The 72089-nt window shown below is 38.5% G+C and overlaps 3 protein-coding genes across 3 annotated transcripts; all 3 read right to left on the reverse strand.

Moving 5' to 3' along the window:
* Positions 1-14927: 14927 nt before the first annotated feature.
* On the reverse strand, positions 14928-19791 carry LOC120442832 (C5a anaphylatoxin chemotactic receptor 1-like). Its single transcript, XM_039620142.1, has 2 exons — positions 19710-19791; positions 14928-17035 (listed from the first exon to the last, which is right to left on the reverse strand). Exon 2 carries the CDS (start codon positions 17019-17021, stop codon positions 15975-15977), a length of 1047 nt encoding a protein of 348 aa, XP_039476076.1. The 5' UTR covers positions 17022-17035; positions 19710-19791; the 3' UTR covers positions 14928-15974.
* Positions 19792-31192: 11401 nt separating this feature from the next.
* LOC116335605 (chemokine-like receptor 1) lies at positions 31193-53112 on the reverse strand. The gene is made up of 3 exons (XM_039619327.1): positions 53097-53112; positions 52357-52560; positions 31193-32506 (listed from the first exon to the last, which is right to left on the reverse strand). The coding sequence occupies exon 3, from the start codon at positions 32493-32495 to the stop codon at positions 31449-31451; it is 1047 nt and encodes a 348-aa protein (XP_039475261.1). The 5' UTR covers positions 32496-32506; positions 52357-52560; positions 53097-53112; the 3' UTR covers positions 31193-31448.
* A 1305-nt stretch (positions 53113-54417) lies between these two features.
* On the reverse strand, positions 54418-55425 carry LOC120442635 (C5a anaphylatoxin chemotactic receptor 1-like; the record flags this gene model as incomplete). The annotated part of the gene is made up of 1 exon (XM_039619497.1): positions 54418-55425. A coding segment is annotated over one exon (1008 nt), but the record flags the coding sequence as incomplete, so codon positions are not given.
* Positions 55426-72089: the final 16664 nt, after the last annotated feature.

Consider the following 72089-nt stretch of genomic DNA (forward strand, 5'->3'; position numbering starts at 1 on the left):
AATTACTGACTCGCTCTTTTTTTTCCAGGAAGTGGCATTTTACAATCACTTTTAGCTCTGTAATGGTACAAACTTGTACAGACATAAGAAACAAACAACATTAGCCATTTCCATTAAATTAACATTATAAGAGCAGTGAAGTAGCTATAAATATTTATTAGTCGGTGGTCGTCTCCATCACTGTCTTAAGAATGACATAAAGAAACAACAAAATTAAATCATTTTGTAATGTCTGTTTTCCAAAGCTCTCCTTTCACATGTGCATCCACACTATCAGTCAAAAGTTAAAAGTTTTTTCTTTATTTTTCGTACTTTCTACATTGTAGATACATAGTGGGGACATCAATTACATGATGTAAGATATATGGAATTATGTAGCAAAGAAAAAATGGATAAATAACTTTAAATATGTTGTATTTTTTAGATTCCTGAAAGTAGCCACCCTTTGCTTTGTTGACAGTGCTGCAGTCTGATTGGGGCCATTGTCTTAAGGTCATTGCCTTGTTGAAAAATAAATGATAGTCCAACTAAACGCAAACCAGATGTCATTGCAGAATGCTGTGGTAGCCATGCTGGTTAAGTGTTCCTTCAATTTTGAATAAATCCAGATGAGAGGGTGAATTTTAAGACTGAAGTTGTTGAACAAGCTTATTTGACTGAAAAGAAACAAGATCCCTTTTTTAATCCACTCGGACTAAGAGTAAAATCGAAACTAAAGTTGTATAATGAAATACTCAAATAATCTAATTAAATAATCAATAATGAAAAGATTTTTTTTGACAGAAAAGCACTGAGATTTAAGACATGCAGAATGTAAGCTGATTGGCTCACACAAGGCAAGCAAGAAAATCATTTGATTTGAGCAATGATGTCAGCTCTGAGTTTTACCATGTGAGAAAGTGGAAATAATGTAAAGAATAGACAAGCAGGCATACAGCAAGATAGGTGAATAGAATTTCTCTTTATTGAACTTAACCATAAGCTTGATTTTGGTGTTTTGTTTTTGAGGTTGCAGACAGATAGACAACATCAGTCACGGTCTTAAAAACGAAACAAATATTGACCAAACGGTTTATAGAAGCTACAAATATGCCAGGAACCTTACTGTGAATTACTTTAAGTCACTATCCTCTTAAGAGCAACACTCTCTCCTAAATGAATTGGGCCAACCTACTTAATTATAATAATGCCAGTGACAACATATTCCAGAAATTAATGGCTCATGGGAGACGCCATGAGCAGCTGCACTGTGGATTTTGAGGTTTTCACAGGCAGATTGCAAAATGTGTGCAGCAACAAAGACTGTTGAGCAGATAGTCCAGTTCATATGCACACTTGAAAAAACTTCCTCTTTCAAAGTTCTGCACAATAAAATACCAACGTCACTAAAATAAAAATGAACTATATGTAACCCATGTGAAATACAGGGCTGCAAAATCCCTTTTTGTTATTTAAGGCTGTAGCCTGTTATTGTCACAAGGGGGTGCTGTGATGCAGTCTTGTGTTCTGACGACCTTGCGTCTAGTGCGCAGGAAGCTTTACCTGTCTCTTCCTGTGAGATCTTCCCTCTGATGGCGGTCAAGTGCGTGTCGGAGCGCATGGAAAATAATATTTTGATATGCAATGCTGCAACCCGGTTAATGAGACCAGATTGTTTTATGTATAAATGCTAATAAGCTACTGTTTTATTAGGCCCCGAACTCTGACCACAAAGGGAATAACATCTGTCAAGTTATTTGTGTTGGAAAATCCCGGTGAGTCACGTGCTTTTGTTAGCTACCTGTTAAGTTAGATAATGTATTTCACTAGCCGATTCAGCTCAGAAACCTTTGAACAAAAACCAATCGGGAGCTATGAGAATCTGGTGTGTTGTTTTGCTTCTCTTGTTGTTCTTTACAGTGTGTTATAAGTGTTGAATGCTTTGAGCTAACGATGTTTTACTGGCGATGCTAGCTGCTAATAGCTGTTAGCCACCCCACCGCCCGAAGCCATATTCCGATCGGGGAGGTATTCAGATAGAAGCACTAGCTCTGTATATATATTAGAATGGTTATGTCTTAACAGATATGAGCATATTACAAGTTTAATAGTATTTGCATTGTGAATTAAGTCACATTTGCTTGTAAGCCTTAAGGATCAATGTCACTTTCATTGCTATGTCTGTTTATATTACTGTTTAAGCTGCTGATGTTCTTTATTGTGATATAATTTTGATAAAATAGTTGATACTGGTACAAACAAGTTACTGTAACCCTTGTAACTTGGTCAAGCTAAAGGGATTGCCATTTGTTATTAATACATTTGGAAAAGAAGTTAATGAGCTCATGTTTAAAAACACAAGATGGGAAAGAAATTGATTGTTCTGCACTGTTTGTGTAGATTGGTTTTTTTGAACTACCAGAAAGGATTCTGGAGAACCACTGACGGCGAGAACAGCCCAAATGAGATCCTGGATGATCGTGAAATGGTGTGGCCAGCCATGCGATCGGATTGTGGATCTCGCCTGAGAAACTGATTCAAGCAACCCTGGATTTCAGATAAGCCCTATGCACTACTTTTCCTACCCGGATAATAGGGTCTGCACACTGACAATTCCCCTACAGTACACCTGTTTGGGTTTCAACGACTTTAAAGGACAATTCAGACTGGACAATTCAAACTTCACAAGAGGAACACTTTAATCTGTTCATTCATTCAAAAGAGCTCTGATACGATTTAGTATAAGTCTTCCATTTAAGTGTCTTTATTTTGTTTTATTTTGTTCTGTTTTACATTTATTCACCTTCAAAATGCACTATTAGTGTGCAATTTGGTTTATTGTGTTGTATATGTTTACAAATGGTACTGAGGCAATAAAGGTCCCAGTTATTCACTTCCAAGCCAACTCCTTTTGTGAGTCTCCAAAACAAAACCTCCTTCTGAACCTAGAAAGATGTCTAGGGTCTCTATTTGAGGTGAAAGTGTACTGGTCCTGAGTAGAGGCGCTACATATATATAATGCAAATGTTCTTTGAAACTTATTTAACACACTGTACTCCTTTTAAATGGAATTCCAAATTTTTTCTAAAAATTATAAACGTAATTAATTACATTTTAAAATATATTACCCCCACCCCAAAAAACCAAACACATAAACAAACAAAACAAAACAATACAACAACAACAACAACAAAACCCATCTCATCCCAAAAATTACCCAGTCCAAAGTTTAAATGTTGAATGTCATATTGATGTACAGATTGTGGACCAAGTTCAGATGATGTATAGACGTACAGAATTGGTCATGGACTGACGGACCAAATATAGACATGGCCTGCATATCTATCCAACATCCAGTGTTTAGTGGGTAACTACAAAGGAATTGGCAAGGCTAGGACGCACTTGTTGCCAACACAGTGACTGGTGAAGTTACTGTAGTCATCTAACTGGAAAAGCCTCGAGGATATGGATATTTTCTATTTTTGTGCCTTAACAACATGTTGCTGTAATTTCACAGCAGTTTGAAACAACTATGGAAATGAAACACAATTTGTATGTATTCCTATAAAAAAGAACTTATTATCAAATAAAATGCTTTAGAGTATTTATTTATTTATGTTTGATATTTCTTTTATTTTTCTTTCTTTTTTTGCATTTAGACACAGACATAACAACAGAACTCAGTTTAACGCCAAAGAATTAAGAGAAGTTGTAATTCTGACAGCTTTAATTTGAAATATGTTACAAAGTCATCGTCCTTACAAAAGAAACACTAAAAAAGCAGAATTTCACTGCAAGCAAAAGACAGGGGAACAGTGTGGGGCTGCTAACATCCTGTTTTGCAATCTTGCTCGTATAACTTCAACAGCTGTCTCGCTTTGGTTTTTGACCAGTGTAAAGTTACTAAATCAATTTGAGGAAACCACAAGCAATAAGACATAATAACATAGAGTCGAACATATTATTTAGCTTGTTCCATCTGTTCCTGATGTTTCTGCTATGAAGAGCATCCACATCAGATTTAAACTGACCAAAAATATTTCTCTGCTATCTAAAGCTTACTTGTGAGCTTTATTTTGATGTCCTTGAACTAAATTCACATCAGTTTAGATTTAGATTTTACTAAATCATTAGTAAATTTAAAGAAGTTTGTCTGCCTACTGCAATGTAAAGACTAGATGATAAACATGTAACTTACACCTGCTGGGTTAGTTTTAACCTTATTTTTAATCTTAATTCAACTTGAATGTCATAGCATTTATTACTGTTTCCTCACATCAAGACGGTCTTGGGTTCAAATCCACCATCTGACCTTTCTATGTGGATTTAGCTTTACTTCTAAGTTTTATTTTAGATTGCCAACAGGAGTGAATGCGAGTGTGAATGGTTGCCTGTCTCTTTGTGTTAGCACTACACACAGAATGGCTAAGGTGTACTGTGCCTCTTGCCTGTGTCAGCTGGGATAGCATGAGAGGCAACCCGGAAAATGAATGGATAAGTGGATGAAGAAAATGAATGCATGGATGGACAGTTTCCTCTGTCAGACCAAAGCTAAAGCCTTAGCAGTTTCCTCCTGTCCAAAGTGAAAGACCCAGGATGTTATGGCATGCCATCTCCAATACCAGAGAACTGCCTGAGTCAGTTTCTCTTTTCCCTCCACACTAATGACTTGATCAGCCCTTCATCAATCACAGAATAGCTGGACGTAGATGAAATGTCCATAGTTGCACTGTTTAATGACAATAACTTAGTCACAGCCTAACAACACCTGAAGGTAATAGTTAGCTAAATGGAAAACCAGCATTTCAATAAGGAGAGATTAGAAAGAATGAACATGGTTTATTGATTAACAGAAATTAGAGGTGTTTGGCGGTTAGACTCGATAGCCCGTCTCGATGGAACGGAACCTCAGCTGTGAAAGGGATTAGAGCAGGCGCTGAAGAAAGAAAGAAAGCTCGGCAGTTCAGGCCTATGGGGAAGGGAACATCTGCACGTTAGGAGTAATGCATAGCACTGAGAGGTATAGCAAGCATAAGCACAGAGAAGAGTGAGAAACTGGGAAGGTCTGAAAGGATCTCGAACAGGACTAAAGGCGAGTCTGCTGGATTGAGTAACAGACTGTCCGGAGCGTCGACTACACTTCCTGTGTAGTAGACACATTAGACAAGAACTGGACCACGCTGACTGATTTGTTCAATTAAAGTTATTAGAAGTTGTAACTCAGTTGTCTGCAGCTGTTGTGTTTTCAGGACTGCTGTCTTTTATCTGTGAATTATTTAGTATATAATCATTTCCATACTCTGATAAAAACTATATTAATAATTTTTGTGTCCTGTTTTTGGTGATTTATTAATGATAAATTATCACCCATGTTAGATGTCTTACAGATGGAATGAATTGATACACATGGAGTGTGAGACTGTATTTATAAATGTACATTACAAAAAAAAATCTTTGTTTTGTGCACAAATGGTCTCATAATATAAATCATGGTTAGCAAGAAAAGTCATAACTGTCATTATCATCATGTACTGAAGCCACCGAGGCCGAATAAAACTGACAGAAAGAGCTTATTCATGTGTTTGTTTAGACAAAGAAGAGAAGTTAAAACTAAAAAAAAATTGCACAAAGTAACTGCTACATCAAAATAATAAAATCAAAGTTATCATATATACATTGTTCAAAAAGTTAAAGGAACACTTATTAATTTGATTACAGCATCAAGTCAATTAAACTTCTGGGTTGTTGATCTGGTCATTTCTGCTCATTCAAGTAGCAGAAGGGGTTAATTAGTTTCAGCTGCTTTGGTATTTCTGAAATTAACAGCAGGTGGACTGTAATGTGCAATAATGGGATAAATCCTAAAACAGGAATGGATTTACATGTTGAGGCCCCTGGCATTTTCCCTTATCATTTCTGGCTGTTTGTTCTGTAGTTTTGCATTTTGCTAGGGCCTCCAAATACAGGAAGAAGCTGCTGTGTGGCTATTGGAGAACATGGCTTGTTTATGGCTTGTCATCAGAAAGAGCATGGTTGTCGAAGCAGATGATTTTGTTAGAGTCTTGTTCAGTGTCCCTGAAGATGAAATATGGAGCACTGAAAATCAAAGCCACCACCCAAACACACAGACTTACATAGGATGCTTTGCGTACATTTCGGTGGTTCTGAGCCACACCACAGACACACATCTGTCCACACTGATCACCACCAGAATGTAGATAATGGTAAACATGTTCAGAAAGCTGATGGTGGTGTACAGCTTGCACATGAAGTTGCCAGAAGGCCAGAGGAATCCTGAAGCTATGTATGTCACACTCAGGGAAGAAATGCAGTGAAGAGGAAGTCAGCCACAGCAAGGTTGAGGAACCAAACTGTGTTAACAGCTTTCTTCATCTTGAACCCATTCTGAGAAAAAAAAACCTGCTGAATTTGGCTTTCAGAAAAAGTCTGAAACCAAAATGAGATCATCTGTATTTTCGAGTGGCTACCGTATGGGTTTTCTGTCAGCATCCTGTTTTGTAATCTAAATGAAGTCTCTTTATTAGCCGTGAAAGACGGCTGTAGTGAAACAAGTTTGAAAAACACCTTGTGTGTCTTCAAAAAGTAACATGTGACTAAAACATCAACAGCATCAAGGTTGGATTCTTGTGGAAACATAACGTGAGGACTGAAGCTAAACTGATTTGTTTTAAAAGATTTATTGAAAGAAACCTTTGCAAACAGATCAAAACCAGATTTGGACAAATGAGAAGGATTTCCGTAATAATGTCAGTTTGCTTTTGTTTTTAATGCAACATTTCTAAAAATACTCTATGATCTCACAGGATGACGTTCATCCTACACACTCTGCTTTACCAGAAGTGGCTTTCACAACCACAGTTACTTTAAACATTACATTTAAGCCTGTGAGTTCTGAGCCATCATTGTTGAGGAATCTAACCCTACACGGAGTTTTGCTTTTTCTCAATTGTTGCGTTGTCAGCAGAGAATGTAACGATTCCTACTAACATGCATCAAAATGACATTTTCTCCAAAAGATAAAGGTTATGGTTAGGGTTTAGGGTCATCGCCGATGCTGACTTATATATCTTATATATCTGACTTATATATCTTTATATTATATATCTTTATATTTTTAAAGCAAAACCTCATCTGCTGGTTAGGGGTAAATTAATATAATTTGTCTTCTGCAGTGTAAATGATAAATATGATCATATTTTTAGTCAGTCAACAGACAAACAAGTCGCTCTGTAACTGTAACGCTCTGTAAGTGTTTTGTGCACTCATGTTTGGATTATGATGGGAGGTGTAGGCTTATGAGTTGGGAAGCAGTTAAGCAAAAATAATTTATTGATGGCAATAATAGATTGGATTGTCCTTTAAGACAACCCCCACTATGGTTTTTCTAAGAGGGGAGAGGAAGAACGTGATGAAAATCAGGCTGTAGAAGCTGAGAGGAGGAATGAGGAGGGACAGGAAGTTAAGGAGGATTCTCAGATAGGAGGGAGTGGAGACAACAGGAGGGAAAGAAGGGAAAAAGGTGGAGAGGAGGAGGCGGAAAAGGCAAGAGAGGAGGAGTACTGATGAAATGGTTTATTCTAGGAAGAGAGCTGAGAGGCAGTGGCGTGTCTAGAAAATTTTTGTTGGGGGGGCCAGGTAGGGGCACAGATTTGGAGAAGGGTGGCAGATGTAATTGGCAGATAATGTTAAAAAAGATTCTACCAACCGTTAACCATAATTCAATAACCCTGTAAACCTAATAACTGAATTTGCTTTTGACTCTTATTAGAATGAGGTTTTAACCACTACGGTGCAAAGTTTTTAGATACTGCGTTGATGAAGTACAAGAGATACAATCAGTGCTTTGTCAGTGTTTACTCAGCATTGAAGGACAGCAATATTTGCATAGCATTTTACTGACATATAGGGCACATATGTTTTGGGCAAAAACATTTTGAATATTAAAATACAAACATTTTTAACATACAATTGGCAAATTAGCCAATGTAAAATTTTATCTGCCTATTAAAAAAAGAAGATAATCTTCTCACAAACTGGTGTTTGATTTTGAAACAGGAAAAAAGTGGGGAAACAAATGAAAAGACTAACATTTGAATAAAACCTGAAAGCAAGTAAATACTTTCTATGCTGCCTTATGATAAACTTTGGTAATACTGATGTATAAAGAACAACACTGGCTGATGATGAAATACAGTCAGCTGGCATGGTGACACTGCCAGTATTAACCTGCAGGGCTGGACTGGGACAAAAAATTGGGCATTTTGACTACAGACTGGCCCACCAGGTATTAAAGCCATAAAGCCTTTGAATGAAAACAAACGCTGTTGTGACAGTGATGTACACTGTCCTTTTGGTATATGTATGATTTCTATAAATTTTACATCAGATAAAAACTTTGTTCGCAAGATTCAGATAATTATTTAATAAAAGCTAGATATTTTAAATGAGAATAAGTAAGAAAAGTATTTCTTTTGCCCCCTTTCCTGTTAATACCCTACCTGGCCCTACCTGGCAAAACTTTGCTAGACCCGCCCCTGCACAGTTACCAGCTGTCAGCTACATAGAAAAGGATCCTGGTGTTATTTGTCTCTCAGAAACAGTTCATAACTTCCCTTCAACTCATTCATGTCACCTAAAAGTAAAACCTGTTTCTCCATCACCTGTTCAGCTCTGATGATTCAGTAAGGACATCTCCTGGTTTCACCACATATCCAAACCGACATCATGACCAGCAGCTTTACAGCTGTGGCTCCAGCAAACCTCAGCTGATACTAGAAATTAATATTAAATAAATTCTAACAACAGCTGATCAAGCTTAAACGTGCTGCTGTTGTTTAGCGCGACATCTGCTGGTTTCCTCTTTCTGGCGCAAAGTGGGCGATAAACAAACAAGAGAAAAGCCAATCAGCTGATCATTGATCAGTTTCATGATTGAAGTAGCAACAGGAGAGGGAGGGGAGAGAATGAGAGAAGAAGAGGCAGCTGTGCAGCAAAGACACAGAATAACTCCAGCTTTGTGTCTTTTTTTCATTCTAGTACGGGACAAACTGCTCAATACGAAACGGGTAATATTTTCTCTGAATGAGGGACCAGTCCATTTTTTAAGGAGCCATTGGAAACTCTATTAATTAACCTTATGAATAAAATAAAGTTCACTATCAGTAACATCCCAGCACCCACCCAGGTGTATATAAACTCCTCATGCTAGCTAGTACACAGTACGAGTTATTGTAACTGACTGTAAAAAGTCAGCACAACGAAAATAAACTCCACCTAAACTTGGTTTATATCTGACCCAGATAGACTGCAGGTCATAACTTCTTACCCGAAGTTCAGTTCACCTGACACTCGGACTGGCGGCTGCCTCGGTCTCTCCTCCTCCTGCCTCCCTTCCTCATCCACCTGCTGGCCACCGCCAAACAACTGAGTTTTTACACATTGGCCAGCATCTGGCCAATCCACCACCTCTCATTGTTCATGCCGTTACAAAATAAATAAATAAGTCATCAGCCCACAGGGCAAATGCCCGGTATGCTCGATGGCCCGTCCAGCTATGTTAAACTGTTAATCTTTCGCCGAAAAACTGTTTTCTGCGGTGCCTCTTTCGTGCTTGGCTCTCCTACCTTTGCTAACATGATGCTCATAGCCGATGCTGCATTCACTTACACTCGGATATCTGAGCTTCACTGTGAAAACATAATCGTACATTTGATATTTCATTGAATTTTATTGTTTTAGCTTGGGTGGCACCTGGGGTGGCCAGTCTGGTTGGGAGGGTGGCCTGTGCCCCCCAGGCCACCCCCGCTGGACACGCCACAGCTGAGAGGGTAAAAGAACAGATGCAGTCTCATGAATTTTCTCAGCCAGGAGGGCATACTTGAAATGTGCAATTCCTTGTATTCTTATTCCTATTTATTTATCCCTTTCGTATACTTTATTTATATATGTCTCTGTATTTATATATGTGTATATATATAATATTCTGCTCACGTTCTGTAACTTCTGTCGGTGCTGTGCTTTTGGAAACCGAATTTCCCAGAGGAACCCACCCGAGGCATTAATAACGTTTTATCTTATCTTATCTTATCTTATCTTATCTTATCTTATCATAGTGAAAAGTTGATAGAGCAACAGGTGCCCTCTAAGTGTCCTTTATGGAAAAAGGTCATCAATGAAAGAGAGGAGGGGTCAGACAGGGGAGTAGGACTAAAGGGAGGAGGTGAGGGATGACAGGCTGTGAGGAAGAGGAGCTGTCAGAGTTAGACGTGTCAGGGTTAGAGACCAACTGTGAGGACAAAATTATTTCCTGAAAATATGAAAAATAAGAAAATGTTTCTCTGTTTTGCTGCTAATATAGGTGGGGTGAGAGCAGCCTTATTCAGTCGGATTAATACTAAGTTAGACTTTGTTGATTCAGATAAACTTTTGGTGCTGGGGGGCAAAAATAGTACTGTGAATCCCAGTCAGGATCAAATGGGGGGTTTTGAGCCACACCCACTTTCTGCAAGACTCTTGGGTAATATGTCTGAGCCCTTATTGACACATTTAGGTCTATGTACCCACACAGAAAAAGTTTGACGTAATACTACTACTACTACTACTACTACTAATAATAATCATAATACTACCAATAATAATAATAATATGTATATTTATTGATCCACATGGGGAAATTCCTCTCTGCATTTAACCCAGGAGCCAGGCTGGATCATTTTTATATATCTTTCTGTTCATGCTAATAAAGTCTGAAATTTCTCCCTCGGGTTTTTCAGACCATCATATGGTTTTGTTTGATTTTATGTTCTATCATCAAGAGTCCATAGGTCTGCACATTGCATTTTCAAAGTGAGGCATTTGTAAAATCTCTCTTTTTGTCTGGGTTCAGAGACTGGTAGGTAAAGAAACAGAAAAAGGAGGCCTTTGTATCTTCTGGGCTTGGTGGGATGTGGGGAAGGTACAGAATAGGTTATTTTGTCAGTAATACTCGGCTCTGTCGTCTGCAGAGCTGAAGAGGGTATGAGCTGATTTAGAAAAAAGTATTAGTGGCTTGGAAGTATAAATTATGGGGGGAGGGGTTGGGGCTCTTGCAATGACAAAAGGCAGCAGTTGTTGACGCTCCGCAACAGTCTGGGAGTTCACCTGCTGGAAGAAGCAAAAGGGGAATGCACCAGAGCTAGAACCAATGTGTTCAAAGGAATAGATACGTCCAGCTCCTTTTTCTTTGTCTTTGAAAACAGAGTGGCTGAGAGGAAGACCATGCACTGCCTAAGTCTTGCCAGTGAGAGAATAATTGCAGATGTAAAGGTTATGTGCGAGGAAGGGGTACAGTTTTACTTTGAATTATTTATTTAAAGCAGAACAAGACAAGAACTGGACCACACTGACTGATTTGTTCAATTAAAGTTATTAGAAGTTGTAAGTGTTATGGGTATTTCTCCAAAACATTCATTAATCATAATTGTTGATTCTCTGGTATATTTAATAAGAACACTACTACTACCACTAATAATAATACTAATAATAAATCATTCTTGAGAATTCTGCATTGCTAGCAATGCAATGGATCATTATTTCACAGGAGAGTATTATCAAGATGTGACAATAGCAAAAGTGGCCAGTAGGTGTCACTGTCAAGCTTGGTTTTAGATTGTTTTGAAACTTTTGCACAACGGCTTTGAATGTGTCATTTTCTTTTTTACACAAAGCCTTGCTTTGCTCATTACTGGCAAACACTGAAGTTGCTCCAAGAACAAGTGCATGATCACTTACAGATAAGTGGGGAGCAGTGTTGGTCAAGTTACTTGAAAAAAGTAATCAGTAACTAATTACTGATTACTTCCCCCCAAAAGTAATCCCGTTACTTTACTGATTACTTATTTCCATAAGTAATTAGTTACTTAGTTACTTTTTAAAAACTTGATTTACAACCGGAATAGGTGATAAAGCGATAGATCTTTCAGCCCATTTCTACTTTTTCAGCATAATCCATCATATAAAATGTAATCAAATGGAAAAGTCTCTTTTTAAAATTTGTTTTATTAGTTTTAATCTTTTAACTTTATGCATCAAGTAAACATTAAATTATATGCAACATTCTCTGACTGGAAGAAATTTGTTTAACATTTAAACCTATTTTCTGCACATTCCAGCACATAAAATAAAATAGGTTTTTGTGTTTAAACTCAGTCTTTCAAACAGATGAAAGTAAAACACAGCAGAAAATAAGTAAAATCAAAGACTAGCGGTCCTGTTGCTCTATTTTCACCTGTATAGCAGGAGTGGGGTAGGCGTAGGTTTGCCCTGGTGCAGGTGTGCCGCAGCGGTCAGTGGAAGAATCCATGAGTTTGTATGTGAATTTCCCATTCCGTGGTAGCGCACTCGGTGCTTGCTCGGAAGTTACAGGGTTTTTTCTCTGTAAAAAGAAGTTTTCTTCCCACGCAGTGAACAGCGGACGCTAATGTTTTTGTCACTTTTTACGGAATCAAACCCAAAGTAAGGTCAGTACTTCCACGCTTTAAACGCTGCATGCTCATACTCTCTCCCGCACTCAATATATTATCCATTCTTGATCTGCACACAGCTGTTGCCATAAACGTCGCACTCGCTTACGTCATTGTCATGAGACACTCACAAAAGAATCACGGTTTTAGTAATGCAGTAACGCAGCGTGCTTACAGGAAAGTAACGGTAATTTAATTACCTTTTTTACAATAGTAATCTGTTACTTTACTCGTTCTTGAAAAAAGAAATCGGCATGCGCTACTGTAATGGGCAGTAATGCGTTAATCTCTGGTGGGGACCAAGGACAGGAATCCAGGACACACACACACACACACACACACACACACACACACACACACACACACATATATGCAGTGACATGTAAAACAATAACATACAGTAAAACATATACATATTCATTCCTCATGTTTGTCTTTATATTTGCTTTGAAGAAAAAAGAAACATTTATGTCACAATAAAAACCTAAAAAACTTTAACCCTTTAAAGGAAATCTGAAGTAGTTCCAGATTGAAATTGAGCTGCAATGACAATGATCTCAAACACATTGACATTGCAGTAAAAGCATACCTGTGTTTTGTGATGCAAATATGGTCATAATTATAATTTGTTTTACCAGTTAATTGGTGAAGAGGTCTTACTTACTTTAGTATTAAAAAGAATTTAGATGGCTTTATGGAAATGTAATTGTGCAGCTTTGCCACAAGGGGGAACTAAAGCTGGGTATGGTAGGCTGATGACCTGACAACAGATGAGAAAGAGCCTGCAGACAGAACACAACTTAGTTGTCTCATCTCTACCTTTACTGCCTAAAACAGGTTACTAGTGTGAGTTATCTAATCCAAATGCAATTCTAAAGATTGAAAACCTTTGTATGTGAATCTTAAGATATATAGAAAAGGACTCAAAGTAAACTGATCAGAGTGTTAACGATACTAAACGTTTTTGTTAAGGACTCTGTGAGATAATGCAGTTATTTTGTATATTTATAGACACAAAACAAAGTAACCATGTGGGTTAACAGTGTGATTTGATGTTGTGGTTTTTGTTACGAGAAAATTGTGGAGAAAAAGGTAAAAGAATGTGTACATGAGCATAAAGGATAAATAGGGAAATCTGTATAACAAAATGAAATAAAGGAAGCAGAACTCAGATCTCCTGTATCTACCTTTTGTATATTGTTACGACCCGTCTAGGGCCAGTCAATAACATGAGTGAGGTACTCGCCCCCAGGTAAGCCAAGGCCAAAATAATAAACAAAAAAAAATCTACACAAATCCTGCACCCCAGACCTTACCAAAACAAAATCAAAAATAAAGACAGAGTCTGACCTCCTTAACTAATTCAAAACAGGAGAAAATGGGTGATCAAAAGAATCGGCAGCTCACCCCTACCCACTCCACTTCCACAACTTTCAAACAGCACTGCAGCCAGCAGCTGCCACAGGTACACTGCTGGGTCGTCAGGAGAAACGCGAAGACCACTCCCGCCGTGGCACTCCAGCCTCCTTTTAATGGGCGGGTCCTCCAGCTGGAACCAGTCACGACGGGGCGGTGTATCCACGCACCAATCGGAGCAGGGCCCTGGCACAGCTGAATAAACATAAACAGATACATTACCTTCACAGAATAAACACATGAAAGTGCAAGTTCATAACAATATAAAACAGAGCCACCTGAAGGATTGTTACAGTTTTCCTCTTTAGGCTGCTGCCCTTTAACACTGAAGCGTTTATATAAAACAGCTCCCTCTGCTGGTATATGTAATGTGTTTTCTGTGATTTTAATAATGATTTCTCATCAAATGAGTTGTAGAACCAGCTGTTACGTTCCCCTAAAAGGGTCCAGGCGATTAGGGAAAGTAACAAAAAGCGTCCGGGTCGGAAAAAGGAGACAGAGAGGCAAAATGGTTAAATTAAAGAGTTTTATTAAAGTTTCTATTAATAACTCAACTAAAAGAGACGGATAAGCCACTATCACCATTTAAAGAAACAAAACAAAACTCAAGCGTCAGTCAGTAAACTAAAAAGTAAGTCAGAAAAGGGTTAGTAACCAAACACAGTCCTCTCCGCCAAGTAGGAGCAAACAATCACAAGCTTCAGCTCACTAGCTGCAACCACCAAACACTCACACAGCTCACTAGGTAAAACCCCTCACATGGCACTCTGGTACCAGAGCTCACTCACCTTTTTCTGCCCTTAAATACCTTTAATTGCTGATGTGAGTCAGCTGTACAAAAGAAAAAGGTGGCACCTAAGGCAGGAGAGATGGTAGGACATGCCCACACAGGTAACTTCAGGAGGAGGCACTGCTAGGGCCGTAACACTGGCACGCAAATTCCTCTTGAAAAATTCATATTAGGAAAAGGATTTTGTTTAGTTGACTCATGAAGTGATTAAGATGTAAGCTGTAGCACTGTATCCATATATATCTATATCCATCTATGGCATAAAATAGTTTATTAATGTGTGACAAACGATACTACTAATGAAGCACCATCAGAACTAATGAAGCACCACTCTCATGTTTCGCAGGTGGGACGCAGATAGACTCAAAGGCAGGCTGACATAGACTGAATAAAAGAGTTCAGGGTCACAAAGTCCATTCCGTGAAACAGCGAAGTAATCTGCAAGTTCCCAATAAAGAAGTAAGGGGAGGACAAGGAAGACCACTGGAAAGAAAACGCAGTTATATGCCAACAATAAGGGGATAATGGGGGGAGCTTAACTGAATACCAGAAGGCACAAAAAACTATCAAAATGAAACAGGAAATCACAAGACAAGAAGCACAGAGACAACACAGAGTTCTGAAATTAGGAAGGTGAAAACAGGACAGACAGGATAAACTTAAAATTAATGAACAAACTTTGGACACAGAGAAAACTAGGTTCTAAAAAAAAGTAAAACTAAGAAAACGTAAACACAAAACCGAGACAACCAGAAAGAAAACAATCAATTTCCACAATTTGTAAATAAAAGTACAAACCCCATAATAAATAAACACAAATACAAAAATTATTGTGAAAATCAAAACTTGGGCAAAAGACACAGGGACCGAGACAATCACAGGTAGTATAGATGGATATATTTAGTTGCTCCTGCCAAATGTTTGTCACTTGTTTCAGGTACATATGTAGAATACTGTGCGTAATAGGCATCGTATTATTTTGTCTTTTGATTAAGAATGTTAAAAAGTTACACTAAAATATTTTAGCATTCCAAAGTGTTTCAGATGCCCCCCAAAATTTCACTTGCTGTACAATATCACAGTAATAATACATAATATACTTAAAAAAAGAGAATGCTTTTGATCAACAATCCTAAAATTCATGTTATTAAATCAAAAGAGATTAACTCTATAATTTGAGAGGATCCATGTATTTAAAGAAAAGTTTATTTGTTAGACACAGTTAAAGTCACTATGTACAGTACAATGTATTTATCTCTTTAATCACATTACAACTGTGTGTCAGACCCTGACTTCTTTTTGTTCTGAGTGGTTGCATTTGGAGGAACTTCTTCCTGGAAGGCAGTCTCCAAGATGTTGTGGATAGATTTGTGGACTTGATTCTTAAAATCCTGGCCCATGAACACATACAGCAGTGGATTCAGGCAGCTGTTGAGATAAGTCAAACAGCGGGCGAGAGGGATCCCGATAGCCAGGACATACACTAATGTTCCACTTGTAGTAGTAGATCTGTGTTTCTCAAGTAGAATTAGATCCATAATGCGAATGGGAGCCCAGCACAGAAAGAAAGTAATGATTATGGCAGTGATGATCTTTAAAGTGTGACTTGATTTCCTTGCCAGAGTGCTGCTTCTTCTCAGACGATGGATTATGACGGCATAACAGGAGACGATGACAGAGAAGGGGACTGCAAATCCCAGGAGAAAGCGGTTGACTAATGTCAGCTGAATGAAAGATGATGGTTTAAAGTCATCATGAAGAGTAAACTTGTTGAAGCAGATGATTTTGGCTTTAGTGTCATTCATTTCCTTTGTTTCTATAAAGAAAAAAAATCCAATGCTGTATATCAGATTCACCATCCAAACACACAGACTCACATAGGATGCCTTACGTACATTTCGGTGGTTGTGAGCCCAGACCGGCCACACCACAGACACACACCTGTCCACACTGATCACCACCAGAATCCAGACACTAACAGATATGTTAAGAGAGCGTAAAGCGGTGGTTAGCTTGCACATGACTTGGCCAAAAGGCCAATGAGACTGTAACAGATATGGCACGGCAATGGGAAGAAATGCACAAAAGAAGAAGTCAGCCACAGCAAGGTTGAGAAACCAAACTGCATTAACAGTTTTCTTCATCTTGAACCCAGCCACCCAGATAACAACTCCATTCCCGAGCACACCGAGGACAAAGGCCAGGGAGAGAAAAATGGCAGACATAATGTTGAGAGAATGTCTCAACTCAGCGTACTGGTAAACAGGTGCAGTGGTTGTGTTGAATTGATGAAAAGATCTAGTGGTCATCTCCATCACTGCCTTGGGACCTGCAGTGGTATCACAAAAAAAAAAAGATAAATGCATAATGTAAAATTCATCTTTCATTTTTTGTTTCTATTACAACTAATTGCATTGAATATTTAGTCATTTTTTCAATTGGTTCTTAATGTCTAGTTAGTTGTAAATAAATCTTAAACACTAACTGCTTCAATTAAACACTGACTGCATTTAGCAGTGAAGGGTCAGATCCCACATAGCAGAAAGGTCTGGCCCAGATCTGGTCTCAAGCCGGCACTGCTGGGTGACTTCTGGCATGATAAGTGGTATGTCATCCATATATGGGCCAGGCCTGGGGTAGATGGCACTGTTTATGTGATGGCATGGCACATCTGGCCCAATTGTGGTTTGGTTTATGTGGCCCAGGCTCATAGAAAATGGGTCTTCCCTGGATCTGGCATCAAGCTGGCACTTCTGACCGACTGGTGTCATGGCAGGGTGTATGTCAACCAGATGTTGGTTAGGTCTGGCAATAATAGCACTATTTATGTTCCTATTTTCCTATTTTAGTTAGAAAACCCAAATGCCATGTTGTAATACAATACTATTATCATTACGTAGCAAACCTATCAAATGCAGGTTTGAAAGGTTCATGAATAAACCTAGTGAGGGTTTACTCGTGTCTACCACTGGGCTGTTGTAGCTCAGGAGGTAGAGCAGGTCGCCTACTTATCGGAATATGCCGTTTATTCTGCACCACATCTCTGTGCGTTCATCATTTGTTTGAAGCCAGCTCACCTCCTGTAACCACTTTTCCGAGAATACGCGCTTCTTTTGCGGTTTGGACTCCTTCTGACATTTCTTTGGAGATGGAGGAACACCAAAGTAATTGCTTAAAGGAGCTTGCTTCTTTGACATCTTTAAGAGTTCTAAACAAATGTCTGTCCTCCTCCAGAAAATCTTATTTACATGGCCGCAGCGTTGCAACTTCTTATCTGGTGCGCGTCTTTTATTTTGACAGCGCATGCACACCTGCGGACCACTTATGTGCACCCCTGTGAATAGAGCACTTTGAGTAATCCGGGAGAGTAGAAAGCGCCATATAAGAACCAGTCCATTCACTGTGTGAACAGAGTTTCGGCATGTTACTTTTGCACTATTATGTTTTTATTATATGGCTTGATCAAGGTACACATTAGGCTGACATCTGGGGCCAGAGCTGAAACTGTTCTTGGCCAGCAGTGTGTCTGCAACTGGCCTTGTGCTGGTCCATGCATGGGCCACCTCTGGCAAACCAGATCTGGGTCACCAAAGAGCCATCATTCTTTGCAGTATGTGTGCCATGTGTAAGCACATTGTGTGGGCCATACCTATTTTGCTATGTGGGATAGCTCAGATGTAATCAAGGCTATGAAAGCGGCACAGAAAAAATTTGTAGTTAGCTTTTGTGGTATAGATTTTTTCATGATAGAAGACCATGAACAGTGACAAATTCATTTACAGATTTTGAAAATGAATTAGTTCTAGACTTCAGTAGTAATGAGATAAGTAAAAGGAAGACTTAAAGAGTGAAGATAATGAATCAGATTATATGTTATATCAAGGAAGACTGATTTTTAAACGATTACATGGCATTAAAGGAGGTAGTGTTGTTTTTTTTATGACATGTATACACACTGTTATAACACATTTAATGGTGTCACTATGTTGAGCATGTTGAGTTGAGTATTTGACCAAAAAGCTCAAGTTGTGTTGGACCTATATACACAGGCTAACTGTGGTCTACATTTATATCATATGTTACACTACTTATGCATAAACACCTGTTGATGCACAGCTGTTGTTTTGCAGACTGATAATTCATATAAAGAGGTAGTTTAGATAGTTTTATGTCTGGTTTTAACAGGTTCATGGCTCATGTTTCTAAAAAGAGGATTATTATTATTATTATTATTATTATTATTATTGTTGTTGTTGTTGTTGTTGTTGTTGTTGTTATTATTATGAACATATACGAAGTAAAACATTGAGTCAATGCACACCCCACTTTTCAGTTATTTATTTGTAAAAAATGTTTGGAATCATGTTTGATTTTCGTTCCACTTCTCACGTGTGCACCACTTTGTATTGGTCTTTCACGTGGAATTCCAATAAAATTGATTCATGTTTGTGGCTGTAATGTGACAAAATGTGGAAAAGTTCAAGGGGGCTGAATACTTTTGCAAGCCACTGTATAAATTCAATACTGCTGGTCACATATGTTTCATTTGTGAAAACATCGAACTCTTTGACTCAGAGGGTTTTAAATTCCATATGTAGTAAATAGATGTTTTTATATGAAAAAAAAGGAATTTGCTCATTTCACCAAATTTTACATTATTACAATACATTGGTCCTTAAAAGTCACAGTTATACACAAGAAGGCTTATTTCACCAACCTGACCACTGAGTCTACCACTCATGTCGCTAAATGTAACAATTGGTGGGTCATTTGCTTTGATCAGTGTAGTTAATTTAGTCATTCTCTTGTATTTAATCTATTTAAATGTGTTTGTTTTCTCTTTTTAATGAGAATTACATTGGAATTATGTTAAAACTCTCCATCTTCACAAAAGCGGTGCTCTTTCTTAAAGAAAACAGTCTAGCTTATATACTTAACCTTAACAAATTAGTTGAGTTTATTATTGACAACGTTACAGCAGCAAAATAATAAATATTATTTACCTTTAGTAAAGCTCTGTTGTTGGTTGTTGATGAATCCACTCCAGAAGAGTCACTGATCAAACTTTGACACATTAATATAAAGGAGGTATGTTCAACCCATTCTGAGAAAAAAACCTGATGGATTTGGCTTTCAGAAGAAGTCTGAAACCAAAATGAGATCATCTGTATTTTCGAGTGGCTACCGTATGGGTTTTCTGTCAGCATCCTGTTTTGTAATCTAAACGAAGTCTCTTTATTAGCCGTGAAAGACGGCTGTAGTGAAGCAAGTTTGAAAAAACACCTTGTGTGTCTTCAAAAAGTAACATGTGACTAAAACATCAACAGCATCAAGGTTGGATTCTTGTGGAAACATAACGTGAGGACTGAAGCTAAACTGATTTAAAAAAAAAAGAAAAAAGATTTATTGAAAGAAACCTTTGCAAACAGATCAAAACCAGATTTGGACAAATGAGAAGGATTTCCCGTAATAATGTCAGTTTGCTTTTGTTTTTAATGCAACATTTCTAAAAATGCTCTATGATCTCACGGGATGACATTCATCCTACACACTCTGCTTTACCAGAAGTGGCTTTCACAACCACAGTTATTTTAAACATTATATTTAAGCCTGTGAGTTCTGAGCAGTGTTGGGACTAACGCGTTATTAAGTAACGCGTTACAGTAACTACGTTATTATTGTGGTAACGAGCACGGTAACTAGTTATTATGCCAAAACCAGGAACGCGTTACTCGTTACTGGGATTTAGATAGGCTCGTTACTCGTTACCGTGTGGTGGATATCGCGGAGCTTCCACAGATTCAATAACATTAGCAAGTGGTGGAAGCCAGCAGGTGGATGAAGGAAAAGGGAGGCAAGAGGAGAGACCCGAAGCGGCCGCCGGTCCGCGTGTCAGGTGAACTGAACTTCAGGTAAGAAGTTATGACCTGCAGTCTATCGGAGTCAGATATAAACCAAGTTTAGGTGGAGTTTATTTTCGGTATGCTGACATTTTCGTACTGCGTGCTAGCTAGCATGACGGAGTTTCTATACAGCTGGGTGGGTGCTATGTTACTGATGTTGAACTTTATTTTGTTCATACGGTTAATTATTAGAGTTGCCAACCGTCCAGTAAAAAACAGAATCGTCTCGTATTCAGAGAAAATATTACGCGTTTCGTACTGAGGTGAAAAGGAACACAGTTTGTCCCGGACTTCAGCTACAATGAAAAAGACACAAAGCTGAAGCTGCACAGCTGCCTCTTCTTCTCTCATTCTCTCCTCTCCTGTTTCTACTTCAATCACGAAACTGATCAATGATCAGCTGATTGGCTTTTCTCTCTTGTTTGTTTATCGCCCACTTTACGCCAGAAAGAGGAAACCAGCGGATGTCGCGTTAAACAACAGCAGCACGTTTAAGCTTGATCAGCTGTTGTTAGAATTTATTTAATATTAATTTCTAGTATCAGCTGATGTTTTTTGGAGCCACAGCTGTAAAGCTGCTGGTCATGATATTGGTTTGTATATCTGGTGAGAGGGAAACATGCAGATGAAACCAGGAGATGTCCTTACTGAATCATCAGAGCTGAACAGGTGATGGAGAAACAGGTTTACCTGTTAGGTGACATGAATGAGTTGAAGGGAAGTTATGAACTGTTTCTGAGAGACAAATAACACCAGGATCCTTTTCTAAGTAGCTGACAGCTGGTAACTGTGCAGGGGCGGGTCTAGCAAAGTGTTGCCAGGGGGCCAGGTAGGGCATTAACAGGGAAAGGGGGGCACAAAGAAATACTTTCTTATTCTCATTTAAAATATCTAGCTTTTAAAAAAATAATTATCTGAGTCTTGCAACAAACAATTGATAGATTGATACATATATACCATCAGAACAGTGTACATCACTGTCACAACAGTGTTTATTTTCATTCAAAGGCTTTATGATTTTTCCTATAATGGTGGGCCGGTCTCTAGTCAAGATGCCCGGGACGATTTTTTTGTCCCAGTCCAGCTCTGTATGCAGCTCATCTGCAGTCTGGTGTTACCTACATCTTCCTATTCAGAAGGCAGAATTTCCAAGTTCGGAGTATAATCAAAAGCACCACGACTGCAGTTTTTGTGTTGGATGTAAAAAGTAGGCTAGAATCATGGCGGCGGTCAACGACGGTCCAGGCGTGGGATTTCTCTCGTGGAAATGTGCACATTATTTTTTCCTTTCTGTTGGTAGGTGGCACAGTGCACTTGTGGCAAGTAAGCAAGCTAGAAGACTGGCAATCTTGCTGGGTATGCAGTTACAGAAGCAACACATTAACAAGAGAATTCTGAGTAAAAGTAAAGTTACTTTCCCTAGTAACTAGTTACTTTGAAAGTAACGAGTAACTTGAAGTAACTGAGTTACTTTTTTAGAGAAGTAACTAGTAATGTAACTAAGTTACTAATTTAAAGTAACTTACCCAACACTGGTTCTGAGCCATCATTGTTGAGGAATCTAACCCTACGCGGAGTTTTGCTTTTTCTCAATTGTTGCGTTGTCAGCAGAGAATGTAACGATTCCTACTAACATGCATCAAAAATGACATTTTCTCCAAAAGATAAAGGTTATGGTTAGGGTTTAGGGTCATCGCCGATGCTGACTTATATATCTTATATATCTGACTTATATATCTTTATATTATATATCTTTATATCTTTATATTTTTCAAGGAAGCTCTCATCTGCTGGTTACGGGTAAATTAATATAATTTGTCTTCTGCAGTGTAAATGATAAATATGATCATATTTTTATTCAGTCAACAGATAAACAAGTCGCTCTGTAACTGTAACGCTCTGTAAGTGTTTTGTGCACTCATGTTTGGATTATGATGGGAGGTGTAGGCTTATGAGTTGGGAAGCAGTTAAGCAAAAATAATTTATTGATGGCAATAATAGATTGGATTGTCCTTTAAGACAACCCCACTATGGTTTTTCTAAGAGGGAGAGGAAGAACGTGATGAAGGAATTTAGGCTGTAGAAGCTGAGAGGAGGAATGAGGAGGGACAGGAAGTTAAGGAGGGTTCTCAGATAGGAGGGAGTGGAGACAACAGGAGGGAAAGAAGGGAAAAAGGTGGAGAGGAGGAGGCGGAAAAGGCAAGAGAGGAGTAGTACTGATGAAATGGTTTACTCTAGGAAGAGAGCTGAGAGGGTAAAAGAACAGATGCAGTCTCATGAATTTTCTCAGCCAGGAGGGCATAATGAAAAGTTGATAGAGCAACAGGTGCCCTCTAAGTGTACTTTATGGAAAAAGGTAATCGTTAATGAAAGAGGGAGGGGTCAGACAGGGGGTAGGAAGAAAGGGAGGAGGTGATAATGACAGGCTGTGAGGAAGAAGAGCTGTCAGAATTAGACGTGTCAGGGTTAGAGACCAACTGTGAGGACAAAATTATTTCCTGAAAATATGAAAAATAAGAAAATGTTTCTCTGTTTTGCTCCTAATATAGGTGGGGTGAGAGCAGCCTTATTCAGTCAGATTAGTGCTAAGTTAGAGTTTGTTGATTCAGAAAAACTTTTGGTGTTGGTGGGGCTAAAGGTACAGAAACAGAAAAAGGAGGCCTTTGTATCTTTCTGGGCTTGGTGGGATGTGGGGAAGGTACAGAATAGGTTATTTTGTCAGTAATACTCGGCTCTGTCGTCTGCAGAGCTGAAGAGGATATGAGCTGATTTAGAAAAAAGCATTAGTGGCTTGGAAGTATAAATTATGGGGGAAGGGGTTGGGGCTCTTGCAATGACAAAAGGCAGCAGTTGTTGACGCTCCGCAACAGTCTGGGAGTTCACCTGCTGGAAGAAGCAAAAGGGGCATGCACCAGAGCTAGAACCAATATGTTCAAAGGAATAGATACGTCCAGCTCCTTTTTCTTTGTCCTTGAAGAGAGAGTGGCTGAGAGGAAGATCATGCACTGCCTAAGTCTTGCTAGTGAGAGAATAATTGCAGATGTAAAGGATTTGTGTGAGGAAAGGGTTCAGTTTTACTTTGAATTATTTATTTAAAGCAGAACAATGCGACAGTGTCTTTCTCCTGTCAGACATTCCTCAAATCTCTTACTCTGACAAGACTTTCCTGGATGGACCTGTGCTTCCTGATGAACTGCTAACAGCTTTGTCTCAGATGGCCATGGCGCAGGCTCCCAGGATAGAGTTTTTGAGACATTATTGTAGAAGATCTACAAAGGAGTCATATTTGAGTGCATTAGGACTGGAGAACTTCCACTGAGTTGTAAGAGGGCTATTCTGACCTTCCCACCTAAAAAAGAAGACCTAATGGCTCTTAAAAACTGGAGGCAAGCAGCCTTATTGACAGTGGACTATAAGCTGATTACTAAGCTTCTGGCAAATCGTCTAAAACTTTGTTTAGGCTCTGTTATTCATAGGGATCAATCATACTGTGTCCAGGTGCCAGTGCTGCTAGCTGACGCTGAGTGCTAGAGAGGCACGATGGCAGGATGGCTCTGTTAGGTGAACTTTGGGTTTAATAAAGAAAAGTGAGACAGGTGGAAATGAAACTTATATGAAAGAAACTACTTCACTTTGTTAATATTGGTTAGCTACTTAATTTCTAATAGATAATATTGTGTTTTTGTTATTTTAGCCAACATCTATTGTGCAGTCAGACCTTTTATACATATGTATACTAAATGACTTATCTGCAGGCCTGGTGCCAGGCCAAACAGATAAAAGCTTTGGCTCAGGCCAGCTTAGTCAAACTCAATACATATGAAGTCTACTAAAAACATTTATACTTTACAAATGACAGATGTTTTAACCACTTTCTGTGTAGTAGACACATTAGACAAGAACTGGACCACGCTGACTGATTTGTTCAATTAAAGTTATTAGAAGTTGTAACTCAGTTGTCTGCAGCTGTTGTGTTTTCAGGACTGCTGTCTTTTATCTGTGAATTATTTAGTATATAATCATTTCCATACTCTGATAAAAACTATATTAATAATTTTTGTGTCCTGTTTTTGGTGATTTATTAATGATAAATTATCACCAATGTTAGATGTCTTACAGATGGAATGAATTGATACACATGGAGTGTGAGACTGTTATTTATAAATGTACATTACAAATCAAATATCTTTGTTTTGTGCACAAATGGTCTCATAATATAAATCATGTTTAGCAAGAAAAGTCATAACTGTCATTATCATCATGTACTGAAGCCACCGAGGCTGAATAAAACTGACAGAAAGAGCTTATTCATGTGTTTGTTTAGACAAAGAAGAGAAGTTAAAAACTAAAAAAATAATTGCACAAAGTAACTGCTACATCAAAAATAATAAAATCAAAGTTATCATATATACACTGTTCAAAAAAGTTAAAGGAACACTTATTAATTTGATTACAGCATCAAGTCAATTAAACTTCTGGGTTGTTGATCTGGTCATTTCTGCTCATTCAAGTAGCAGAAGGGGTTAATTAGTTTCAGCTGCTTTGGTATTTCTGAAATTAACAGCAGGTGGACTGTAATGTGCAATAATGGGATAAAACCCAAAACAGGAATGGTTTTACATGTTGAGGCCACTGGCATTTTCTCTCCTCATCATTTCTGGCTGTTTGTTCTCTAGTTTTGCATTTTGTTAGGGCCTCCAAATACAGGAAGAAGCTGCTGTGCTCTGGCTATTGGAGAACATGGCTTGTTTACATGGCTTGCCTGGCCCTCAGACTTTTGCACATCGTCTATTATCCCAGGATAAAAAGCATACGTGGCTATGGTTAGAGTCAAACTCTTAATCTACACCTGGTAGTTGGTTTGGTGAAATTTAGGTCAAATTACATTCATACCATAAACAAACTGCTTGGAACTGCCCTGAGACCAACTCCCCTTAGTTTTTTTTTGGTCCACACCCGAGTGTGATTAGTGTTTTATGTCTGCACCAAGAGGAAGATGAACCAAGTCTGATTTAACCTTCTAAGAACTCTTCCACAGCGTGCATTGTAATTTCTCTTTGATATTTGGGCTGATTGGGACCTGATGAGTGTAAAAACAAAGAATTACCAGATTTTTGTGTCTAAGAAAAATGAGAGCCACATATGAGGATATTCATTTAAAATTGCGATAGAACAGCAGCAGTATAATGTCCTCGTAAGTGGATATCAGGCCCTTTTGGAGCAAAATTGAGTATTTGGGTCAGCTATTGAGAAAGGCCAGACTTGTGGCCAGAGGCATCCCGATAGCTGTCATATAATCTAATGTTTGACTGTGAATAGCAGATGTGAATTTCACTAGTTCAATTAGAACCATTATGCGAAAGGGAACCCAGCATAGAAAACATTAATTATAATAGCAGGAATAATCTTAAAAGGGCGCCTTGATTGCCTAACAAGACCTCTGAGATGATGAATTATGATAGCATAACAGGAGACAATGACAGTGAAGGGCACTACAAATCCCAGGAGGAAGTGGGTAAGGATAATGGCCTGATGATGAAATTGCCCTACCTTTTTTTTTCACAGATGGTGTTTCATAGTCATCAGAAAGAGCATAGTTGTCAAAGCAGAGGATTTTGTTAGAGTCTTGTTCAGTGTCCCTGAAGATGAAGTATGGAGCACTGAGAATCAAAGCCACCACCCAAACACACAGACTCACATAGGATGCTTTGCGTACATTTCGGTGGTTCTGAGCCCAGACAGGCCACACCACTGACACACATCTGTCCACACTGATCACCACCAGAATGTAGACACTGGCTACATGTTCAGAAAGCTGATGGTGGTGTACAGCTTGCACATAAAAGTTGCCAAAAGGCCAGTGGAAATCCAAAGCTGTGTAAGTCACACTCAGGGCAAAAATGCAGTGAAGAGGAAGTCAGCCACAGCAAGGTTGAGGAACCAAACTGTGTTAGCAGTTTTCTTCATCTTGAACCCGGTCACCCAGATAACCACTCCATTCCTGAGCACACCAGAGACAAAGGCCAGGGAATAGAGTATGAGAGACATGATGTTGAGACATTGTGTTGAGATATTGTGTTGTGTATCAGCCCAATGTCATTGCCAGTATCAGGTGCAGCAGTTGTGCTGATTAGATCAAAAGAGTCGGTGGTCGTCTCCATCACTGTCTTAAGAATGACATAAAGAAACAACAAAATTAAATCATTTTGTAATGTCTGTTTTTCAGAGCTCTTCTTTCAGATGTGCATGCACACTATCAGTCAAAAGTTTGAACATACCTTCTCAATTAAATGTTTTTTCTTTATTTTTCGTACTTTCTACATTGTAGATACATAGTGGGGACATCAATTACATGATGCAAGATATATGGAATTATGTAACAAGGACAAAATGGGTAAATAACTTTAAATATGTCGTATTTTTTAGATTCCTGAAAGTAGCCACCCTTTGCTTTGTTAACAGCGCTGCAGTCTGATTGGGGCCATTGATCTAGAGTGTGATTAAAGTGGTGGGTGGGTTCTTTTTACATTTTGAGAGAAGCCAATTGAGTCTAATAACAGATTAAATGCCATGTTGAGGCTGTCATTTTAGCATCTACATGGATGTTAAAATCACCCACAATAATTATTTTATCTGAGTTGAGCACTAAATCAGATAAAAAGTCTGAGAAATCAGACAGAAACTCTGTGTAAGGCTCAGGTGGACGATAGATGATAACAAATAAGACTGGTTTCTGAGTTTTCTTGAGATTTTTACTGGTATAATGTCCATTTCTTGTGTTTCTTAGTCCAAACAAATCTCTTCTGCTTGTTGCAGCTGTTTGACCATAAAGGCCTGATTCTCACAGTCTCTTCTGAACAGTTGATGTAGACATGTGTCTGCTGCTGGAACTCTGTGTGGCATTTATCTGGGCTCTAACCTGAGATGCTGCTAACTTGCGATTTTTGATGCTACGTAATTTTATGGTGAAGAACAATATTCTGAGATTGTGCCGCAATTTATAGATGTAGCCTTTAATTTTTTAAATCTTTGCCTCTTTAAGGTAATGTTGTCTCAGTCTTGTTACTGACTTGTTGCCAGTTAACCCAATTAGTTGTAAAATGTTTCCTCAAATTGTTTCTTTTAGCACAATTTACTTTTCCAGTGTTTTGTTGCCCTGTCCCAACTTTTGTGTTGCTGCCAATAAATTAAAAATAAACAAATTTTTGTCATGAAGTAGTAAAATGTCGCAATATAAACCTTTGACATGCTTTCTGTCTTCCACTGTGAATAACATATGGTTCTAATGAGATTTAAAGGTCACATGTTCTATTTTATGCAGCAACTCAGTTTTTTTCTTCTTCTTTTGTTATTGAGGTTGCAGGTCTAGATTTCAGTTAAGTGATGAAGAAGTAAAGAGCTGTGATGATGACAAATTTATGAGATAAACTAAACAATCTCAATCTGTTGCCCGCAAGTAAAGATTTGTTGATACTGTTAATAAAGTTTACGATGTATGAGAGGCACAGAAAGATGTAAGCATAAACATTTGTGTGTCGATCCTAACAGTGTGTCACTCTGACTTTAGATTTAGACACAAACATGAAAAGGGAACACCAAAGGTTTCAGAAAAGCCATTTTGAAATATGGGGCAGCATGGTGGTCAACACTGTTGCCTCACAGCAAGAAAATGCTGTGTTCAAATCCATCGTGTGCCCGGAGCCTTCCTGTGTATAGTTTGCATGTTCTCCACATGTCTGCATGGTGCCATACATTACATTACTTAATATAGCCTAGCTTGTATTATTCATTTCTTTGTGTTCTTAGTGTTAATATCTCGTCTTTGTATATAGATTCACCCCGTCCCCCTGAGCCTGTATGTGAGTTTGCCTGACTAGTGTGGCGTGTGCGAGAAGGAAGATCCCCTGTGAGGAGCGAAGAGATGTATGCAAGAGTGGAGACCCTGTTCCCCTGATCCTTCCCATGGACCTTGGAACCCTATGCTCCATGTTGTGCAGTTGTTTTGCATGTTTGTATTTGTGTGTATGCAAGTTAGTTTAGTGTGTATGAATTCCTTTCTCATAGTCACATGAATGTGTGCAACCTGTTGATTTTTGTTGTCATTCGTGTTTACTTTATGAAGTTTGCAGATGTATTAATATATTTTTAAAAACTGGATTTTAACAGTAATCTGATCAGTGGTATTTATAAACAAAGCGTTACAGATAGGCAGACATGAGATCTTACAATGTTACATTGTAAAAAAAAATCTGTAAAAATACAGTTCAATGTACTGTATTGTGTTTACTGTGTCCCAAAGTGCAGTCCCAAAATCCATCAAGTGCTACGACGAAAGTCAGGCCTTTATGGTCAAATAGCTGGTAAGAAACAACTGATAAGGAAAACCAAGAAGCAGAAGAGATTTGTTTGGGCCAAGAAACACAAGGAATGGACATTACACCAGTAGAAATCTGTGCTTTGGTCTGATGAGTCCAAATTTGAGATCTTTGTTTCCACCCGCCGTGTCTTTGTGCAACACAGAAAAGGTGAACGGATGGTCTCTACATGCTTGGTTGCCACTGTGAAGCATGCAGGAGGCGTGATGGTGTGTCTAACTGTGTCTTTGCTTTAACATATGTTGAAAATGTGATTTATGTAATGCTGAGCAGGTTATTTCAAGTGTGAAATTGTGTGTTCACTTGTGATCACACACTTTGGTTTCCAATGCACATGAATGGTCAACAAAAAGAAAGACTTCACTGAGTGTAAAAGGATAAAGATACAAGCTGGTGATGATCCAGTGTAGCTGGTCTCAGGAGATGAAGAAAAAGCCTGATCACCTTCTCTACAAAATCAAGATGAGTTTAAAAACTAAATTTTAGTTTTTCAAGGTATGTATGCTACTTTATATTTAAAGTGCTCATATTTCAACTGAATGCTGTTATGTGTATGCATCTCTACACATATTAATATTAGGAAAATTGATAATAACCCATATGGAAAAGAAATAGAAAAAAACTTATAAAAGACTTGCATAAGATGTGGCTACTTCATATAGTGAATCATATAAGGCTTATATGATTTACTCATGAAAGTGGCCACTTTCTCATTACTTTCATATATTGTTTTAGTAAGTATCCAAAACATACAAGTTTCATTTATATAATTTTTCAAGGGATCTTATATCTGTTTTCACTCTTGTATGCTTTTCATACAAGTTTCACACAAGTTGGATACAAACTTTATAAGATTTATATAGATCTTTTCCATATGGGAATCCACAGCAGATCTGATCAAAAGCAAAACTTTGTTCTTTCTTGCTGCCTTTCAATGTTAAAGTATAAAACCCCATTTAAGTCAATACATTTTCAAGTCATATTCCACCACAGTTTTCTCAGTATTACATTTTGAATTATATTTATTTTATTTTTAGCTTAAAAAATAAAAAACTCTAAAAAGTGTTAAACTATACTTTAACACTTCTTAGCAGGGGATCTAGTACAATACACACACTCACGGATTTGTGATTAGTTCAATTGCTTTATTTACAGTGTGCTGTCAGACTGCAATATTCACGTTTACTTTTCTGCTCAGCTTGCTCTGTCACTCAGCTGCGCCATTATTTCTCTTATGCCAAGGCTGGGGGTGGGGCATGATTAGACAATTGTTATATGCTGTGTCTACCAGCTTCCTCTGACACTGCCCCTGAACCCACTGCCCCACCCTTCCTCTGCAGCTGAGCATTTGATATCAGTGTAACACACTGCCTAGAATACAGTTATGTGACATCATCATCAATGAATATGAACTAGATGGAAGCGATGTTGGCTTTTAAATTTTTTGTTGACTTTGACTACACGTCTGCTCTTACTTATTTCTGTTGCACTCTCTCTCTCTTTTTGCCATCTTCATCCAGCTTTCTCCCTTTCTCTCCCACTCGATCCCCTGCTTCAGTCTTTCTACTGTCACCAAAAGTTAAATAGAACAGTGAAAAACTATTTACACACTAATAAAGTTATAAGTTCTGTTTCAATTTATAACAGTATTCAAACTGAATACAGGTTGCTCTTGGCCACTGACAGGCAGCAGTCTTTTGATTTGTTGTCACTTGGCTCTGTAACTGTACTGTAAACAAACGATGAAGCCAAATTTGACCAGAATGGGAATAGAAAACTTTAACAAACTGACAAAAACCTCTTGTGATAATGGCCCATACTTTTTTAAACACCTTGGCTGATAAATAAATAAAATAAAATGTAAGTATAAATATAATACGAATAATCACTATTGTTATTATTTATTGATGTCTCTGGGGTCAAAAAAACTTTTAAAGAGAGAAACTATCAGTGAGATTGTCTGAGATAGTAACATAATGATAATTATATAATAGTCATATATGTTAATAATGGAAATGTAGGAATGTCAAATATTTAATATAAAATGTAAATGTTCACATGAAAACTCAGTGGTGGTCAGCTCATAATAAGATATTGACATAAAACATAACACTGATTATTAATATATGGAAATGAATGGCAGACTTCATGACTTAGTTAAAGCAAAAATAATAATAATAATAATAATAATAATAATGATAATAGCACAAAGTTGATGCAGAGCTGTGAGCTGAAGAGGCAAGAAAAACAACACAGCACAGAAATAATACATCACAGTACCATTTGTACCATTAGCTGCTTTCATAATTTTATGAGCAGGGTTTATTTGAACAAAATTAAACAAAGTTTCATTTATTAAAGGTTTATAAAGATTTACTCTGGAGTAATATTTACAGCTAGTAAAAAGTGTTAAAGAAATTTTCTACTAAAGATTTTAACATGTTTATTTACCTCATATACAGCCTTATACCTCAGTAATCAAACCTGACTTCTCTCTGCTCTGCCTGGTGTTCACTGACTTCATGTCACTGGGAGAGCGTGTCTCCTCTTCCTGGAAGGCACTCTCCAGCACATTCAGGATGGATTTTCGGATTTCATCCTTAAAATCTTGTCTCAAGAAGACATACAGCAGTGGATTCAAGCAGCTCTGAAGAGTGACCAAATTTGTGGCAACAAAGATCCCATTTAGAATGGCATAGTTAAATAGTGCATTTGGTACCATAAATACCACCAGCTGAATGATGTGATAGGGAGCCCAGCACAGAAAAAAAGTGACAATAACAGAAGCAATAACTTTAAAGGGGCGACTTGATTGGCTGGCCAGTGTGCGGTTTCTCCTGAGACGATGGATGATGACAGCATAACAAGAGACAATGACAGTGAAGGGGACTGCAAATCCAAGAAGGAAGTGGATCATAGAAATGGTGTGAATGACTGATGGTGTTGCTTTTTGAAAAAAAACTATGCAGTAAGTTTTGTTTTTAGATCCTTTCTTTGTGTCCATGGAAAAAAAAGGTGGAATGCATACAATCAAAGCCACCACCCAAACACACAGACTAACATAGAATGCGTTGCGTACATTTCGGTGGTTCTGAGCCCAGACAGGCCACACCACTGACACACATCTGTCCACACTGATCACCACCAGAATGTAGACACTAACAAACAAGTTCAGAGAGATGATGGTGGTGTCCAGCTTGCACATGAACTTGCCAAAAGGCCAGTGGAAGTCTAAAGCCAAAGATGTCACACTCAGGGACAGAAATGCTGCAAAGATGAAGTCGGCCACAGCAAGGTGGAGGTACCAAACTGTGTTAGCAGATTTCTTCATCCTGAACCCGGTCACCCAGATAACCACTCCATTCCCGAGCACACCGAGGACAGAGACCAGGGAGTAAACAGTGATAGACATGGTGATGAGATACTGAGGCAAGTTAACCAAAGAATCATTTCCATCAGGTGTAGCACTTGTATTCCTTTGACTGAAATTTTCTGGGGTCATCGCAGTCATTGTTTTGAGACCTGCAGCAACAGAACAAAAACAAAACAAAATGAGTGTAAGTAGATCCCATCATGTATGAAATGTTTTAGCTTATTTATTTGAATCAATTCAAATTAAGGGTAATATATTTTTACAGCTCTCTGCCATATGTTATTGATGCAGTAGAAATATGTTAGAGCAGGGGTATCAAACTCATTTACATCCGGGGCCAAATACAGCCCACTTTCATATTACGTGGGCCAGACCAGTAAAACTCATGTTTCTGTCATTTTAAAGAAGTTACATATTTTTCACTGGTTTTCTACATGATCAAGAAAAAGCTGCTGTGAGAAAGAAAGATCTGTCAGCACAACTCTTTGGACTTAAAATGTAAGGAATAAAGTTCTGGTAGCTCCTTACCCAGACTGTCCATTTGTTGTTGTTTTTTGTTGGTTTGTTTTTTAACTGTATTCAAAAACAAAAATTTCTGTGGTAGAAAGTGAAAAACGGAAACTTTTTTTTGTCTACATTATATTGAAATGTTTCATTACTGCAAACATTTTAAGAGATACTTATTATTGTTAACATCTTAACAGATACTCATAACTATCATAAAATGCTTCGAGCGGAAGTAGTGGTAGTAGTAGTGGAGTTTTGCATATGTGTGGTACCGATCGGGTATCCGTTACGGATCGGGTAGTGACAATACCACCGGGCCATTTTTTTCCCAACTTTATTGAAATTATAAAGTGAACAGTCAGTCATTCCAGTTCAATTTGTACAGTAGACATACAGAGCAAATAAGAGTAACAATAAACAGTACAATAAAATAAGACAGGTAAATAAAAAAGAAAGGAAAAAAAAGAGAGGGATGTGACAGACTTCATAACAACTTTGTACTTGAAGGTTGTAATTGTGACAGCTCATTTGTTAAAAATTTCTGAATGAATTTCAATCAGTGATAAACCTTTTTTATTTGAAGTTAATTTAAGAGAGTTTAAGTAATATTCAATTTTAATCAAGAACAAATTAAATGAAGGGGTTGAGTTTTGAAATTTACATTTATGTAAATGAAATTTCCCTAATAAGATATAAAGATTGACAATGGCACATACTTTTTTTTCTTTAGTTTCAAAATAAGTGATAATGTTCTTCCCTTCAATTTTGACTTCGTATGTTGTTTTGCACAGTATATAATTTTCAAGTTCTCTCCAAAATGTAGCACTATATGAAGAGCCATAAAACAAATGAGTTACACTTTCAAGTTCAGTTTTACAAAAGGTACATTTTCTATCAATGTCACAGAATCTTGAAATGTATGTGTTGGATGGATATATGTTATGTAGTATTTTCAAATGTAATTCTCTTACTTTGTTTGTAATACAAAATCTAAAAGGAACAAGCCATGCCTTATCCCAGCTGATATTTTCAAAAATAGCATTCCAAAAAAACTTTCCTCTTGGAGTTATTTTCTTAGCATTATACAAACATTCTCTAATATGTTTATTGGTGCACTTCTTGCTTAAGAGATCAATACCATTTATATAAAGAATGTTAACAGATGCATGTAGTGCGTTCTGTTTTTTGTAGCTTTTCATCAACTCAGTCAGTCCGCTGGGAACGGACTTTATTACTGAGCTAAAATCTTTAAATTTGATAGGGAATGTTTTTTCTGTAATAAAGTCCTTGTAACTAAGTAGTTGGCCTTCAGAGTCAAATAAGTCTTTTAAATAGATTATATTTTTATCAATCCAATTCTGCAAATAAAGTGATTTGTTCCTTTTAGTAATACATTCGTTATTCCAGATAATAGATCTATGTGGAGAAAAGTTATGTGAATAACATAGTTTCCAAGCCAACAATGCCTGTTGATGAAATGCAGACATTTTAACTGGTAACTTTGATATACTGTAATTACAAGACAATAAGAACTGTAAACCTCCAACATTTCTAAAAATATTATGTGGAATGAAATGCCATAATGATCCAGGAGATTTTAAGCATTCTTTTAGCCATTTCACCTTAAATGTATAGTTCAGGTCCATGAAGTCCAAAAGGCCAAAACCACCTTTATCTTTAGGTCCACAAAGCAATGATTTTTTTAGATGATGGTGCTTATTCTTCCATACAAGGTTAACAAATAAGTTATTAACATTTTTACACGTGGAGTCATACACATTAAGGGAAAGGGCTGGATACACAAATCTGGAAACACCTTCAGCTTTAGTCAAGAGGATTCTACCAAAAATTGATAAGTCTCTTTGGAGCCATAAATTCAATATAGTTTTAGTTTTTTCCATCCTGGGAGAGAAGTTGAGTTGTTGACGCTCCGTGTCATTCTTACACATATGAATACCAAGGTATTTAACACAGTTTTTGACAGGAATATCGTGTAAAGATTTGACATTTGATTGGTACAAACATAAAATTTCATATTTAGATTTGTTTAATTTTAATCCGGAGGCAGTTGAGAATTCGTCTATTAATGAAATAGCATTTTCAACCCTGATCTTTGTTTTTAAGAATAAAACGGTGTCATCTGCTAGTTGAGTCAATCTGATTTCTTTACCAAAAACAGATAAACCTTTAGTTATTGGGCTATTCAAAATATGTAATGAAAGTAGTTCAGCCACAATCAAAAATAAAAAAGGCGAAATTGGGCAACCCTGGCGAACAGATCTCATGACTGGAAATCTTTTAGTAGTATTTGGATATAGTATAACACAACTGTCAATATTTTTATAAAACATTTCGATAGTTGACACAAAGTTTGGACCAAAACCAAAAGTTTTGAGTGCTTTAAATAAGAAATAATGTTCTACCGTATCGAAAGCTTTATAAAAATCAAGAAACACAATAAGGGAATCATCATCTATATTATCAGAGTAGTCTAATAGGTCAAAAATAAGCCTTATGTTTGAACTGATATGGCGGTTGGTCATAAATCTTGTTTGCGTTTCAGCTATGATCTCATCAAGACTTTTTTAAAATCTTTTGGCATAGACCAATGAGATAATCTTATAATCTATGTTCAAAAGCGTGATAGGTCTCCAATTTTCTATAACAAGAAGATCTTTATCAGGTTTAGGAATTAAAGTTATAATACCCTGTTTCATGCTTGTGGACATTTCTTTTCTATCAAGGCATTCCTTAAATAATTCTAATAGAGGATCAACAATAATATCCCAGAAATGTAAATAAAATTCCACTGATAAACCATCATTACCTGGAGATTTGCCCTTTTTCATTGATCGAATTGCCTCTGAAATTTCTGATTTCGTTATGGGACGTTCACAATTAGTTTTAAAGTTTTCTGAGATAGTTGGTGCAAAATTTTTAACTGACTCTATAAATCTATCACAATCAGATTTGTATATATCATTGTAGAATGAGCCAACATGTTTTGAGATATCTAAATGATTAGTGGTTATGTTATTATCAATCTTAAGAGCAGATATATTGTATCTTCTTTGGTTTCGTTTCTCAAGAGCAAAAAAGTAACTAGAATTTCTTTCACCTAGTTCTAGCCATTTTGCTTTGGACCTTATAAAGGCCCCTTTAGCCATGTTAATATATGCATTATCTATTTCTTCCTTTAGTCTTTTCAATTTAATTTCTTCATCTTCTGACAGAGCATCTTTCTTCATTAATATATTTAATTCATACATAATACTGATTTCTTTAGTGTCATTTCTTTTTTTAATCTCTTTACTTCGCCTTATTGCCGCTTCCCTTACCTTGAATTTGAAAAATTCCCATTTTAGTGTGTGATTCATATTGGTATCCCCGAATATCTGTTCTGCCGTTTTTTCCACTATACTACAAAATGTATCATCATTCAATAAATTATTATTTAGCTTCCAAAAACCACGTAGTTTACTTTGACTTTGTTTATTGCCAACTAAGTGAATTGTGATCAATTTGTGATCAGTTAATGGAGCGTAAACATGAAGAAGATATTAACCACAAGTCAATTCTGGATTGTAGAGATCTATTTGCATTGCTCCAGGTAAACTCTTTTGTATCAGAGTTTAAGAATCTCCATACATCTATAACTGCAAGTTAATACCAACGGGCCATTAATAATCCGGTCTTTAAGTGATGACGTATGAACCCTGCTTCGGGTCAAAAGTACTCTGCGTTTATTAAGGCTGTTGGGTTTTTAACATGTCTTAATGTTTTGTATCTTGTTCTATTTAATCTGAACAAACCCCTAAAAAAGTCAGTGATCGACACTGTCTGATCGGCCTCTGTCGATTTTTATTACCAGTATTCATTTTAAAGCTCAATTTTTGAAACCTTATGATGTAACTATATGCAGCAGTACATTAATGACTAACCTTGTAGTGTGGATGGATTATCTCAGTTGTTCTCCCGACTGAAGTTTACAGCATCCTTGCGATTGGATTTGTCTCTAACCATCGGGAACCCTCATGTGGAACTGCTGTTTACTTTCCTGTCTTCATTTATGTCTGAAGTGATAGCAGAACTGTACGTTTTCATCTTTTCAGAAATCTCTCAGTCAGAACATGGTATATTATGTTTAGGTGGAAACTAGCGAGCTAACTTCCTGCTAACTTCTAACTCCATTAAATTTAATAAATTGTGTTTTCATGGATGTTACACCTGGTAGAGCAGCCACACTGATCATTTTATTAAAGATGAAAGAATTTAGACAGTTTTAACTCAGTGACAACACAGTGTTCATTTGACTTTGGGACCTGAAGCAGAGTTTGGATTTAGACCGGATTGACATTAAAATCGTCTCTGCGCTGAATATAATTGTATCTCACCCGCTTGCAGTATTTTTGACACACCTGTGTCAGAACAAAGTCTGATGAAACAACAAAACCCCCCAAACAAACAATAACAAACATGGAAGATGAAGTATTTTAACACAAACATTTGCCTATATTCATTTCGCCACCACGATTTTGCATTAATTCTCCTCATTAGGGAGTTATAGTATGTAACTAAAAACACTTTCTTGGTTTGTTTTAAATGCACCATAACAGATAATATCTGGACAGTAGGGCACTACTACTGTGTGAGTCTTTTTTGACAAGTTGTAATTATGACAACCCCCCCAAAATCAATAGTGAAGTACTTCAGAAGTCCTCACATCAGTGCTCTCTCTTAAATGAAGCAGTTTAACTAATTTATCTAATATTAGTAAACTAGCTTATTTTATCAATTGGTTTACAAGATTAGTGTTTTCATGAATAGCAAATAACAAGTGATTTCACAAAAGAACAAGATTACATACCTTTGGTGAAGTGCTCTTGTTTGGCTGTTGATGAATACAGAAAAATGACTGAACAAACTGACTGTTTAATATAACTCAGACTAATCAGGGGAGGATCTACTGTGGTGGCATGTGTCATCCTAAAATGATCTTTCATCACCCCTGGTGCCATCCTAGTTTTGCATATGATAACGTTGTTTATTTAAATAAGCGAGCCTTAACACTTAACGCTGAACTTCTAAAACGAAATCTATTGCATAATGCCTGCTCCCCCCCAGGGTAAAATTTCAAAGAAAGAAAAAGAGAGAGACAAAGCAAAAGACATCTAAAATGTAAAATTAAATTATCTTTGTCTTTATGTAGTGACAGTAGAGCACTGCTATCAGCATTCTGATTTATAATCTTGATCAAATTTTGTTCTTAACTCTGAAAGTCAACTGACTTCAATATTCTCAATACTAATGTGTCAAACAGGACTGGTCCCTGATCTTGATCCTACAGTTTTACCTTTCTTTGTTACATAGCTTGTATTTAGATAGCTTATACCTTATTATTGGCGTTTTGTTCTTCTGTTTTTTCGTTTGAAATGTTGATATTCTAGTGTTGTATCTTAGCTTTCTTGCTTTGGTTTATGTCAGCTGTTATTATTCCCAGCAGTAGTCACCCAAGTGTTCCTGTTTGTGCCTCTTTTTGTCTCATTTCTGTATCAACATCTTGACATCTTAGTGTTGTTTACAGTATCTCTGAAGTCCTGTTAAGTCTGGGTTTGTCTCTTTTGATTTTTTCTCTGTTTTACTTTGAAGGGTAATTTTTTTGGTCTCAGGTGTTTTAACCTTTTTTTAAAAAAAATACTTTTGTTTGCATTTTATTCCTCATGTGCTTGTTCTCCACAGACAACTCTTAGTGTATTTAGACTCTAGTCTATATTGTGTCGAGATGTCTGTTTTCTTCCAGTCTGTGTTCCTTGTGTATAAAGCCTGGTTTTTTTTTTTTTTTTTTTTTTTTTTTTTTTTTAGATGAATCTTCCAGCTTTTGTGCTTACTTTTTATATTTCTGTTACTACACCTTTTGGGACTAATTTTGTGCTCTTTGTATCAGCCAACAAAGATTTGCTTTTAGCACATACTTTAGTGCATTTGCATTTTGGCTCCTCAGCTTCAGTTATGACAGAAACAAGCTTGCGAAAACCCACAACGTCTTGCTACACATAACACAACAGCATGCAGCAAACCAAATGCTATCTGTGCTCTATTCATGATGGCCTTTTAGTTTTGCTTTGACTCTGTGAAAGAAGACTTTCAGATTTCAATCAACCTATGACCATAGTTGTTAATCAATGGTCATGACAATTTGCATATTATTGATCAAGAAACTGACCTCAGCCCATTGTTTACCAGTGCTAGTTTCAGTCATTATGCAAATGTACTGTTTATTTTGTAAACTGAAAACCTATGATTTCCCGCTTAGTAACATAAGTAGAACAGGATGTGCAAAATTCTTGTAAAGGTCTTTATAGCTATTTATTATGAGAACTATTTATAATTAGATTTCAGGGCTGTGTCCTGAGTCAGTTTCTCTTTTGCCTCTACACCAATGAATCAGAAATAGCCTAAGTTTAACTTTACTTAAATAACATCAAACTGATTGACATTCCTTTCTTCAGTAACTTTTTTGTTGTCCAAATAAACACATGCCACTTCCAAAAACTTTTTTTTGGAAATTTATATGCTTGATTGATTCATCAGTGCTCTTTCAAAAAAGAGAGACAAACTAAACAGAAGCTGCATTGTGCCAGGAATGCAAAAGTAAACTTCTGCAGAAAAAAGACAAAGGCAGAAACTTCTGAAGCAAGTTGAGTGATTTGTTTAGTTTCACGCTTGCTACTCTTTGTGGCTGCAGTGAGCTTGTTTATCATTCCCCATCTTTTGCAGCTTGATACTGCAACTTTCACATCATATTTCATGTTCAGTCTATAGCTTTACCGATATAGACTTCAGTGACAAAACAGCACAAAATTGTATGTCACAGAGATAGGATATGGAAAAGGGAGGCAAACCCTCAACTCTCTGCCCCATTATACTTCCTCTCCACACCACGATGCAATTCACTCACTGTTTGAGCTGCAAACTTTAGTCTGATGGTGGAATCAGTTGAACTTGTCTTACTCAGCAGGAGTAAAAAAGTCTTATCAAACACATTTGAGATCATATCTAAAGCTGCGGGGAGTTTGAGCTGGTCCATCCTCTTTTATCAGGTTCTGCTGCATGAAAGTGGTTTCCGTGGGTCATTTTATTGAATACATGGTGATCTCAAGAAGTGCAGAAAAGACGATGACTCCAAGACCACCTATGGCTTGGATGGCTCAGAAAGATTTAATTCCTTAATGGTACCTAAGTATCTTGGTATGTCAGCTAGGCAGCTTCCAACCCAGTGTCAGGTGATCTTAGTATCTGGCCTGTATAGTGTCTTGTTCCAACTTTGGATGCGTATATATTTGTAAATACTTCTTGTGGTAATGGGCACATTGCTGAGTGTACATGGGAGCCATATGCTGGTGGTGATGTCTCTTTCAAACATAACTGCCATTCCACAAGAACCTTGGCTACAATGTAAAAAGATTAACTCTGAGATGAGGGAAACACATGCTCTTTTTGTTGCCAAAAGACACCTAAAGAAAGAGGACTAAACTCTAAGTCAGTACCATGGTAACTAGGACACTAAATGTTTATCGAATTCCTCAGACTTTATTAGTCTCATTATTAGTCTCATTGTACCCAACAGCACAGCCATAGTGTTAATCTTGGAACCCAGAAACCTTGGTTCAACCTCCTGTCCTATATAATAGTAAATATTTTATAATAAATATAAATATAAGAAGAGATTAATGTGAGGAGAGGAATTGAGGACATGAAATTTGATTTAAGTTATATATAAGAATATGCCTATTGTCACGGTCAGCGAGGGCAGACCGTGTGGAGGGTGTTTGGAGGACCCAGGTGCGGACACAGACGAAGGAGGCAAAACGTTACCTCAACTCAAAGTGAGCCTTTATTAGGGCCGGTAAACAGTAAAGCAAACATAAACTATGGCAATGACCTAAACAAAGAGCCTAAACTGGGAAACAACTAAAGACTAAGACAAACTAAGACTCTGACTTGAACTGTAACTATGAGCTATGAACACGACATGAAAAAGCAAAGGACAGACTTCTGGACTGGTACATGAAAGGCTATGAAAACATGACAGGAGCAGATTATGAACATGACCAGAACAGAGACTGAAAAACTATGACTCATGACGTGTCGCTAGAATGACAGGAATGGTAACAGACGACACGACACAGACTGAATGAAACACAGAGACTAAATACCCACAAGGATGATTAGGGGAAGTGGAAGCACACGAGGAGAACAGCTGGCACACATGAACCTAATGACAGGACAGGGAAGTGAAACTACATATGATGAACAAGGAACACCGGACTCTTTCAAAGTAAAACAGGAAACATTGAGATTAAACATGACATGAACTTAACATAACCACACAGACATGAAACATGACAGGTAGACGCACGAACCAGGGAGACTGAGTACAGGCAGAGATGACAGAAACAACTAAGAAATAAAGGAGTAAACAGCAACCCAGAAATTAACTAGATCAAAATGAATACAAAAAAATACATAAAACTCAAACACTGGGTCACACGACCCAGTACCATATTTTACCATATAAAACTAAAGACTAAATAATTATACAAAGCTGCTGTTTTGTTAAACATAACATCATATCATGTATCTTATACAGTACATTAACAGGAGATAAGCTGTTATGCTAAATAATTACTATAAAATCTAATTATTCACATGGTGTTGTTAAAAAGGACTAAATGGACATACAGACCAAATACTCACTAGATAGTGTTTAAAGTGTCACTTTCCACTTAACCAAATCATACTTATAAAAATATGTAATACTTATTTTGAAATTACTGACTCGCTCTTTTTTTTCCAGGAAGTGGCATTTTACAATCACTTTTAGCTCTGTAATGGTACAAACTTGTACAGACATAAGAAACAAACAACATTAGCCATTTCCATTAAATTAACATTATAAGAGCAGTGAAGTAGCTATAAATATTTATTAGTCGGTGGTCGTCTCCATCACTGTCTTAAGAATGACATAAAGAAACAACAAAATTAAATCATTTTGTAATGTCTGTTTTCCAAAGCTCTCCTTTCACATGTGCATCCACACTATCAGTCAAAAGTTAAAAGTTTTTTAAAAGAACTTATTATCAAATAAAATGCTTTAGAGTATTTATTTATTTATGTTTGATATTTCTTTTATTTTTCTTTCTTTTTTTGCATTTAGACACAGACATAACAACAGAACTCAGTTTAACGCCAAAGAATTAAGAGAAGTTGTAATTCTGACAGCTTTAATTTGAAATATGTTACAAAGTCATCGTCCTTTAAAAGAAACACTAAAAAGCAGAATTTCACTGCAAGCAAAAGACAGGGGAACAGTGTGGGGCTGCTAACATCCTGTTTTGCAATCTTGCTCGTATAACTTTGACAGCTGTCTCGCTTTGGTTTTTGACCAGTGTAAAGTTACAAAATCAATTTGAGGAAACCACAAGCAATAAGACATAATAACATGGAGTCGAACATATTATTTAGCTTGTTCCATCTGTTCCTGATGTTTCTGCTATGAAGAGCATCCACATCAGATTTTAACCGACCAAAAATATTTCTCTGCTATCTAAAGCTTACTTGTGAGCTTTATTTTGATGTCCCTGAACTAAATTCACATCAGTTTAGATTTAGATTTTACTAAATCATTAGTAAATTTAAAGAAGTTTGTCTGCCTACTGCAATGTAAAGACTAGATGATATACATGTAACTTACACCTGCTGGGTTAGTTTTAACCTTATTTTTAATCTTAATTCAACTTGAATGTCATAGCATTTATCACTGTTTCCTCACATCAAGACGGTCTTGGGTTCAAATCCACCATCTGACCTTTCTATGTGGATTTAGCTTTACTTCTAAGTTTTATTTTAGATTGCCAACAGGAGTGAATGCGAGTGTGAATGGTTGCCTGTCTCTTTGTGTTAGCACTACACACAGAATGGCTAAGGTGTACTGTGCCTCTTGCCTGTGTCAGCTGGGATAGCATGAGAGGCAACCCGGAAAATGAATGGATAAGTGGATGAAGAAAATGAATGCATGGATGGACAGTTTCCTCTGTCAGACCAAAGCTAAAGCCTTAGCAGTTTCCTCCTGTCCAAAGTGAAAGACCCAGGATGTTATGGCATGCCATCTCCAATACCAGAGAACTGCCTGAGTCAGTTTCTCTTTTCCCTCCACACTAATGACTTGATCAGCCCTTCATCAATCACAGAATAGCTGACGTAGATGAAATGACCATAGTTGCACTGTTTAATGACAATAACTTAGTCACAGCCTAACAACACCTGAAGGTAATAGTTAGCTAAATGGAAAACCAGCATTTCAATAAGGAGAGATTAGAAAGAATGAACATGGTTTATTGATTAACAGAAATTAGAGGTGTTTGGCGGTTAGACTCCGATAGCCCGTCTCGACGGAACGGAACCTCAGCTGTGAAAGGGATTAGAGCAGGGCGCTGAAGAAAGAAAGAAAGCTCGGCAGTTCAGGCCTATGGGGAAGGGAACATCTGCACGTTAGGAGTAATGCATAGCACTGAGAGGCATAGCAAGCATAAGCACAGAGAAGAGTGAGAAACTGGGAATGTCTGAAAGGATCTCGAACAGGACTAAAGGCGAGTCTGCTGGATTGAGTAACAGACTGTCCGGAGCGTCGACTACACTTCCTGTGTAGTAGACACATTAGACAAGAACTGGACCACGCTGACTGATTTGTTCAATTAAAGTTATTAGAAGTTGTAACTCAGTTGTCTGCAGCTGTTGTGTTTTCAGGACTGCTGTCTTTTATCTGTGAATTATTTAGTATATAATCATTTCCATACTCTGATAAAAACTATATTAATAATTTTTGTGTCCTGTTTTTGGTGATTTATTAATGATAAATTATCACCCATGTTAGATGTCTTACAGATGGAATGAATTGATACACATGGAGTGTGAGACTGTTATTTATAAATGTACATTACAAAAAAAATCTTTGTTTTGTGCACAAATGGTCTCATAATATAAATCATGGTTAGCAAGAAAAGTCATAACTGTCATTATCATCATGTACTGAAGCCACCGAGGCCGAATAAAACTGACAGAAAGAGCTTATTCATGTGTTTGTTTAGACAAAGAAGAGAAGTTAAAAACTAAAAAAAAAATTGCACAAAGTAACTGCTACATCAAAAATAATAAAATCAAAGTTATCATATATACATTGTTCAAAAAAGTTAAAGGAACACTTATTAATTTGATTACAGCATCAAGTCAATTAAACTTCTGGGTTGTTGATCTGGTCATTTCTGCTCATTCAAGTAGCAGAAGGGGTTAATTAGTTTCAGCTGCTTTGGTATTTCTGAAATTAACAGCAGGTGGACTGTAATGTGCAATAATGGGATAAATCCTAAAACAGGAATGGATTTACATGTTGAGGCCCCTGGCATTTTCCCTTCTCATCATTTCTGGCTGTTTGTTCTGTAGTTTTGCATTTTGCTAGGGCCTCCAAATACAGGAAGAAGCTGCTGTGTGGCTATTGGAGAACATGGCTTGTTTATGGCTTGTCATCAGAAAGAGCATGGTTGTCGAAGCAGATGATTTTGTTAGAGTCTTGTTCAGTGTCCCTGAAGATGAAATATGGAGCACTGAAAATCAAAGCCACCACCCAAACACACAGACTTACATAGGATGCTTTGCGTACATTTCGGTGGTTCTGAGCCACACCACAGACACACATCTGTCCACACTGATCAACACCAGAATGTAGATAATGGTAAACATGTTCAGAAAGCTGATGGTGGTGTACAGCTTGCACATGAAGTTGCCAGAAGGCCAGAGGAATCCTGAAGCTATGTATGTCACACTCAGGGGAAGAAATGCAGTGAAGAGGAAGTCAGCCACAGCAAGGTTGAGGAACCAAACTGTGTTAACAGCTTTCTTCATCTTGAACCCATTCTGAGAAAAAAAACCTGCTGAATTTGGCTTTCAGAAAAAGTCTGAAACCAAAATGAGATCATCTGTATTTTCGAGTGGCTACCGTATGGGTTTTCTGTCAGCATCCTGTTTTGTAATCTAAACGAAGTCTCTTTATTAGCCGTGAAAGACGGCTGTAGTGAAACAAGTTTGAAAAAACACCTTGTGTGTCTTCAAAAAGTAACATGTGACTAAAACATCAACAGCATCAAGGTTGGATTCTTGTGGAAACATAACGTGAGGACTGAAGCTAAACTGATTTGTTTTAAAAAGATTTATTGAAAGAAACCTTTGCAAACAGATCAAAACCAGATTTGGACAAATGAGAAGGATTTCCCGTAATAATGTCAGTTTGCTTTTGTTTTTAATGCAACATTTCTAAAAATACTCTATGATCTCACAGGATGACGTTCATCCTACACACTCTGCTTTACCAGAAGTGGCTTTCACAACCACAGTTACTTTAAACATTACATTTAAGCCTGTGAGTTCTGAGCCATCATTGTTGAGGAATCTAACCCTACACGGAGTTTTGCTTTTTCTCAATTGTTGCGTTGTCAGCAGAGAATGTAACGATTCCTACTAACATGCATCAAAAATGACATTTTCTCCAAAAGATAAAGGTTATGGTTAGGGTTTAGGGTCATCGCCGATGCTGACTTATATATCTTATATATCTGACTTATATATCTTTATATTATATATCTTTATATTTTTAAAGCAAAACCTCATCTGCTGGTTAGGGGTAAATTAATATAATTTGTCTTCTGCAGTGTAAATGATAAATATGATCATATTTTTAGTCAGTCAACAGACAAACAAGTCGCTCTGTAACTGTAACGCTCTGTAAGTGTTTTGTGCACTCATGTTTGGATTATGATGGGAGGTGTAGGCTTATGAGTTGGGAAGCAGTTAAGCAAAAATAATTTATTGATGGCAATAATAGATTGGATTGTCCTTTAAGACAACCCCACTATGGTTTTTCTAAGAGGGAGAGGAAGAACGTGATGAAAATCAGGCTGTAGAAGCTGAGAGGAGGAATGAGGAGGGACAGGAAGTTAAGGAGGATTCTCAGATAGGAGGAGTGGAGACAACAGGAGGGAAAGAAGGGAAAAAGGTGGAGAGGAGGAGGCGGAAAAGGCAAGAGAGGAGTAGTACTGGTGAAATGGTTTATTCTAGGAAGAGAGCTGAGAGGCAGTGGCGTGTCTAGAAAATTTTTGTTGGGGGGGCCAGGTAGGGGCACAGATTTGGAGAAGGGTGGCAGATGTAATTGGCAGATAATGTTAAAAAAGATTCTACCAACCGTTAACCATAATTCAATAACCCTGTAAACCTAATAACTGAATTTGCTTTTGACTCTTATTAGAATGAGGTTTTAACCACTACGGTGCAAAGTTTTTAGATACTGCGTTGATGAAGTACAAGAGATACAATCAGTGCTTTGTCAGTGTTTACTCAGCATTCAAGGACAGCAATATTTGCATAGCATTTTTACTGACATATAGGGCACATATGTTTTGGGCAAAAACATTTTTGAATATTAAAATACAAACATTTTTAACATACAATTGGCAAATTAGCCAATGCAAAATTTTATCTGCCTATTAAAAAAAAGAAGATAATCTTCTCACAAACTGGTGTTTGATTTTGAAACAGGAAAAAAGTGGGGAAACAAATGAAAAGACTAACATTTGAATAAAACCTGAAAGCAAGTAAATACTTTCTATGCTGCCTTATGATAAACTTTGGTAATACTGATGTATAAAGAACAACACTGGCTGATGATGAAATACAGTCAGCTGGCATGGTGACACTGTCAGTAATAACCTGCAGGGCTGGACTGGGACAAAAAATTGGGCATTTTGACTACAGACTGGCCCACCAGGTATTAAAGCCATAAAGCCTTTGAATGAAAACAAACACTGTTGTGACAGTGATGTACACTGTCCTTTTGGTATATGTATGATTTCTATAAATTTTACATCAGATAAAAACTTTGTTCGCAAGATTCAGATAATTATTTAATAAAAGCTAGATATTTTAAATGAGAATAAGTAAGAAAAGTATTTCTTTGTGCCCCCTTTCCCTGTTAATACCCTACCTGGCCCTACCTGGCAAAACTTTGCTAGACCTGCCCCTGCACAGTTACCAGCTGTCAGCTACATAGAAAAGGATCCTGGTGTTATTTGTCTCTCCGAAACAGTTCATAACTTCCCTTCAACTCATTCATGTCACCTAAAAGTAAAACCTGTTTCTCCATCACCTGTTCAGCTCTGATGATTCAGTAAGGACATCTCCTGGTTTCACCACATATCCAAACCGACATCATGACCAGCAGCTTTACAGCTGTGGCTCCAGCAAACATCAGCTGATACTAGAAATTAATATTAAATAAATTCTAACAACAGCTGATCAAGCTTAAACGTGCTGCTGTTGTTTAGCGCGACATCTGCTGGTTTCCTCTTTCTGGCGCAAAGTGGGCGATAAACAAACAAGAGAAAAGCCAATCAGCTGATCATTGATCAGTTTCATGATTGAAGTAGCAACAGGAGAGGGAGGGAGAGAATGAGAGAAGAAGAGGCAGCTGTGCAGCAAAGACACAGAATAACTCCAGCTTTTGTGTCTTTTTTTTCATTCTAGTACGGGACAAACTGCTCAATCTGAAACGGGTAATATTTTCTCTGAATGAGGGACCAGTCCATTTTTAAGGAGCCATTGGAAACTCTATTAATTAACCTTATGAATAAAATAAAGTTCACTATCAGTAACATCCCAGCACCCACCCAGGTGTATATAAACTCCTCATGCTAGCTAGTACACAGTACGAGTTATTGTAACTGACTGTAAAAAGTCAGCACAACAAAAATAAACTCCACCTAAACTTGGTTTATATCTGACCCAGATAGACTGCAGGTCATAACTTCTTACCCGAAGTTCAGTTCACCTGACACTCGGACTGGCGGCTGCCTCGGGTCTCTCCTCCTCCTGCCTCCCCTTCCCTCATCCACCTGCTGGCCACCGCCAAACAACTGAGTTTTTACACATTGGCCAGCATCTGGCCAATCCACCACCTCTCATTGTTCATGCCGTTACAAAATAAATAAATAAATAAGTCATCAGCCCACAGGGCAAATGCCCGGTATGCTCGATGGCCCGTCCAGCTATGTTAAACTGTTAATCTTTCGCCGAAAAACTGTTTTCTGCGGTGCCTCTTTCGTGCTTGGCTCTCCTACCTTTGCTAACATGATGCTCATAGCCGATGCTGCATTCACCTACACTCGGATATCTGAGCTTCACTGTGAAAACATAATCGTACATTTGATATTTCATTGAATTTTATTGTTTTAGCTTCGGGGTGGCACCTGGGGTGGCCAGTCTGGTTGGGAGGGTGGCCTGTGCCCCCCCAGGCCACCCCGCTGGACACGCCACAGCTGAGAGGGTAAAAGAACAGATGCAGTCTCATGAATTTTCTCAGCCAGGAGGGCATACTTGAAATGTGCAATTCCCTTGTATTCTTATTCCTATTTATTTATCCCTTTCGTATACTTTATTTATATATGTCTCTGTATTTATATATGTGTATATATATAATATTCTGCTCACGTTCTGTAACTTCTGTCGGTGCTGTGCTTTTGGAAACCGAATTTCCCAGAGGAACCCACCCGAGGCATTAATAACGTTTTATCTTATCTTATCTTATCTTATCTTATCTTATCTTATCTTATCATAGTGAAAAGTTGATAGAGCAACAGGTGCCCTCTAAGTGTCCTTTATGGAAAAAGGTCATCAATGAAAGAGAGGAGGGGTCAGACAGGGGAGTAGGACTAAAGGGAGGAGGTGAGGGATGACAGGCAGTGAGGAAGAGGAGCTGTCAGAGTTAGACGTGTCAGGGTTAGAGACCAACTGTGAGGACAAAATTATTTCCTGAAAATATGAAAAATAAGAAAATGTTTCTCTGTTTTGCTGCTAATATAGGTGGGGTGAGAGCAGCCTTATTCAGTCGGATTAATACTAAGTTAGACTTTGTTGATTCAGATAAACTTTTGGTGCTGGGGGGCAAAAATAGTACTGTGAATCCCAGTCAGGATCAAATGGGGGGTTTTGAGTCACACCCACTTTCTGCAAGACTCTTGGGTAATATGTCTGAGCCCTTATTGACACATTTAGGTCTATGTACCCACATAGAAAAAGTTTGACGTAATACTACTACTACTACTACTACTACTAATAATAATCATAATACTACGAATAATAATAATAATATGTATATTTATTGATCCACATGGGGAAATTCCTCTCTGCATTTAACCCAGGAGCCAGGCTGGATCATTTTATATATCTTTCTGTTCATGCTAATAAAGTCTGAAATTTCTCCCTCGGTTTTTCAGACCATCATATGGTTTTGTTTGATTTTATGTTCTATCATCAAGAGTCCATAGGTCTGCACATTGCATTTTCAAAGTGAGGCATTTGTAAAATCTCTCTTTTTGTCTGGGTTCAGAGACTGGTAGGTAAAGAAACAGAAAAAGGAGGCCTTTGTATCTTCTGGGCTTGGTGGGATGTGGGGAAGGTACAGAATAGGTTATTTTGTCAGTAATACTCGGCTCTGTCGTCTGCAGAGCTGAAGAGGGTATGAGCTGATTTAGAAAAAGTATTAGTGGCTTGGAAGTATAAATTATGGGGAGGGGTTGGGGCTCTTGCAATGACAAAAGGCAGCAGTTGTTGACGCTCCGCAACAGTCTGGGAGTTCACCTGCTGGAAGAAGCAAAAGGGGAATGCACCAGAGCTAGAACCAATGTGTTCAAAGGAATAGATACGTCCAGCTCCTTTTTCTTTGTCTTTGAAAACAGAGTGGCTGAGAGGAAGACCATGCACTGCCTAAGTCTTGCCAGTGAGAGAATAATTGCAGATGTAAAGGTTATGTGCGAGGAAAGGGTTCAGTTTTACTTTGAATTATTTATTTAAAGCAGAACAAGACAAGAACTGGACCACACTGACTGATTTGTTCAATTAAAGTTATTAGAAGTTGTAAGTGTTATGGGTATTTCTCCAAAACATTCATTAATCATAATTGTTGATTCTCTGGTATATTTAATAAGAACACTACTACTACTACTAATAATAATACTAATAATAAATCATTCTTGAGAATTCTGCATTGCTAGCAATGCAATGGATCATTATTTCACAGGAGAGTATTATCAAGATGTGACAATAGCAAAAGTGGCCAGTAGGTGTCACTGTCAAGCTTGGTTTTAGATTGTTTTGAAACTTTTGCACAACGGCTTTGAATGTGTCATTTTCTTTTTACACAAAGCCTTGCTTTGCTCATTACTGGCAAACACTGAAGTTGCTCCAAGAACAAGTGCATGATCACTTACAGATAAGTGGGGAGCAGTGTTGGTCAAGTTACTTGAAAAAAGTAATCAGTAACTAATTACTGATTACTTCCCCCCAAAAGTAATCCCGTTACTTTACTGATTACTTATTTCCATAAGTAATTAGTTACTTAGTTACTTTTAAAAAACTTGATTTACAACCTGAATAGGTGATAAAGCGATAGATCTTTCAGCCCATTTCTACTTTTTCAGCATAATCCATCATATAAAATGTAATCAAATGGAAAAGTCTCTTTTTAAAATTTGTTTTATTAGTTTTAATCTTTTAACTTTATGCATCAAGTAAACATTAAATTATATGCAACATTCTCTGACTGGAAGAAATTTGTTTAACATTTAAACCTATTTTCTGCACATTCCAGCACATAAAATAAAACAGGTTTTTGTGTTTAAACTCAGTCTTTCAAACAGATGAAAGTAAAACACAGCAGAAAATAAGTAAAATCAAAGACTAGCGGTCCTGTTGCTCTATTTTCACCTGTATAGCAGGAGTGGGGTAGGCGTAGGTTTGCCCTGGTGCAGGTGTGCCGCAGCGGTCAGTGGAAGAATCCATGAGTTTGTATGTGAATTTCCCATTCGTGGTAGCGCACTCGGTGCTTGCTCGGAAGTTACAGGGGTTTTTCTCTGTAAAAGAAGTTTTCTTCCCACGCAGTGAACAGCGGACGCTAATGTTTTTGTCACTTTTACGGAATCAAACCCAAAGTAAGGTCAGTACTTCCACGCTTTAAAGCGCTGCATGCTCATACTCTCTCCCGCACTCAATATATTATCCATTCTTGATCTGCACACAGCTGTTGCCATAAACGTCGCACTCGCTCACGTCATTGTCATGAGACACTCACAAAAGAATCACGGTTTTAGTAATGCAGTAACGCAGCGTGCTTACAGGAAAGTAACGGTAATTTAATTACCTTTTGTACAATAGTAATCTGTTACTTTACTCGTTCTTGAAAAAAGAAATCGGCATGCGTTACTGTAATGGGCAGTAATGCGTTAATCTCTGGTGGGGACCAAGGACAGGAATCCAGGATACACACACACACACACACACACACACACACACACACACATATATGCAGTGACATGTAAAACAATAACATACAGTAAAACATATACGTATTCATTCCTCATGTTTGTCTTTATATTTGCTTTGAAGAAAAAGAAACATTTATGTCACAATAAAAACCTAAAAACTTTAACCCTTTAAAGGAAATCTGAAGTAGTTCCAGATTGAAATTGAGCTGCAATGACAATGATCTCAAACACATTGACATTGCAGTAAAAGCATACCTGTGTTTTGTGATGCAAATATGGTCATAATTATAATTTGTTTTACCAGTTAATTGGTGAAGAGGTCTTACTTACTTTAGTATTAAAAGAATTTAGATGGCTTTATGGAAATGTAATTGTGCAGCTTTGCCACAAGGGGAACTAAAGCTGGGTATGGTAGGCTGATGACCTGACAACAGATGAGAAAGAGCCTGCAGACAGAACACAACTTAGTTGTCTCATCTCTACCTTTACTGCCTAAAACAGGTTACTAGTGTGAGTTATCTAATCCAAATGCAATTCTAAAGATTGAAAACCTTTGTATGTGAATCTTAAGATATATAGAAAAGGACTCAAAGTAAACTGATCAGAGTGTTAACGATACTAAACGTTTTTGTTAAGGACTCTGTGAGATAATGCAGTTATTTTGTATATTTATAGACACAAAACAAAGTAACCATGTGGGTTAACAGTGTGATTTGATGTTGTGGTTTTTGTTACGAGAAAATTGTGGAGAAAAAGGTAAAAGAATGTGTACATGAGCATAAAGGATAAATAGGGAAATCTGTATAACAAAATGAAATAAAGGAAGCAGAACTCAGATCTCCTGTATCTACCTTTTTTGTATATTGTTACGACCCGTCTAGGGCCAGTCAATAACATGAGTGAGGTACTCGCCCCAGGTAAGCCAAGGCCAAAATAATAAACAAAAAAATCTACACAAATCCTGCACCCCAGACCTTACCAAAACAAAATCAAAAATAAAGACAGAGTCTGACCTCCTTAACTAATTCAAAACAGGAGAAAATGGGTGATCAAAAGAATCGGCAGCTCACCCCTACCCACTCCACTTCCACAACTTTCAAACAGCACTGCAGCCAGCAGCTGCCACAGGTACACTGCTGGGTCGTCAGGAGAAACGCGAAGACCACTCCCGCCGTGGCACTCCAGCCTCCTTTTAATGGGCGGGTCCTCCAGCTGGAACCAGTCACGACGGGGCGGTGTATCCACGCACCAATCGGAGCAGGGCCCTGGCACAGCTGAATAAACATAAACAGATACATTACCTTCACAGAATAAACACATGAAAGTGCAAGTTCGTAACAATATAAAACAGAGCCACCTGAAGGATTGTTACAGTTTTCCTCTTTAGGCTGCTGCCCTTTAACACTGAAGCGTTTATATAAAACAGCTCCCTCTGCTGGTATATGTAATGTGTTTTCTGTGATTTTAATAATGATTTCTCATCAAATGAGTTGTAGAACTAGCTGTTACGTTCCCCTAAAAGGGTCCAGGCGATTAGGAAAGTAACAAAAAGCGTCCGGTCGGAAAAAGGAGACAGAGAGGCAAAATGGTTAAATTAAAGAGTTTTATTAAAGTTTCTATTAATAACTCAACTAAAAGAGACGGATAAGCCACTATCACCATTTAAAGAAACAAAACAAAACTCAAGCGTCAGTCAGTAAACTGAAAAGTAAGTCAGAAAAGGGTTAGTAACCAAACACAGTCCTCTCCGCCAAGTAGGAGCAAACAATCACAAGCTTCAGCTCACTAGCTGCAACCACCAAACACTCACACAGCTCACTAGGTAAAACCCCTCACATGGCACTCTGGTACCAGAGCTCACTCACCTTTTTCTGCCCTTAAATACCTTTAATTGCTGATGTGAGTCAGCTGTACAAAAGAAAAGGTGGCACCTAAGGCAGGAGAGATGGTAGGACATGCCCACACAGGTAACTTCAGGAGGAGGCACTGCTAGGGCCGTAACACTGGCACACAAATTCCTCTTGAAAAATTCATATTAGGAAAAGGATTTTGTTTAGTTGACTCATGAAGTGATTAAGATGTAAGCTGTAGCACTGTATCCATATATATCTATATCCATCTATGGCATAAAATAGTTTATTAATGTGTGACAAACGATACTACTAATGAAGCACCATCAGAACTAATGAAGCACCACTCTCATGTTTCGCAGGTGGGACGCAGATAGACTCAAAGGCAGGCTGACATAGACTGAATAAAAGAGTTCAGGGTCACAAAGTCCATTCCGTGAAACAGCGAAGTAATCTGCAAGTTCCCAATAAAGAAGTAAGGGGAGGACAAGGAAGACCACTGGAAAGAAAACGCAGTTATATGCCAACAATAAGGGGATAATGGGGGGGAGTTTAACTGAATACCAGAAGGCACAAAAAACTATCAAAATGAAACAGGAAATCAAGACAAGAAACACAGAGACAACACAGAGTTCTGAAATTAGGAAGGTGAAAACAGGACAGACAGGATAAACTTAAAATTAATGAACAAACTTTGGACACAGAGAAAACTAGGTTCTAAAAAAAAGTAAAACTAAGAAAACGTAAACACAAAACTGAGACAACCAGAAAGAAAACAATCAATTTCCACAATTTGTAAATAAAAGTACAAACCCCATAATAAATAAACACAAATACAAAAATTATTGTGAAAATCAAAACTTGGGCAAAAGACACAGGGACCGAGACAATCACAGGTAGTATAGATGGATATATTTAGTTGCTCCTGCCAAATGTTTGTCACTTGTTTCAGGTACATATGTAGAATACTGTGCGTAATAGGCATCGTATTATTTTGTCTTTTGATTAAGAATGTTAAAAGTTACACTAAAATATTTTAGCATTCCAAAGTGTTTCAGATGCCCCAAAATTTCACTTGCTGTACAATATCACAGTAATAATATATAATATACTTAAAAAAAAAAGAATGCTTTTGATCAACAATCCTAAAATTCATGTTATTAAATCAAAAGAGATTAACTCTATAATTTGAGAGGATCCATGTATTTAAAGAAAAGTTTATTTGTTAGACACAGTTAAAGTCACTATGTACAGTACAATGTATTTATCTCTTTAATCACATTACAACTGTGTGACAGACACTGACTTTGTATTCTTCTGATTGGCTGTATTTGTATAGATATAAGAGCGAGGAACTTCTTCCTGGAAGGCAGTCTCCAAGATGTTGTGGATAGATTTGTGGACTTGATTCTTAAAATCCTGGCCCATGAACACATACAGCAGTGGATTCAGGCAGCTGTTGAGATAAGTCAAACAGCGGGCGAGAGGGATCCCGATAGCCAGGACATACACTAATGTTCCACTTGTAGTAGTAGATCTGTGTTTCTCAAGTAGAATTAGATCCATAATGCGAATGGGAGCCCAGCACAGAAAGAAAGCAATGATTATGGCAGTGATGATCTTTAAAGTGTGACTTGATTTCCTTGCCAGAGTGCTGCTTCTTCTCAGACGATGGATTATGACGGCATAACAGGAGACGATGACAGAGAAGGGGACTGCAAATCCCAGGAGAAAGCGGTTGACTAATGTCAGCTGAATGAAAGATGATGGTTTAAAGTCATCATGAAGAGTAAACTTGTTGAAGCAGATGATTTTGGCTTTAGTGTCATTCATTTCCTTTGTTTCTATAAAGAAAAAAAATCCAATGCTGTATATCAGATTCACCATCCAAACAGACAGACTCACATAGGATGCCTTACGTACATTTCGGTGGTTGTGAGCCCAGACCGGCCACACCACAGAAACACACCTGTCCACACTGATCACCACCAGAATCCAGACACTAACAGATACGTAAAGAGAGCGTAAAGCGGTGGTTAGCTTGCACATGACTTGGCCAAAAGGCCAATGAGACTGTAACAGGTATGGCACGGCAATGGGAAGAAATGCACAAAAGAAGAAGTCGGCCACAGCAAGGTTGAGAAACCAAACTGCATTAACAGTTTTCTTCATCTTGAACCCAGCCACCCAGATAACAACTCCATTTCCGGGCACACCGAGGACAAAGACCAGGGAGAGAAAAATGGCAGACATAATGTTGAGAGAATGTCTCAACTCAGCATACTGGTAAACAGGTGCAGTGGTTGTGTTGAATTGATGAAAAGATCTAGTGGTCATCTCCATCACTGCCTTGGGACCTGCAGTGGTATAAAAAAAAAACAAAAGATAAATGCATAATGTAAAATTCATCTTTCATTTTTTGTTTCTATTACAACTAATTGCATTGAATATTTAGCTATTTTTTCAATTGGTACTTAATGTCTAGTTAGTTGTAAATAAATCTTAAACACTAACTGTTTCAATTAAACACTGACTGCATTTAGCAGTGAAGGGTCAGATCCCACATAGCAGACAGGTCTGGCCTGGATCTGGTCTCAAGCCGGCACTGCTGGGTGACTTCTGGCATGATAAGTGGTCATACATATATGGGCCAGGCCTGGGGTAGATGGCACTGTTTATGTGATGGCATGGCACATCTGGCCCAATTGTGGTTTGGTTTATGTGGCCCAGGTTCATAGAAAACAGGTCTTCCCTGGATCCGGCATCAAGCTGGCACTTCTGACCGACTGGTGTCATGGCAGGGTGTACGTCAACCAGATGTTGGCTAGGTCTGGCAATAATGGCACTATTTATGTTCCTATTTTCCTATTTTAGTTAGAAGACCCCAATGCCATGTTGCAATGCAAGCGCGCGTTGCAACTTCTTATCTGGTGCGCGTCTTTTATTTTGACAGCGCATGCACACCTGCGGACCACTTATGTGCACCCCTGTGAATAGAGCACTTTGAGTAATCCGGGAGAGTAGAAAGCGCCATATAAGAATCAGTCCATTCACTGTGTGAACAGAGTTTCGGCATGTTACTTTTGCACTATTGTGTTTTTATTATATGGCTTGATCAAGGTACACATTAGGCTGACATCTGGGGCCAGAGCTGAAACTGTTCTCGGCCAGCAGTGTGTCTGCAACTGGCCTTGTGCTGGTCCATGCATGGGCCACCTCTGGCAAACCAGATCTGGGTCACCAAAGAGCCATCATTCTTTGCAGTATGTGTGCCATGTGTAAGCACATTGTGTGGGCCATACCTATTTTGCTATGTGGGATAGCTCAGATGTAATCAAGGCTATGAAAGTGGCACATAAAAAATTTGTATAGCTTTTGTGGTATAGATTTTTTCATGATAGAAGACCATGAACAGTGACAAATTCATTTACAGATTTTGAAAATGAATTAGTTCTAGACTTCAGTAGTAATGAGATAAGTAAAAGGAAGACTTAAAGAGTGAAGATAATGAATCAGATTATATGTTATATCAAGGAAGACTGATTTTTAAACGATTACATGGCATTAAAGGAGGTAGTGTTGTTTTTTTACGACATGTATACACATTGATATAACATATTTAATGGTGTCACTATGTTGAGTATGTTGAGTTGAGTATTTGACCAAAAAGCTCAAGTTGTGTTGGACCTATATACACAAGTTAACTGTGGTCTACATTTATATCATATGTTACACTACTTATGCATAAACACCTGTTGCTGCACAGCTGTTGTTTTGCAGACTGATAATTCATATAAAGAGGTAGTTTAGATAGTTTTATGTCTGGTTTTAACAGGTTCATGGCTCATGTTTCTAAAAAGAGGATTATTATTATTATTATTATTATTATTATTATTATTATTATTATTATTATTATTATTATTATTATTATTAATAATAATAATAATAATAATAATAATAATAATAACATACACGAAGTAAAACATTGAGTCAATCAAAATTAAGGGACATGACTGGAATACAACTATAACTGAAAGTGACTAATGATGTTATCAGTCTGTGAGAGGTGTAGGAAAATGAGGTCATGGACATTTTGTATTTCTTTGTCTGCCATGATGTATCACTCATGAAGCAGCATCTATAACTTTGTCAGTTTTGTTGCTTTGTGTTGACTGACAACCCTGAGAAGTCAGCGCTCAGTTAGCTAAAAGAATTAAGAATCACAGGGTGACTTTTTAAATAAAGATTAATTAGTGTCACCCTCTGTACTTTAATGTGAATATGTGTAAAATATGACATTTGTAGCCAGTTACATACGTCATATTTTAACAGTGTTGTTGGGTGAGGTTTCAGACAGATTCAGAACAAGCTGAGCAATTTGATTTCACGAAGTCAAAAACCAAATTGTGTGAAGTTGCCTATCCATTATGTCTGACAGAGTGAAACCAAAATAAAAAGAGGATAATGAAGAATCTCTGGCACTCAATAGACGTATGTCACTGCTTGGACCATATTATAGAAGTTGGTGTGTGTATGTGTTCATTTATATTTGCATGCAGGTTGCTACATATAAATTCAATACTGCTGGTCACATATATTTCATTTGTGAAAACTTCAAACTCTTTGACTCAGAGGGTTTTAAATTCCATATGCAGTAAATAGCTGTTTTTATATGAAAAATAGTAATTTCGCCAAATTTTACATGATTACAATACATTGGTTCTTAAAAGTCATAGTTACACACAAGAAGGCTTATTTCACCAACCTGACCGCTGAGTCTACCACTCATGTCACTAAATGTAACAATTAGTGGATCATTTGCTTTGATCAGTGTAGTTAATTTAGTCATTCTCTTGTATTTAATCTATTTAAATGTGTTTGTTTTCTCCTTTTAATGAGAATTACATTGGAATTATGTTAAAACTCACCATCTTCACAAAAGCGGTGCTCTTTCTTAAAGAAAACAGTCTAGCTTATATACTTAACCTTAACAAATTAGTTGAGTTTATTATTGACAACGTTACAGCAGCAAAATAATAAATATTATTTACCTTTAGTAAAGCTCTGTTGTTGGTTGTTGATGAATCCACTCCAGAAGAGTCACTGATCAAACTTTGACACATTAATATAAAGGAGGTATGTTCAACCCATTCTGAGAAAAAAACCTGATGGATTTGGCTTTCAGAAGAAGTCTGAAACCAAAATGAGATCATCTGTGTTTTCGAGTGGCTACCGTATGGGTTTTCTGTCAGCATCCTGTTTTGTAATCTAAACGAAGTCTCTTTATTAGCCGTGAAAGACGGCTGTAGTGAAGCATGTTTGAACACCTTGTGTGTCTTCAAAAAGTAACATGTGACTAAAACATCAACAGCATCAAGGTTGGATTCTTGTGGAAACATAACGTGAAGATTGAAGCTATACAAAGAATGTAATGATTCCTACTAACATGCATCAAAAATGACATTTTCTCCAAAACATAAAGGTTATGGTTAGGGTTTAGCTTCATCGCCGATGCTGACTTATATATCTTTATATTTTTAAAGCAAAGTATAACAAGGCCTCATCTGCTGGTTAGGGGTAAATTAATATAATTTGTCTTCTGCAGTGTAAATGATAAATATGATCATATTTTTAGTCAGTCAACAGACAAACAAGTCGCTCTGTAACTGTAACGCTCTGTAAGTGTTTTGTGCACGCATGTTTGGATTATGATGGGAGGTGTAGGCTTATGAGTTGGGAAGCAGTTAAGCAAAAATAATTTATTGATGGCAATAGTAGATTGGATTGTCCTTTAAGACAACCCCCACTATGGTTTTTCTAAGAGGGGAGAGGAAGAACGTGATGAAAATCAGGCTGTAGAAGCTGAGAGGAGGAATGAGGAGGGACAGGAAGTTAAGGAGGATTCTCAGATAGGAGGGAGTGGAGACAACAGGAGGGAAAGAAGGGAAAAAGGTGGAGAGGAGGAGGCGGAAAAGGCAAGAGAGGAGTAGTACTGGTGAAATGGTTTACTCTAGGAAGAGAGCTGAGAGGGTAAAAAAAAAAACAGTTGCAGTCTCGTGAATTTTCTCAGCCTGGGGGGCATAGTGAAAAGTTGGTAGAGCAACAGGTGCCCTCTAAGTGTACTTTACGGAAAAAGGTAATCGTTAATGAAAGAGGGGAGGGGTCAGACAGGGGAGTAGGAAAAAAGGGTGGAGGTGAGGATGACAGGCAGTGAGGAAGAAGAGCTGTCAGAATTAGACGTGTCAGGGTTAGAGACCAACTGTGAGGACAAAATTATTTCCTGAAAATATGAAAAATAAGAAAATGTTTCTCTGTTTTGCTCCTAATATAGGTGGGGTGAGAGCAGCCTTATTCAGTCGGATTAATACTAAGTTAGACTTTGTTGATTCAGATAAACTTTTGGTGCTGTGAATCCCAGTCAGGATCAAATGGGAGGTTTTGAGCCACACCCACTTTCTGCAAGACTCTTGGGTAATATGCTGAGAGTCTGAGGACTTATTGACACATTTAGGTCTATGTACCTACATAAAACAAGTTTCACATAATTATAATAATAATAATAATAATAATAATGTATACTTTATTGATCCCCATGGGGAAATTCCTCTCTGTATTTAACCCAGGAGCCAGGCTGGATCATTTTCATATATCTGCTGTTCATTCTAATAAAGTCTGAAATTTCTCTCTCGGGTTTTTCAGACCATCATATGGTTTTGTTTGATTTTATGTTCTATCAACAAGAGTCCATAGGTCTGCACATTGCATTTTCAAAGTGAGGCATTTGTAAAATCTCTCTTTTTGTCTAGGTTCAGAGACTGGTAGGTAAAGAAACAGAAAAAGGAGGCCTTTGTATCTTTCTGGGCTTGGTGGGATGTGGGGAAGGTACAGAATAGGTTATTTTGTCAGTAATACTCGGCTCTGTCCTCTGCAGAGCTGAAGAGGGTATGAGCTGATTTAGAAAAAAGTATTAGTGGCTTGGAAGTATAAATTATGGGGGAGGGGTTGGGGCTCTTGCAATGACAAAAGGCAGCAGTTGTTGACGCTCTGCAACAGTCTGGGAGTTCACCTGCTGGAAGAAGCAAAAGGGGCATGCACCAGAGCTAGAACCAATGTGTTCAAAGGAATAGATACGTCCAGCTCCTTTTTCTTTGTCCTTGAAGAGAGAGTGGCTGAGAGGAAGATCATGCGCTGCCTAAGTCTTGCCAGTGAGAGAATAATTGCAGATGTAAAGGATATGTGCGAGGAAAGAGTTCAGTTTTACTTTGAATTATTTATTTAAAGCAGAACAATGCGACAGTGACTTTCTCCTGTCAGACATTCCTCAAATCTCTTACTCTGACAAGACTTTCCTGGATGGACCTGTGCTTCCTGATGAACTGCTAACAGCTTTGTCTCAGATGGCCATGGCGCAGGCTCCCAGGATAGAGTTTTTGAGACATTATTGTAGAAGATCTGCAAAGGAGTCATATTTGAGTGCATTAGGACTGGAGAACTTCCACTGAGTTCTAAGAGGGCTGTTCTGACCTTCCCACCTAAGAAAGGAGACCTAATGGCTCTTAAAAACTGGAGGCAAGCAGCCTTATTGACAGTGGACTATAAGCTGATTACTAAGCTTCTGGCAAATCATCTAAAACTTTGTTTAGGCTCTGTTATTCATAGGGATCAATCATACTGTGTCCAGGTGCCAGTGCTGCTAGCTGACGCTGAGTGCTAGAGAGGCACGATGGCAGGATGGCTCTGTTAGGTGAACTTTGGGTTTAATAAAGAAAAGTGAGACAGGTGGAAATGTAACATACTGTATATGAAAGAAACTACTTCACTTTCCTAATATTGGTTAGCTACTTAATTTCTAATAGATAATATTGTGTTTTTGTTATTTTAGTCAACATCTATTGTGCAGTCAGACCTTTTATACATATGTATACTAAATGACTTATCTGCAGGCCTGGTGCCAGGCCAAACAGATAAAAGCTTTGGCTCAGGCCAGCTTAGTCAAACTCCAGTAAATATGAAGTCTACTAAAAACATTTATGCTCTACAAATGACAGATGTTTTAACTTATCACACAACTCACGAAGTATCCTGTCTCCTTCTCCTTAATTATAATAATGCCAGTGACAACATATTCCAGAAATTAATGGCCAGGCCTGAGGCTTGGGGACGCCATGAGCAGCTGCACTGTGGATTTTGAGCTTCTCACAGGCAGATTGCAAAATGTGCGCAGCAACAAAGGCTGTTGAGCAGATAGTCCAGTTCATATGCACACTTGAAAAAACTTCCTCTTTCAAAGTTCTGTACAATAAAATACCAACGTCATTAAAATAAAAACGAACAACATATGATGCAAATGTTCTTTGAAACTTATTTAACACACTGTACTCCTTTTAAATGGAATTCCAATTTTTTTCTAAATATTATAAGCGTTATTAATTACATTTTAAAATATATTACCCCCACCCAAAACACCAAACACATAAACAAACAAAACAACAACAACAACAACAACAACAAAACCCATCTCATCCCAAAAATTTACCCAGTCCAAAGTTTAAATGTTGAATGTCATATTGATGTACAGATTGTGGACCAAGTTCGGATGATGTATAGACGTACAGAATTGGTCATGGACTGACGGACCCAATATAGACATGACCTGCATATCTATCCAACATCCAGTGTTTAGTGTGTAACTACAAAGGAATTGGCAAGGCTAGGACGCACTTGTTGCCAACACACTGACTGGTGAAGTTACTGTAGTCATCTAACTGGAAAAACCTCGAGGATATGAATATTTTCTATTTTTGTCCCTTAACAACATGTTGCTGTAATTTCACAGCAGTTTGAAACAACTATGGAAAGGAAACACAATTTGTATGTATTCCTATAAAAAAGAACTTATTCTAAAATAAAATGCTTTAGAGTATTTATTTATTTATGTTTGATGTTTCTTTTTTTTGTCTTTCTTTTTTTGCATTTAGACGCAGACATAACAACGGAACTCAGTTTAACCACCAAAGAATTAAGAGAAGTTGTAATTCTGAATTGAATTCTGATTTGAAATATGTTACAAAGTCATCGTCCTTACAAAAGAAACACCAAAAAAGCAGAATTTCACTGGAAGCAAAAGACAGGGGAACAGTGTGGGGCTGCTAACATCCTGTTTTGCAATGTTGCTCGTATAACTTCAACAGTTAGCTGTCTCGTTTTGGTTTTTGACCAGTGTAAAGTTACAAAATCAATTTGAGGAAACCCACAACCAATAAGACATAATAACATAGAGTCGAATATACTATTTAGCTTGTTCCATCTGTTCCTGATGTTTCTGCTATGAAGAGCATCCACATCAGATTTTAACTGACCAAAAATATTTCTCTGCTATCTAAAGCTTACTTGTGAGCTTTATTTTGATGTCCCTGAACTAAATTCACATCAGTTTAGATTTAGATTTTACTAAATCATTAGTAAATTTAAAGAAGTTTGTCTGCCTACTGCAATGTAAAAACTAGATGATATACATGTAGCTTACACCTGCTGGGTTAGTTTTAACCTTATTTTTAATCTTAATTCAACTTGAATGTCATAGCATTTATTACTGTTTCCTCACATCAAGACGGTCTTGGGTTCAAATCCACCATCTGACCTTTCTATGTGGATTTAGCTTTAGATTGCCAACAGGAGTGAATGCGAGTGTGAATGGTTGCCTGTCTCTTTGTGTTAGCACTACACACAGAATGGCTAAGGTGTACTGTGCCTCTTGCCTGTGGCAGCTGGGATAGCATGAGAGGCAACCCGGATAATGAATGGATAAGTGGATGAAGAAAATGAATGCATGGATGGACAGTTTCCTCTGTCAGACCAAAGCTAAAGCCTTAGCAGTTTCCTCCTGTCCAAAATGAAAGACCCAGGATGTTATGGCGTGCCATCTCCAATACCAGAGAACCGCCTGAGTCAGTTTCTCTTTTCCCTCCACACTAATGACTTGATCAGCCCTTCATCAATCACAGAATAGCTGACGTAGATGAAATGACCATAGTTGCACTGTTTAATGACAATAACTTAGTCACAGCCTAACAACACCTGAAGGTAATAGTTAGCTAAATGGAAAACCAGCATTTCAATAAGGAGAGATTGCCGGATGTCGCACTAAACAACAGCAGCACGTTTAAGCTTGGTCAGCTGTTGTTAGAATTTATTAATATTAATTTCTAGTATCAGCTGATGTTTGCTGGAGCCACAGCTGTAAAAGCTGCTGGTCATGATGTCGGTTTGTATATCTGTAGAGAGGGAAACATGAAGATGAAACCAGGAGATGTCGTTACTGAATCATCAGAGCTGAACAGGTAAGGGAGAAACAGGTTTACCTTTTTGGTGACATGAATGAGTTGAAGGGAAGTTATGAACTGTTTCTGAGAGACAAATAACACCAGGATCCTTTTCTAGCTGGTAACTGTGCAGGGGCGGGTCTAGTAAAGTTTTGCCAGGGGGCCAGGTAGGGCATTAACAGGGAAAGGGGGGCACAAAGAAATACTTCTCTTTCTTATTCTCATTTAAAATGTCTGGCTGTTATTAAATAATTATCTGAAGCTTACAACCAAAGTTTTTATCTGACATAAAATGAATAGAAATCATACATTTACCAACAAGACAGTGTACATCACTGTCACAACAGCGTTTGTTTTCATTGAAAGGCTTTATGGCTTTAATATCTGGGGGGCCGGTCTTTAGTCAAATGCATCCATAGACTCGAGACACAATGCATTTTTGGGACTTTCAGGTGTATGGACCAATGTTTTATTTTCTGATCAAACCAGAAATCTTTAATGAGCAGCTAGATTTGTCTCGCATTTAACTGGCTGAGTTAATGCCAGTTAATGCGACATCGAAGCAGCTGGAATCCACAGCTGTGCATGTTCATGGAGCTTGCATTTTCACCTGCTGGACATCACTACCTGACAAGTGTAACTGTCTTCAGAACACTGCAGAGGCCTTATTGACAGTATTTGGCTCTACATATCTGTGTGAGCAGATTTTCTCTCACATGAGTGTCCTCAGGTAGCCGTCTGAATGTTGGACACTCGGAGACCTGTGTCTCTGAGTGGGAGACCAGAGATCACATTAACATGTGTGTCTCTGTATTAACAAACATACCATATTGGCCCAGTTTAATTTTCTTATCATTGTTGTGAGGAGACCATAAATAGCATTTGTATTTTCTGTTGTACAGTTCATTTGCTGTTACGGAGTTCTTGTTATGAATAAAAAGTGTCTTTTTTTTGTTTCAAAATAGCTGATAACGATTCGCTGATAGCTGCCAACATCTGCAAACAAATATAATTCTATAAAGTGGTTCTATATACTGTGTAACTGTTCATATAGAGCGTTATTAAATTTATTGCTAATGCAATCATATGGCACACTGACTTCTGAGGAAACTTTAAATGGCACTCGCCATCAGGAAGGTTGCCGACCCCTGCTTTAGAGTATTTATTTATTTATGTTTGATGTTTCTTTTTTTTCTTTCTTTTTTGCATTTAGACGCAGGCATAACAACAGAACTCACTTTAACCACCAAAGAATTAAGAGAAGTTGTAATTCTGACAGCTATTATTTGAAATATGTTACAAAGTCATCGTCCTTACAAAAGAAACACCAAAAAAGCAGAATTTCACTGCAAGCAAAAGACAGGGGAACAGTGTGGGGCTGCTAACATCCTGTTTTGCAATCTTGCTCGTATAACTTTGACAGCTGTCTCGCTTTGGTTTTTGACCAGTGTAAAGTTACAAAATCAATTTGAGGAAACCCACAAACAATAAGACATAATAGCATAGCTATTTAGCTTGTTCCATCTGTTCCTGATGTTTCTGCTATGAAGAGCATCCACATCAGATTTTAACTGACCAAAAATATTTCTCTGCCATCTAAAGCTTACTTGTGAGCTTCAATTTGATCTCCCTGAACTAAATTCACATCAGTTTAGATTTAGATTTTACTAAATCATTAGTAAATTTAAAGAAGTTTGTCTGCCTACTGCAATGTAAAGACTAGATGATAAACATGTAACTTACACCTGCTGGGTTAGTTTTAACCTTATTTTTAATCTTAATTCAACTTGAATGTCATAGCATTTATTACTGTTTCCTCACATCAAGACGGTCTTGGGTTCAAATCCACCATCTGACCTTTCTATGTGGATTTAGCTTTAGATTGCCAACAGGAGTGAATGCGAGTGTGAATGGTTGCCTGTCTCTTTGTGTTAGCGCTACACACAGAATGGCTAAGGTGTACTGTGCCTCTTGCCTGTGGCAGCTGGGATAGCATGAGAGGCAACCCGGATAATGAATGGATAAGTGGATGAAGAAAATGAATGCATGGATGGACAGTTTCCTCTGTCAGACCAAAGCTAAACCCTTAGCAGTTTCCTCCTGTCCAAAGTGAAAGACCCAGGATGTTATGGCATGCCATCGCCAACACCAGAGAACCGCCTGAGTCAGTTTCTCTTTTCCCTCCACACTAATGACTTGATCAGCCCTTCATCAATCACAGAATAGCTGATGTAGATGAAATGACCATAGTTGCACTGTTTAATGACAATAACTTAGTCACAGCCTAACAACACCTGAAGGTAATAGTTAGCTAAATGGAAAACCAGCATTTCAATAAGGAGAGATTAGAAAGAATGAACATGGTTTATTGATTAACAGAAATTAGAGGTGTTTGGCGGTTAGACTCCGATAGCCCGTCTTGACGGAACGGAACCTCAGCTGTGAAAGGGATTAGAGCAGGGCGCCGAAGAAAGAAAGAAAGCTCGGCAGTTCAGGCCTATGGGAAAGAGAACATCTGCATGTTAGGAGTAATGCATAGCACTGAGAGGTATAGCAAGCATAAGCACCGAGAAGAGTGAGAAACTGGGAAGGTCTGAAAGGATCTCGAACAGGACTAAAGACGAGTCTGCTGGATTGAGTAACAGACTGTCCGGAGCATCAGCATGAATGTTGGGTCCGGTGGCCACCTTCCAGTGCCATTCGATCAGAAGATGTCAAGTTCAGGAGAGAGGTAGAGCTTGGGTTAAGGCACAGCGCTGCAGATGGCCAACAGGGAGCAGAGAGCTGTGGAGGCTGAAAGATGCAGAAAGGAAATAAGAACTTCAATGGTGTGGGCCCGCTGATGGCTGACAGAACAGAATACCTGCAGAAGGCTGAAATTGCAAGTGCAAGAGCCCAGCTTAGACTCGGGGCTGCTGATGGCCAAGAGAGATAAATCATGCACAGGCTTAAAATGCAACCCCACAGGTCCAAATGACTCCACAAAATCCCGCTCATGAACATTGATAAGCTAACAGGCAGTGAGTCATCCCTCTCCAGCGGAAGTTATTCCAAAGAGAATCTGCACAAACAAAGACAACGGGTAAGTATTCTTTCAAGTACAAGGTGAACAAGCAAGCATGCGAAGGAGCCAGGCTTCACTAACTGCATGTAGTACAATGATTCAGCAAAGACTGAAGATCAGTGCTTCTAAACAAGGACATCAGAGAGAGAAACAATCACAACACATGCAGTCGCATGGACAAGTACAAATGTGTTGAATTGATTCTAACATTTACACTCCTAATGCCTGGAAATGTTAAATTAGCCAGAAGAGTGGTCATACAAGACAAATCTCATTGTAACATGCATTTGTATAATATACATCACCAAATTAGTCTGAAATGTTCTTTTTGAGTAAGAAAAGTGTTCTAGATAGCATATGTCTTTTGCCAAATGGCGGCACTTCTCGCTCTTTTCCTGTCATTCACTGAAGACTCACAGCTTGCAGCAGATGAATTGGAGGAACTGGAATTTGTGGGGAAATGAACACACTTATCACATTACTTTTCCATTTCTGGTGTTTTCTTTTTCCTCCAGCTGTCTTTACGTTTGGTGAAGCTGAGTCATTGAGACGAGTATCCAGGGAGTGTTTGTTATTTTTACGACCCCCTCTGCTAGGCGTCAGGGGAGGAGTAACATACACAAGCCCCGAACACAAAACTGAGTAAAGAAAGGTTTTAATTTCAAACTTTAAACAGAAAACCGACAGGGCTGTTCAACAGACCCCTGGGCAAACAATTACTATATAAAGACAAAAAAAGAAGACAAGAGTAAAAGCTAAAGGTTAACTAAGGCAAGCTGGTGGCACACAAACTAAAAGCTAAGAGAAAACTAAGGCGAGCCAGCATCACAATTTCTACTCACAGCCAGCTAGCAGCGCAAAGCTCTAATCAGGCTAAGTTCAAGCATGCATCATGGTTTGACAAAGAAACAAGTTCAACAAAGATTGAAGAGGGAGGCACGAAGGGCAAACTGCATGTTCAGTCCTAAGCAGCAGCCACTGAGTGAAGGACCTCCAGCCTTTTGTATTCCCCGGTAAATGCAGGCAGCCGTGTCATTGGTCCATTGTGTTCAAGGCTCCTGCAGCAGCCAATGGTGTGAGTGGTCTGGCACACTGATCTGCATGAAGTTGAGGCGGGCACAGATCCGGGGCCAGCCAATCCCCTGTGAGTCCTGGAACACTGATTTCCATGGAGGAAGGCGGGGCTACCTGAGGCCAGAGGCCGTAACACCCCTCCCCTTAAAATACCAACTATGTTGGGCAGAAGCAGAAGAAGACACTACAGAGTGTGAACAAAAACAAAGAACAAACACAGCAACACACGTTTACAACCGGGACAGACCATCAGCTAAAACATTTTCAGACCCCTTTTTGTGGTGAATACTTAAGTTGTATTCCTGCAACAACAGAGCCCAGCGCATAAGGCGCTGGTTATGATTAAACATGCGAGCAAGGAACACGAGTGGGTTGTGGTCGGTGTACACAACAAGAGGTAACATGCTGGACCCCAGGTATACGTGAAAGTGCTGAAGAGCCAACAACAAAGCCAGGGTCTCCTTTTCAATGGTGGAGTAGTTTAACTGATTTTTATTGAACGTGCGGGAAAAGTAACAAACGGGGTGGTCCAAACCCTGCAAGTCTTCTTGCAACAGCACTGCCCCAGCCCCGACAGCACTGGCATCAACCTCAAGTTTGAATGGTCGCGTCAAATCAGGTGCAGCTAACACAGGAGTGTGGCAGAGGAGGGCTTTCGCACTCTCAAAAGCATCTTGACACTCACTTGACCATATAAACTCAACCTTTGGGCTGAGTAGGTCAGTCAATGGCTTGACTACAGAGGAGAAATTTTTACAAAAGTTTCTGTAGTAGCCCACCATCCCTAGAAACCTACGCAACTCACGCCTGGTGGTAGGTGTGGGAAATTCTTTAATCACTGCCACTTTGGCATCAATGGGCCGGACCTGTCCACGTCCCACCTCCCTGCCTAAGTACGTCACTGTAGCTTTGGCAAACTCACACTTAGCCAAGTTGAGAGTTAGAGTAGCTTGAGCCAAACGGTGAAATACCTGGCGTAAAGTTTCCACATGATCTTGCCATGTTTCAGTGTAAATTACTAGATCATCTAGGTAGGCACTGCAGTTGGAATGGCCGCGGAGGACTTTATTTACCAGCCGCCGGAAGGTGGCCGGAGCGTTACACATGCCGAATGCCATGACTGTGTACTGTAGAAAATCATCAGGTGTCACAAAGGCAGAGATGTTAGAGGCACGTTCAGTTAAAGGGACCTGCCAGTAACCTTTAAGATCTAATTTAGTGACATACTGAGCAGTACCAATACTGTCCACACAATCCTCAACTCTTGGGAGAGGATGTGAGTCAGCCAGTCACAGAATTCACCTTCCGGAAGTCTGTAATAAAACGGGGCGAGCCATCTGGCTTAGACTCCACTATACAAGGCGAGCTCCAGGGGCTTTGACTGGGCTTCGCTAAGCCATTTTGCAGCAAATAGTCAGCCTCCTGTCTCATGAGCAAGCGTTTATGGAGGCTGGCTCGATAAGGATGCTGCTTAATAGGTTTAGCTCCCTGGACATCAATATCATGCTCTAGCACTGTAGTGCGAGTTGGCACATCCCCGAATAAACAGGTGTATTCACTAATCAAGACCATTATGTCTTCTTGCTGCTCTAAAGACAGATGCTCGAGCAAACTCGGCAACGCTTTCAGCATTTCTGAGTTAGACAGACGGGGTCTAGAACAGGTGGGATAACTTAGCTTTAACCCATCAACCTCGTCCACCCCTCCTTCCTCTAGGTGGCTTGCGGCTACAATAGGAGCACAGAATCCAGCAGGCTCTGGTGTCGACCGAGGATGATATAATTTCAACATGTTTATGTGGCAGACGCGTGTTTTGCGTCTGCGGTCGGGAGTGCAAATTACATAATCAGTCTCCCCTCTCTTTTCACAGACTTTAAAGGGGCCGCTATACCTAGCAGACAAGGCTGAGCCTGGAACAGGCAAGAGCACAAGAACCTGGTCACCCACCTGAAAGGTTCTTTTAACAGAAGCCTTATCATAATGGCGTTTCATCTTTCCCTGTGAAACGGCAAGGTGCTGTTTAGCCAGAGTGTTGGCTTGGTTCAAACGCTCACGGAAGTGTTTTACATACCTGCTTACATTTACTTTGGAAACCCCATGTGGGCTCAAACATGCCTCTTTCAGAGCTTTGAGGGGTCCGCGTGGCCTATGGCCAAATACCAGCTCAGAAGGACTAAAACCAAGTGACTCCTGAACAGCGTCACGGGCAGCAAATAACACAAATGGAACACCCTCATCCCAAGTCTTTTCAGACTTAAGCCAGTATTTGCGTAGCATCGCCTTTAAGGTCTGATGCCACCGCTCTAATGCGCCTTGCGATTCAGGATGATAAGCAGAGGCCACGACATGCTTGACACCTAGAGTGCTAGCCACTTGTTTGAATAACCTAGACTGAAAGTTTGAGCCCTGGTCAGTCTGTATGACCTTTGGCAGGCCAAACACTGAAAAGAATGTTGTCAACGCCTTAACAACTGATTTTGCTGTAACCTTATGCAATGGGACAGCCTCGGGGAAACGGGTAGCTGCACACATGATCGTGAGAAGGTATTGCTTTCCTGATTTTGTTCTAGGTAGTGGACCCACACAGTCTACTATGACATGGTCAAATGGCTGATCCACTACAGGAATGGGACACAACGGAGCTGGGGGAATGACCTGATTAGGTTTACCTGCAATCTGACATACATGGCAGGGATAGCTCAGTAGGTAGAGTGTCTGCCCCATGATCGGAAGGTCGGGGGTTCGACCCCACTGAACGGCTACCCTGAGGTACCCCTGAGCAAGGTACCGCCCCTACACACTGCTCCCCGGGCGCTGCACTGGTGGCTGCCCACTGCTTCACTGGGTGAATGGGTTAAATGCAGAGGAGTAATTTCCCTTCGGGGACTAACACAACACACTTTACACTTTACTTATGGCAACTGCGGCAAAATTTAGAAACATCACGCTTCATACCAGGCCAAAAGAAATGCTTTAATAGTAGCTGGTACGTTTTTGTAATGCCCAAGTGTCCTGACCACTGGCTTTCATGGGCAAGAGCCAGGATTTTCTGCCGGTACACAGAGGGCACGACAATCTGCTTGACTTTACTCCATTCCGCACCTTCTGCACCTGGTGGAGACCACTGACGCATTAGAACATCATGTTCTACAAAATAGGCTTGTTGCTCTTTATTGACTTGCTCAGCACTTACCGTACGTTTGAAACAGCTCTGCAGTGTTTCATCAGCTAATTGAGCTGCTGACAGCTGGTCTCTAGTCAAGGGCAGCGAAGAGACCTTAGGAAATGGATCAGGCTCCTCAGGTTTCACTGAGTCTGGGGGTGACAGAACATCGTTTCTGTTAGTTGGTACATCATTCTCCTCAGAAAATGAAGACATCAACACCGAATCAGAGAGGTCAACATCAGTATCTTTACGAGCTTGTGCTCGAGTAATCGCACAGGCTGGATACAGCCCAGGGTGCATGGAAACATCAGAGGTTTTCTGATTCAGGGGGTTATCTAAAACCTCCAGACGAGGGAGCACTAACCCTCCCGCAATATCATTGCCCAACAACATGGCCACACCCTCTATTGGCAAAGCCGGGCAAACAGCAACAGGGAAAAATCCTGTAACAAGTTTTGATTTGATAAAAACTCTGTGAACTGGTCTGGGAGCGTAACCCATCTCTATCCCCCGTAGAACAGAATTAAAACCACATTCACTTTCAGCAGAAAATGGCAAAACACTTGAGAGGATAACAGTTTGAGAACCTCCAGTGTCCCTTAAAATACGCACAGGTTTTAACTCAGATGGATTGTCTGTTAGGGATACTGAGCCATCAAAAATGAATGGTTCGAAACAGGGGTCCGGCACCTTACCACCACAACCAGGGACCTCATTACGGGCCTCAGCTTTTACAAAACCCACCCCTTTGGGTTGCTGAGCATTTGACGTTTTGCGTTTTAAAGCTAAACAGTCAGCAATCACATGTCCAGTTTTATGACAGTAAAAACATTCACGGTTTTCCCTGGACCCAGACACCTTAGCCGTGTGGGGCTGTTGCACAGTGCTAGCCCATGGCTTCTCACTGCCAGTAAACGAGGCTTTATGAGTGAGCACGAACTCATCAGCAAGAACAGCAGCAGATGCGAGAGACGTCACTTTCTGTTCATTTAAATATAGCACAATACGTTCAGGAATGCATTTCTTAAAATCCTCTAACAAAACTAATTCGCGCAGAGCGTCATAGTCGCTCGCTTTTGAAGCAACACACCACTTATCAAAGAGAATCCCCTTTTCTCTAGCAAACTCCACATAAGTTTGGGTTGGCAATTTCTTTTGCTGGCGAAACCTCTGCCTATAGGCTTCGGGGACTAACTCATATGCCTGCAAAACAGCTGTTTTAACACACGAGTAATCTAAACTGTCCTTTAAAGAAAGCGCAGCCACCACCTCTTGGGCTTTGCCGGACAGTTTGCACTGTAACAAAAGAGGCCAAATATCACTAGGC

The sequence above is a fragment of the Oreochromis aureus genome, linkage group 11 (assembly GCF_013358895.1).
Source record: "Oreochromis aureus strain Israel breed Guangdong linkage group 11, ZZ_aureus, whole genome shotgun sequence".
In the NCBI taxonomy this organism is placed as follows: Eukaryota; Metazoa; Chordata; class Actinopteri; order Cichliformes; family Cichlidae; genus Oreochromis; species Oreochromis aureus.

Coding starts and splice junctions, on each gene's coding strand:
- LOC120442832 (XM_039620142.1), bottom strand. CDS start 17,021: ATGGAGATGACCACTAGATCTTTTCATCAATTCAACACAACCACTGCA.
- LOC116335605 (XM_039619327.1), bottom strand. CDS start 32,495: ATGACTGCGATGACCCCAGAAAATTTCAGTCAAAGGAATACAAGTGCT.